General features: G+C 36.2%; 4 protein-coding genes across 4 annotated transcripts; 2 read left to right on the forward strand and 2 right to left on the reverse strand.

Moving 5' to 3' along the window:
• Nucleotides 1-18,995: 18,995 nt before the first annotated feature.
• On the forward strand, nucleotides 18,996-24,087 carry ABA1 (zeaxanthin epoxidase (ZEP) (ABA1)). Its single transcript, XM_078985599.1, has 16 exons — nucleotides 18,996-19,637; nucleotides 19,814-19,976; nucleotides 20,073-20,147; nucleotides 20,228-20,328; nucleotides 20,405-20,520; nucleotides 20,880-21,091; nucleotides 21,388-21,479; nucleotides 21,616-21,730; nucleotides 21,816-21,919; nucleotides 22,005-22,050; nucleotides 22,300-22,364; nucleotides 22,451-22,537; nucleotides 22,622-22,676; nucleotides 22,770-22,858; nucleotides 23,586-23,673; nucleotides 23,784-24,087. Exons 1-16 carry the CDS (start codon nucleotides 19,132-19,134, stop codon nucleotides 23,862-23,864), a joined length of 1,995 nt encoding a protein of 664 aa, XP_078841725.1. The 5' UTR covers nucleotides 18,996-19,131; the 3' UTR covers nucleotides 23,865-24,087.
• Nucleotides 24,088-28,579: 4,492 nt separating this feature from the next.
• Nucleotides 28,580-29,536, reverse strand: LOC145035823 (RGG repeats nuclear RNA binding protein A-like). Its single transcript, XM_078984332.1, has 4 exons — nucleotides 29,463-29,536; nucleotides 29,230-29,362; nucleotides 29,062-29,131; nucleotides 28,580-28,806 (listed from the first exon to the last, which is right to left on the reverse strand). The coding sequence occupies exons 1-4, from the start codon at nucleotides 29,534-29,536 to the stop codon at nucleotides 28,580-28,582; spliced, it is 504 nt and encodes a 167-aa protein (XP_078840458.1).
• Nucleotides 29,537-36,925: 7,389 nt separating this feature from the next.
• Nucleotides 36,926-37,498, reverse strand: LOC145035824 (uncharacterized). The gene is made up of 2 exons (XM_078984333.1): nucleotides 37,287-37,498; nucleotides 36,926-37,214 (listed from the first exon to the last, which is right to left on the reverse strand). The coding sequence occupies exons 1-2, from the start codon at nucleotides 37,496-37,498 to the stop codon at nucleotides 36,926-36,928; spliced, it is 501 nt and encodes a 166-aa protein (XP_078840459.1).
• Nucleotides 37,499-60,027: 22,529 nt separating this feature from the next.
• On the forward strand, nucleotides 60,028-60,564 carry LOC145035825 (uncharacterized). The gene has a single exon (XM_078984334.1). The coding sequence runs from the start codon at nucleotides 60,028-60,030 to the stop codon at nucleotides 60,562-60,564; it is 537 nt and encodes a 178-aa protein (XP_078840460.1).
• The last annotated feature ends 11,525 nt before the right edge of the window (nucleotides 60,565-72,089 follow it).

Below are 72,089 nucleotides of genomic sequence, written 5' to 3' on the forward strand. Positions count from 1 at the left end.
ACATGTTCAATCAATACATATCCCACCTAACAGATGAGGCACACACACATAACACGTATTTTATAGAGAATAAATCAGATCTATGAGATAGAAGAATGTGAATATACATTCACACATATAACAACAAAATATACACATAACACATATTTTATATAAAATACTTCATAATTATGCGTTAGAAGAAAGTAACTACACACTCACTTGATCAGAAGATGATCGGACATCACTACGACTTGCAGAAGTAGTATTCTTCGGTAGATCTGGAAGATCTTCACAAAAACTGGGCTCCTCGCGAGCAAAGCTTCGACTAGGGAATTTCACTTCTCGGGATCTTCGGGGATTCGGGACTTGCTTCGGGGCTCGGGATTGATACCGGGGCTTCGGGATACTTCTGCCACGCAAAACGATGCAAAACAGAAGAGAGAGAAGAGAATTTGGCCAAAGAATTAGGCTGCCCTCGCATGCCCTTTTATAGGAGGCTGAGGCCTCGCATTACGTTGGGCGTAATGCTCTATGTGCGGCGCACGCCTCAGAAAACGTCACTACTTACGTATCTGAAGAACTCGAGTGCGAGGCGCGTCATGCTTCGCTGTACGCTAGGCGTACAGCCCCACGCTGGGCGTAACCCGGATAAGTCCGGTGACTCCCCTTCGGATGATATCGGGTTTAATAATTAAATTTATATTTTAATTATTTAATAAACTTCAAAAATTCATATATTCTTCATACAAACTCTGTTTTCGACGTTCTTTATATCCACGCATAGGTGAGACTACACTCTACGACTTTCATTTAGACTCCGTCGGCTAGTTTTTACTTTTATTTTTATTATTTATTTTTTAGTAGGCCGGGACAGGAAAACTCCGATATAAATTCATAACTTCTTCATTTGGCGTCCGTTTTCGTCTGTCTTTTCACCAATGCACTATTATCAAAGAGATCTTCAATTCTCTTTTAGATTGTTTCAACCAACAATCACTCGATTTCGAATCGAGTATTCGGGTTGCATACTGCTAAGTCGAAACTTCGAAAAATCATAACTTCCTCATACGAAGTCAGATTTGATCGTTCCTTTTATGCACGCTCTCGGTTTAGCGAACTCTACAACATTCGTTTAGATCACTAGGGCTAAATATCATTCTAACATAAATTCACTATTTACGTCATTCAGCGTCGTGTCGGTTCTGTCGCGAAACTTCGACATATCATAACTTCTTCGTTATAACTCGGATTTCGGCATTCTTTATATATTCGGAAACCTCATTTCAAAAACTACAACATTATCCATAGATATTGAGCTTATCTAACATTTCATTTTAATGCTTATTTTTATTCTTAATTCAATTAAGTCACACAACTAAGCACAAAACACATAATACTCAAATAATACATCTTTATTATTTCAAAACGGGTTACAAAGGTTAACCTAGACTATTATATCAACATTAATGACAAGCCCAAAAACACGGGTGTTACAATTCTCTCCACCTTAGAATGATTCCATCCCCGGAATCATACATCAACAAACAAATGCGGGTAGCGACTCATTATGTCATTCTCTGTCTCCTAGGTGAGATTTGGCCCATTCGTGTGTTTCCATCGGACAAGCACTAACTCGACCATCTTGCGTTGCAACTTCTTAGTATTTCGTTCAACGATTGCCTCTGGTTCTTCAATCAACCTTTTGTTCTCTTCGATTCTCAACTCCGAAAGTGGAATCATGTCGGGAACTTCTCCCGTGAACTTCCTCAAATAACACACATGGAAAGTGTTATGAATTCCATTAAGTTCTTCTGGTAGTTCGAGCTTGTAAGCTTGGTTCCCAATCCTCTGAAGAACTCTAAACGGTCCAATAAACCTTGGACTTAATTTTCCCCTTTTACCAAATCTTATAAGTCCCTTCCACGACTTGACTTTAAGCAAAACCGAATCTCCAACTTCAAAAGTCATCGATCTTCGCTTGTTGTCAGCATAGATATTTTGACGATCCTAAGCTGCTAACATTCTTTCCCTAATTATTTTCAACTTTTCAGGAGTTTGATGGACTATCTCGGGTCCCATAAACTGCTTTTCCCCACCCTCAAGCCAACAAAACGGCGTACTACACTCCGTCCGTACAAAGCTTGATAAGGTGCCATCTTTATGCTCGAGTGGAAACTATTATTGTAGGAAAATTCTACCAAAGGTAAATGTTCATCCCAATCACCTTGGAATTCTAGGGTACATGCTCTCAGCATATCTTCAAGTGTTTGTATCGTCCGTTCGCTTTGACCATCAGTCTGCGAATGGTAAGTTGTACTCAAACACAACTTGGTACCTAATTCCTCTTGTAGACTCTTCCAAAATCTCGAGGTGAAACGGTTGTCATGATCCGATACAATCGTTAATGGAACACCGTGAAGCCTCAAAATTTCCTTCACGTAAGAATTTGCAAGCTTTTCCATAGAACATTTCTCCCTGGCTGCTATGAAATGTGCACTCTTAGTGAATCGATCAACGACCACCCAAATCATGTCGTGACCACTTTTCGTTCTGGGAAGTTTAGTGAAAAAATCCATAACAATGTCTTCCCATTTACCTATAGGCACAGGTAAAGGTTCTAAACTCCCATATGGTTTCTGATGTTGTGTCTTGACTCTCTCACAAGTCACACACTCGGCCACATACTTTGCAACATCAAGCTTCATCGTCAGCCACCAGTAGTGGGGTTTCAGGTCCCTATACATTTTAGTGCTACCGGGATGAATCGAGTACATGGTCTTGTGCTTCTTCCATCAGAAGATCTTTGACTCCTCCTATCTTAAGGATCCAAATCCGATCTTGGAACACCTTCAGTCCATGACTGTTTATACCGAACACCAACGTTTTGCCCAAACGTTCCTCCTTTCGGTCATTCTTCTCAAAGCTTCTTCCTGAGCTTTCTTTATACTCCCCACAATTGTCGAGACAACTTCTATTCTCAGGGCTCTTGGCCTTTTCTCTCAAGATTGACTTTCCGACTAAGAGCATCAGCACCAACATTTGCTTTACCGGGGTGGTAAAGTAGTTCGCAGTCGTAGTCCTTAAGTAAATCTAGCCAGCGTTGTTTCCTCATATTCAGTTCTTTCTGATTAGATAGATATTGGAGACTCTGATGATTAGTGAAACGTTTGCACTTCGTGACATAGAGGTAATGCCTACATATTTTCATAGAGAAAACTACCGCTGCCAACTCCAAATCATGAGTCGGGTAGTTCTTTTCATGCTCTTTCAATTGTCGAGACGTATATGCGATCACCTTGTCTCTTTGGGTCAAAACACAACCCAATCAAACCCCAGACACATCGCTATTAATAGCAAAGTCTTCAACTCCATCGGGTAGAGAAAGTATCGGTGCCTCGCATAGTATCTTCTTTAGCATCTCGAATGCTTCTTTATGCTTATCATTCCAAGCATAAGTAGCTCCTTTGTGGGTCAAAGCTGTTAATGGAGTAGCGATCGAAGAAAAGCCTTGGATAAACCTTCGGTAATATCCAGTTAATCCCAAAAAGCTTCGGATCTCCGTGGGACTTTTCGGTTGTTCCCACTTCATCACAGCTTCGATCTTCGCTGGATCAACCATTATCCCTTCTTGGTTGACCACGTGACCCAAGAATTGGACTTCTCGAATCCAAAAATCACATTTGGAGAACTTTGCATACAAATTTTCGTTCTTCAATACTTTTAACACTTCTCGCAAGTGTCTACCATGCTCCTCTTGGCTTTTCGAGTAAATCAAAATGTCATCTATGAACACTATCATAGATTTATCTAGGAACGGATTACAAACCATGTTCATTAAATCCATGAATGCTGCTAGAACATTGGTTAGTCCAAACGACATAACCAAAAACTCGTAGTGCCCATGTCGTGTTTTGAATGCAGTATTCTCAATATCATGCTCTCTTACTTTCAGATGATGATATCCTGACCTAAGATCGATCTTCGAGAAATAGCTCGAACCTTTAAGTTGATCGAACATGTCATCATTCCTCGGCAACGATATCTATTCTTTTTTGTTGCCTTGTTCAGCTCTCTATAATCGATACACATTCTCATACTTCCATCTTTTTTCTTCACGGATAACATCGGAGCTCCCTAGGGTGATGAACTAGGTCTAATGAAACCTTTGTCCAATAACGCCTGAAGTTGCATCACCAGCTCCTTCATCTCCGTCGGTGCTAATCAATAAGGTGCTTTTGCTATTGGCCCGTCCCTGGTAATAAGTCTATTCTAAACTCCAATTGTCTATTAGGCGGTAATCCGGGAAGATCTTCGGGAAATACTTCTGGATAATCACATACGACAGGAATGCTCTGCATCACCTTTTTCTCTTTGTTAGCATCTATCACGAATGCTAGATACGATGTACATCCTTTGGCCAAACACTTTCTGGCTTTCATCAATGGAATGATTCCAGAATTTACTCTGCGTTTATCTCCATACACCATAAACGACTCTTTCCTAGGTGGGTTTACTTTGACTATCTTTTTCTTGCACAATATCTCGGCGTCATTGGCGCTAAGCCAATCCATTCCCAACACGATGTCGAAACTGTTTAGTTAGATAGGCAATAATTCCTCATGGAATTTATTCCCATTCAATTCAATTAAGACGTTTTTCATACAATGGCTAACAAGTACGAACTTGCCACTAGCAACTTCGACTAATAAGGCATTATCTAGTCTATCAACAGGCAAAGCTAGTTTTCTACCAAATTCATGCGATATAAAGGAGTAGGTGGATCCAGAATCAAATAAAATTTGGGCAGGAAATTTGTTTACGAGAAAGGTACCTGAAGCAACATCAGCTTCATCTTTAGCAGCTTCCAGCGTCATCTGGAATGCTCACGCCTTCGGCTTTGGCGGAATGTTGGGTCTTGCTGTCTCCTTCTTTTTCAGGCAGTCCCTCGCCATGTGTCCCTCCTCACCACAACCATAACATACTTTCTTAGTGAGGGTGCATTCATTGGCATAATGCCCTGGATTTCCACATTTAAAATATGTGGCCACTACCTCACATTTTCCATGACGCTTCTTCTTACATTTTTCACACCATTTCGCTTTGCTTCCTCCTCCTCTCGAACCAAACTTCGAGAACTTGTTTTTCTTGTTGGACCCTAAAGATCCGTTGAATTTCCTCTTTTCACCAACCTCTGACCTCTCCAGACCTTTTTCCTTCTACTGGGCCTCCACATTCTTAGCTGCTCGAACAACAATTTTCAGAGTGGTTGCCATCTTGACCGTCGGGCCAAAGTTGGCAGGCATTCCATTAGCGAACCTCTCAATCTTGGAGAGTTCCGTTGGCACTAGGTATGGAAATAACTTCATCTTCTTAGTGAATGCAGTAGCATAGTCATCTATACTCATCCTCCCCTTCTTTAAGTTTTGGAACTTAGTGTTCAGATCAATCAGATCTATCTCTGAACAATATTGCACCCTTAATTGTTCCAAGAACTCCTCCCATGACATTCTCAGGGCTTCTCCTCGTGACATAGTATCTGCCAACAACTTCCAGCAACTCAAGACTCCAGTCTTCAGTTGTCTAACTGCAAAGACAGTCTTATGTTTGTTGCTACAGTCGCAACTTTCAAATACCATCTCCATTTTGGAGATCCAATCCATAATCTCAACAGACTTTGGGCTTCCAGAAAGACTTGGCGGCTTGGTGCCCAAGAAGTTCTTGTACATTCGCCCATCCTTGTTGTTTCTCCTTTCCGGGTCATTCCTTCGTTCTCCTTGAGTCCCAACTTGACTCATAATGCGACTATTGTTTCCTTCCTCCGATTTCTCGGGAATCAGTTCAGGTTCCTCAATAGGTATGATAGGTTCGTCCCTATTATCATGCAACATCTGTCACATTTCTTCCCTTTGTTCGGCTAACATAGCCTGAATCATGGCTTGCACCCCAACCATTGTTATTGATTATGGTGCTACTGCTACAACAGGTATATGCTCAATCACTGGCGGTTGATTCCTATTTTCATCCGCGTTTTCAACGCCACTCCTTGTTCTCACCATTTTTGATCTATACACCGAATAAGGTGAAATTAGATCCTCATTCACGATAGATATTCAAATCATCCTTATTACTCCGAAACGTTTACATGCTAGTTCTAGTACCGTCGTCATACGCTTAGAATCCTAAACTCATAAGGTTTCCAGATCTGGTGGCAACATACCATAGATCCGAACAAATAATATCATATATGGCAACATATAACATTTAGCACATAAAAGCATTTTAGGCAACTTTACTAAAATCAACTAGTGCTCGTGTCTAAAACATAACATACACACATCTCAAAATTTCACTTAGCATTTTAAGTTTAAATCTAGAATTCCTATAAATTCCTAGTTCGCTTAAACTAATGCTCTGATACCAACTGTGACATCCCCAAAATCTCGGCCAGAAAAGACTGATTTCATTTATGATTTTTAAAATAATTTCAAAGTAAATGATAACATTATACAGACCATATGTAACGCCTGTGTTTCTGGGCTTGCCATTTTTAGCAATGTGATAGTCTAGGTTAACCTTTGTAACCCGTTTTGAAATAATATAAGTGTATTATTTGAGTATTATGTGTTTTGTGCTTAATTGCTTAATTATGTGGTTTGATTAATTAAGAATAAAAATAAGCGTCAAAATTTAAGTGTATAATAAACTTGATATCTTTAGATAATGTTGTAGTAGTTGAAACGAGGTTTCCGAAGATATAAAGAATGCCGAAATCCGAGTTATAACGAGGAAGTTATGACCTGTCGAAGTTTCGCGACAGAACCGACAACGCTAAATGACGTAAAAAGTGAAATTTACTTTAGAGTGATATTTAGCCTTAGTGATCTAAACGAGAATCGAAGATCTCGTTGTTAGTATCAAAGCGATAAAAGTTAGGCAAGAACGGACGTCAAACGAAGAAGTTATGAATTTATAACGAAATTTTCTATCCCGGCCTATTAAAAATAAATAATAAAAATAAATTCAAAATTAGCAGACGGAATCTAAACGAAAGTTGTAGAGCGTAGTCTCACCTTCGTGTGGATATAAAGAACGTCGAAAACAGAGTTCGTATGAAGGAGATATGAATTTTCGAAGTTTATCAAATAATTTATAATTAAATTTAATTATTAAATACCGGCCTTATCCGAAGACGAGTCACCGGACTCATCCGGAGTACGCCCAGCGTACTCGAGTACGCCCCGCGTACAGCCAGAGTGTCGACACTTCGGATGACGCATGCAGTGACGCATTTCGGAGCCCGTACGCCCAGCGTACAGGCGTACGCCCCGCATACTCCGAGGCATCAGCCTCCTATAAATAGGATGCGAGGGGTCCGAGTATTCTGGCTCATTTCTTCTCCTCTTTGTGCCGAAGCTCTGCTTTTTTACCCCTGAAGCCACCCCGAAGCCCCGGTATCATTCCCGAGTCCCGAAGCGAGTCCCGAGATCCCGAAGATCCCGAGAAGTGCGGTTTCCGAGCCGAAGCTCTGCCCGCGAGAAGTTCGATTTTTGTAGAGATCTTCCAGATCTGCTAAGGATTATGACTTCTGCAAGCCGTAGTGCTGTCCGATCATCTTCTGATCAAGTGAGTGCATACTACCTTTCATAAACGCAATAATAATACAAGTATGGTTTGAGTGTATTAAGTTTATTGTCGTTTATACGTGTGAGTGTGTAGTTACTTTCTTCTAACGCATAATTATGAAGTATTTTATACGAAATACGTGTTATGTGTATAGTTTTGTTGTTATGTACGTGAATTTATATTCACTCTCTTTAATCTCATAGATCCGATTTGTTTTCTATGAAATACGTGTTATGTGGGTATGCCTCATCTGTTATGTGGAATATATATTGAATGAAAATGATATACAGGTTTTAAACTATGTATAAAAATGTATATTTTAATCTACTAATATGTTGGGTAGAACATGGGTAGATAGTTGGTGTGTAATAAACAGATGAGAGGCCTCGATGTTGTTGTTGTTGTTGACCTAGTTATTCAGTGGAGTATGGATAACGACCACAGACTCCTTCTAGATAGTCTCGTGGAACGCTAGCAGGTTCATAACCTGTAGGTGTTGTGAACGATGTGTTCACCGGTGTACTCTATCCCCCTCATGGTTGCCTTAGGATATCTATTGTTGAGGAAACCCCTTAGCAGTAATATCCGTCCCGATGAAAATCCTAGATTAGGTCCCTTGAGATAGATGTTGTTTTAGGGACGTAAAGTGAGGATAACGGGAATGGGTAATCGGGATAGTGATTGGTTGGTGAAATTAAATATAATTTATTTATTGTGGGTTGAAAACCCTATATGCTCACTAGGCTCCCAAGCCTGACCCACTCAGTTTTATTTGTATTACAGGAAGTGGCGCAAGGGCGTAAGATGGACGAACCATCAAGTTGTTTTGTTTACAAGTCTGCATATGTATATATATTTGTTGAATGACTTGTAATGTTATTTTTTATGCTTAATGGTCTGTATCGGAACATGACACCCCGAGTTTTAATTATATAATGAAAAATCATCTCTTGATGAAATGCTTTGATAAATATTATTTTATCATGTTTTGTTTTGGGAACAAATTCCGCAACTCTTTCAAATCAAAAGGATTTACTCTGAATTTATTTTAAAAGCATAAATGAAAATCGGTCTTTTATGGCCGTGATTTTGGGGATGTCACACCATAAAGCATAAATGATATCATTACAAGTCATTCAAAAAATATATACATATACACACTTGTAAACAAAACAACTTGATGATTCATCCATATTATGCCCTTGCGCCACTTCCTGTAATACAAATAAACTGAGTGAGTCAGGCTTAGGAGCCTGGTGAGCATATAGGGTTTTCAACCCACAATAAATAATTATATTTAATTTCACCAACCAACAATAACCCGATTACCCATTTCCGTTATCCTCACTTTATGTCCCTAAAACAACATTTATCTCTAGGGATTTTCATCGGGACGGACATTACTGCTAAGGGGTTTCCTCAACAATAGATATCCTAAAGGCAACCATGAGGGGGATAGAGTACATCGGTGAACACATCGTTCACAACACCTACAGATTATGAACCTACTAGCGTTCCACTGGACTGTCTAGAAAGAGTCTGTGGTCGTTATCCATACTCTGCTGAATAACTAGATCAACAACAACGACATTGAGGCCTCTCATCTGTTTATCACACATCAACTATCTATCCAGGTTTTACCCAACATATTAGTAGATAAAAATATATATTTTTATACATAGTTTAAAACCTGTATAACATGTTCAATCAATACATATCCCACATAACAGATGAGGCACACACATAACACGTATTTCATAGAGAATAAATCAGATCTATGAGATAAAAGAAAGTGAATATACATTCACACATATAACAACAAAATATACACATAACACGTATTTTATATAAAATACTTCATAATTATGCGTTAGAAGAAAGTAACTACACACTCACTTGATCAGAAGATGATTGGATATCATTACGACTTGCAGAAGTAGTATTCTTCGGTAGATCTGGAAGATATTCAAAAAAACCGGGCTCCTCACGGGCAGAGCTTCGGCTCGTGAATTTCACTTCTCGGGATCTTCAGGACTTTGGGACTTGCTTTGGGGCTCGGGATTGATACCGGGGCTTCGAGATACTTCTGGCACACAAAACGATGCAAAACGGGAGATAGAGAAGAGAATTTGGCCAAAGAATTAGGCTGCCGTCGCATGCCCTTTTGTAGGAGGCTGAGGCCTCGCATTACGTTGGGCGTAATGCTCTACGCAGGGAGTACGTCTCAGAAAACGTCACTACTTACGTATCCGAAGAACTCGAGTGCGAGGCGCGTCATGCTGCGCTGTACGTTGGGCGTACAGCCCTACGCTGGGCGTAACCCGGATAAGTCCGGTGACTCCCCTTCGGATAATATCGGGTTTAATAATTAAATTTATATTTTAATTATTTAATAAACTTCAAAAATTCATATATTCTTCATACGAACTTCGTTTTCGACATTCTTTATATCCACGCATAGGTGAGACTACACTCTACAACTTTCATTTAGACTCCGTCGGCTAGTTTTTACTTTTATTTTTATTATTTATTTTTTAGTAGGCCGGGACAGGAAAACTCCGATATAAATTCATAACTTCTTCATCCGGCGTCCGTTTTTGTCTGTCTTTTCACCAATGCACTATTATCAACGAGATCTTCAATTCTCGTTTAGATTGTTTCAACCAACAATCACTCGATCTCGAATCGAGTATTCGGGCTGCATACTGCTAAGTCGAAACTTCGAAAAATCATAACTTCCTCATACGAAGTCAGATTTGATCGTTCTTTTATGCACGCTCTCGGTTTAACGAACTCTACAACATTCGTTTAGATCACTAGGGCTAAATATCATTTTAACATAAATTCACTATTTACGTCATTCAGCGTGCCGGTTCTGTCGCGAAACTTCGACATATCATAACTTCTTCGTTATAACTCGGATTTCGGCATTCTTTATATATTCGGAAACCTCATTTCAACTACTACAACATTATCCATAGATATTGAGCTTATCTAACATTTCATTTTGACGCTTATTTTTATTCTTAATTCAATTAAGTCACACAACTAAGCACAAAACACATAATACTCAAATAATACATCTTTATTATTTCAAAACGGGTTACAAAGGTTAACCTAGACTATTATATCAACATTAATGACAAGCCCTGAAACACGGGTGTTACACTGGTTATTGTTATCTTTTGATGGTTGGGGTGTATTTGATATTTCTATAACCAAGTTAGAGGCCGATTACACAGGCTTTTCAAATTGGATTATTTTATAGGAAATCTTTTGTGATAAATGTCACCCAAGCAAGAGCGATCTGAAGCATAGATGAGATTAAACATGTCTAATTAAATTCATTATTAGTGATCCGATAAATCTAGGAATTATATAGTAGAATACAATTGATAATTGATATCTACCACGTTGGATTCATATTAATGACATAAATGTCTCCTAGCCATTTATTTGTTTTGCAATTTGGATCCTAGACATTGATAATTAACGTTTTTGGAAACTATAAGGGTGTTAATTATTAACGATTTAAATATTAAAAATTCTAAATGAGTTTTATTAAAAGTTTTTAGATAAATAATCCATTCTCATTACCATGCATCGTCATTTTTTAAGGATTAGAAAAAAAATTACATTCAATGGATGCAATTTCAATGAATGGATTCATGTATTAAGAGATCAGAAATTGTACACTTATAGAAGACCTATTCCTAAACCACCTGCTTGGAGCAATAGACCTGAACATGATACCTAGCAAAAGTATCACTGTTATGCTCAAGATGCTTCTAACATCATACTAGGAATGATTATTCATGACTTACAGAAAGTCTTGGAAAATTTAGATGTATGTCTGGTGATATAATATGTTAAGCAAATATTCCAACAATATAGTGATATTTTGTTTTTATGCCTATTTAAACAATGAAATAATGCAAGGCTGAAAAGAGACACCTTGTTTGATCAAAGATGCCTATAGTTTATGGAATGAACACCTTTAGGCCCAATAAATCCAATATAGCCCATATAGATGGATCTTGTTACTTCTATGAAGAAACATCAAATTGGAAAAGGAACTACTCCTTTGTCTGAAAAGAAATTATGGGAGAGACTAGCACTTCAAGTATCTACTTTATAAAACTTATACTTTTCATATAAAACTCAAGTACTTTGTACTTAAATGTTAATCTAATATTTATAAATGGCTTGTAGATATTTACAGAAGAGTAACCAGTTGAGCACAATCAAGTTGGAACTACACTCTTGGAGTTTAGTTTATTAATTATGCTAAGAACATAATGTACTTGTATTGTAAAACAGTGTTTGTTTTTAAATAATATATGTTTTAATTTAGTTTGTCTAAATATATGTTTCAGTTAATTTATGAATGATTGACCATTACTTATCGTTTTTCATAACGATCACATTCATATTTGGAAATGATTAAAATTCTTTTTATGAGACTAGATCTCTTAGTAATAACTAAAGTAAATATCAGTGTTCTATAAATAACAAGTTTTCTATGCAAAGTACTTTTGATTTTAACTTGTTTTGAATCAAAGTGATGTAGACATTGTTATCTTTATTATATAAGTGAAATTAACATATTCCAACTTTAAGAAAGGGACATTTGAAAGAAAATAATGTAACTTATTTGACATATGTAAATCTTGTTTATATATAAAGATTCCTATCGATATTTTCATTAAATTATAGAGAAAATAATTATTAAGGAATTGTACATTATGATGTATGACATCCTTTGTAATAAATGTCTAAGATTTGGTATAAGACACAAAATCAACTTTAGTTAACAATGATGGTAGTTATAAATTATATTTTACATATTAAAACATAACTGAAGAAATCTTTGTTGAAGGTTTCAAATAATAAAGTTGATATACAAACAGATAAGAACCATTGAAAGAAGGATGAATCAAATCTAACTTGATGTGATTTACTTTCTAATCAGTGGAAATTATATTCCTTTATTATTTTGAGATTATTCTTTAATCATTATCAATTGTAATTTGAGTACAAATACAAACTAAAGAGTATAAAAAAAAGCATTTTATTTATAAGTTTTTGTATGGAAATGTTCCACCCCTATCTTATTTAATGTTTTGTGGATTTGAAGCCTATGTTAGACTAAAGCTTCTAAACTTAAATATACTAATTACATATTTGTAGAATACTCTAAAATGTTGTTTAGACTATTATATACAAACCCACCAAGAATAAGTTTACTTATTCCTCTGAAAGATAAGTTAATAGAAGGCAAGCTTCTAATGACAAAGCAAGTGGGAGGCACATAGAGCTTGAAGCAACTCAAGAACCATAGTCTGATGTAGTAACATTTGGCACTAGTTTTAACATTGGATTTTGAAAATTGAACAATAGCTATTCAAAAACACAAATTGTTTGCATTAATGGTAGAAATCATTTGTGAATTGAGAAATGTGGAATCTCTCATTGATGCGCTCTTCTTGATGGTTTCAAGAAAATCCATCAACTACTAAAATGCTATATCAGATCTTGAATTTGATAAATGACTTAGAGTCATGAACATGAGAGGTAATCCATATATAATAATCAAGTATGGTCTTGATTAAACTTCCCCCTATAGCAAGGCTAGAAGGAGTAAATGATTCTTTTAGAAAAAATACATTACATAGATAACTATACACAATTAAAGTAAGACTTATAAAAGGATTTTCTCATACTCGTGTCATTGACTATGTTCCTCATCATACTCATGACATTGAATATGATAAAACCTTGTTCACAAGTAGCTATGATTATATTAACAAGGATATTATTTACTATAAATTCATATTCTTAATATGAGATATAGCAAATAGATTTCAAGAAAGACTGTTTTTTCTTAATAGATATCTACTTGAAGATATATCTATAGATTCTTCTGGAGGGTTTCTTAATACATGTTATCATAGCAAAATGTGTAAAGCTTGAGTTCTACTTGTGGATATAAAGCAAACATCTCAAGGATGGAATCGTTATTTTAATATGAAATTACAAGGTATACTTTTTGTGAGAACAAATAACTAATGCGCAAGGACAAGGTTTGAAAACTCAAACCTTAAGTTAATCTTTAAGATCAATGTTTGCTCTTAATTAATGGTTCCAGTTGAATCTAGTAAAACCAGTTAAGAATTGAAGAAAAGATTAAACACAGTACTCAATATTAAATGAAGTAAACTAGGAGTATAATCAATGTAAATACAATTAACTAACAAGAAGAATGTTGTGAAAGATATTGAATTGAGAGAAAAGTGAAAGAGAAGTAAAGATAATTTTTTTTCTATCTTTAGAGTAACAATGCTTGTATTTCTTGTCATTCAATCACTCCTTAAATAGCCTAGGAGGAGCATCATACAAACTGTGAAACATTCGTAGGACTGGATAATAATCAGTCACTGACAATCTAATTATCTAAAAGATACGTAAAGGAAAGTCCTATGAAATGTTACACCACTAATAAAACAAGAAACATTAAATGAATAGACTATAGATCTCGAAGCTGCCTTTCATCTCGGAATGATCTTCATCCCGTACTCCATCTCTATTATAGACTTCACTAATCTCAGACTCAGTTGACTCCAGATCTTCATTACTTGTGATTGCTAGAGGTTCACTTTTCATGTTTTAACAATCGCCCCCTAAGTGAAGTTAGCAATCCAGTCAGATTAGTTAGCTTCTTCTTTGATGAATATATAAGCTTTGTATAGCCAGTCTCGGACTTCCAGATACCATTGAAGTTGACTTACAAACTTGGCCTCCACATGTTCCGAGGATTCCGACTTGGCTGCATTTTTGATGAACTTTTGAAGAGCTTTGGAGAGGACGAGATGCTTGTCTAGCACTCGAAAAAAGTACTTATTGTTTGTCATCTTTTTCAAGTAGACATATCCCAACACCAGTTCATCAATTGGTCCTTTAGTAAGAATTTTAGCTTCAGGCTGTTTGTAGTCAATCTTTTCCAAGAATTTTTCAGTTCTGAACAAATGAGAAAGTTTGAAGTCACATCAACAGAATTCAACCACATAGTCTTTTAAGTAGTTCATTGAAGCACTATAGGCAACAATGCTCATTTGATCGTTTTGGCGAGTTCAGAAGTGAGGATCAATAGTCAAGATGTCATTTGGATTTATGGAGGGGAAGTTGGTGTTCGAGATGGTGAGATATTTGACTTGTTCTGATAGATGTGATACATGTACATCATGCAGTTCATATCGAATTTACTTTGAACTTTTTGTCCAAACCTAAAAAAAATTGATTCTTTTCCGAGACCACACCTCCTTTTGTGGTTGAGTATTCACGGAATAGAATGTCTGCAATGTTTTTCTTTTGGTTCTGATGATCATTTGAGGATCATCATCTGGGTAGAGAGGAGAAAAATTGATGTACAATTTGCCATAGGGAGAGATGGGGAGATCAATCTAGTCCGAGTCTTGGGTTGGTAGATCATAATACATGAATGGCTTAATGTCCAGATCATGAATTATTCCTTCACGACAAAGTGGGGAAAGCCCTAGCATTGGATTGTGGTTGTCTTTGAGAGCTTGAATTCTAATGCTTTCTTCAAGGGCTTGATCTATTTTGTGCTTGAGACCACCCTTCGGACATCTTGGCAATTGGTTCATAACTTTCGGGTTCTGAGATAGGCTTTTTGCCTTTGTCTTGTTTCTTCAAGTCATCAATTACTCGTTGAATGTTCTCAACAATGGTGAATTCAAGAGGTGGAGGAATGAGAGGATCTTCCAGGATGTTGTCAGGCTTCCGAAGTAGAGAGCCTTCATCAATTGGAACTATTCTCGGAATGGGAATCGGAGGCGACATCGACTGGGTAGCTCGAAATGCTTCAATTGTGAGCTTAGTCTTCGCTTTGGCCACTTGACAGCTTCTTTGTAAAACATCAACTAAGGATGATGGCTAGGATTATAGTGATTCGAAGAGGTGTACAGTGGATCCGCAGAGCCACCTCTACGGAACCATTATAGCCACAAAAATATTTTGTCGTTTAATGGTGCCACGTCATTTTTGCAGTACTTTGCATCATTACTCAGAGGATTAGAGGGGTCCGCAAAGCCCCCTCTGCGGATCTAGTAGTCATTTTCAAAACTCAAAATTTCATGATTAATTTCTTAAAACATGCCCTAACTTTTGGTTATTTCATGAATTTTCTCAAATTAATTACGCGTGAATTACAAACATATTTGCGAGTGTCAAAGTCCCAATATGGTGACAATCACTACTACATGGGATGATAGAAGTAATAAAATCTTGAGAAAGAGACATGAACTCCATAAAAACTAGGGGTGTTAACGGGGCGGTTCGGTTCGGATAGTAATAAAATTGTGAACCGTCACCACGAGGCAGGTACCTCATATACACTAACCGAAACCAAATCGAATTGGAAAAAAACTGAATCGAACTGAACCGTATAAAGGTGGGTAACCGCGGTTCAGTTTACGAGTATCTGCTAAATATAAAAAATCAAATACAATTAAAATTATAAACTCCATTCACACAATTTCTTTCTGAAAATTAATAAATCCAAAAGTTATAAAAACATAATGAAATTCAAATAACATACATTATAATTGATATAATAAATATAAAAATTAAAATACAAGAAAACATAATGAAGAAGAAAAATTGGGATTGCTAATCATGATTTTTGTTTGGGATATATCAAGTGGTTCGGTTCGATTATTCGCGGATACCTAAGTATCAAAACCAAAATGACTTGTTAATATCCGGTTTTTTTAGTTTCGGTTTTTTTTCAATTTTAGTTTTTTCGGTTTCGGATCGGCCGGTTCGGCTCGGTTTTTCGATTTTACGGTTTTTTGCACAACACTAACAAGAACTTGTCTGATATTTTTTTTGTAAGAAACAGAAAATCAAAATCGTGAACTTGACGGCCTTCATTATGATTTTCCTTAACTTATGGAAAAGTATATGGTCTTGTAAAGTACTCCAAACGCTATAAATAAAACAATATGTATAGTAATTCTATTTAGAGACTTTGGTGTAGTAATAACATACAAACACAAACAGATATTATATTTTTGTTTATTTATCATTTGAATAGTGAATAAAAGATCAATAGTAATGATGTAACAACACAAAAATGATACAAACATTAAATTTTCTTTACAAAAATCCTAAATGTAAATAAAACTCCAATGACTAATTTGAAATATTATTTAAATGTTTAAATAGTTAAATCTATAATACATGTAAAGTCATCTTAAATGTTTAAATAGTTAATTCTATTATATAAACAATAAATTTTCTTTACAAAAATCCTAAACGTATTGATACATGTATATTCTATTTATTATATAACTTTACCTATCACATTCCATTAAATTCTACAATTTAATGGATTGTCACATCCAGTGCCTGTTCAAACGGTGGGCAACTTGGACGACCGTTCAGGGTTCACGTCTCTAGGGGGTCCAAAATTTATGGGCTATGTAGTGCATATATATGTATAAAAAATTTACTACCTAAATGATTTTGATCTTAACGTTAGTTCAAACTCAAACTAACCCAAAAGATAAACAATTTTTTTGATTGTTATTGCTAATTGAATGCGTTTATAGTAAACAATAAATGATATATTTTTTTGAAACTTTATTATATTTTTCTGTAAGTGATATTTTTTTCTTTTCGTCCCGGGCTTCATATATGTTTGGACTGGACCGGCCCTGACCACATCACTTATCATTATCTTTTTATGTATTGTTACTTTTTAAATAATCAATTAGTATGAAATTAAAAATTAAAAACTACAGTTAAAATTAACATTTTATATATATATATATATATATATATATATATATATATATATATATATATATATATATATATATATATATATATATATATATATATATAAGAGAATTCAATGGTAATCATTTTCCTACTTTCCTACTTATAAACTACAACTTAAATCTACCTATATCGATAACGGGATTTGAACCCTCAACCTCAAGGAAGAAGGGCAACAACGGATAGCGCTAGACTATAGGCCCTTTGAATCGTAATCATTTTCCCACAATAAAGATTTTGAGTTTGATGAGATTAAACTTCCCATAAACCTCCATTAAACTCCAATTGAAGATAGCCTAAACATCTTAAATATAAAACAAATCAACTTTTTCTTATTTAAAATATAACTTTCAAACCCCTTACGTTGTTGGGTTTGGTTCCCACATCGTATCGACATAATATAATCCACCTCATCACAATCATTACATCATATCAACTCTATGAAGAGAGGCGTGGTGTTCTCTCATACGAAGAAACGAAGAATAACCAATTTTAGAAATGAGAGAGAAGTCACTCATGAAGGAGAGTTACGGGTGGGGGTTGATGTTGACTAATTGACTTGAGTGATGGGTTACGACATAAGCATCATATGTGTGGCATGATATTCATATCGTTTAGCCTTAGGGATTTTCCAATGGTTAACATTTGAAATGCTTTTACTTTTGTCATGTTATATTTTTCACTAACCTTTATATATATATATATATATATATATATATATATATATATATATATATATATATATATATATATATATATATATATATATATATATATATATATATTTGTTATAAACCCAATTAAATAGTTAATATTTTAAAAAGCTTTTTTAGGAAACTACCTAATGTGTCTTATAGTTCTCATATGTTATTTAAATTACCCTAATATAATTTTCCAATTTTTAAATCCACACTTTAAGTTATAAAACATAAAGTTAGTGGATATCAACATATTAATAAATAAGAAACTATTAAATAATATATTACGATGTTTTTATTCTTTACTATTTTTCTAACGATTACCTTTTCATGATATAATTTTTTATGAGATATATTCAAATTATTTATGTTTTTACTTAAAATTAAAATGGATAAAAACTAAAAAAAATAAAAATAAAATACTAGAAAAATACTAAATGCTTTGGATTATCTATTAAAATAGATATTTTAAATAATAAAAAAACTTTAAAGAAAAAACTATTTTTAAATATCGTTTAGGTTATAGGTGTGTAAATCATGACTTTATGGGGTTTAAAGTATAAAAACTCATTAGTGAAGTGCTATATTGAAAACTAAGACATAGTTCAGGGGCATATATATATGAAGTGCTATAGTGTAAACTAAGACATAGTTTAGGGGTATACATGTAATTAACCCATGCCACATAACCCCATGGAAAATAATAATACAACATTAGCGCCACAAAGATATTTCTATTAATAGAAAAAGAAACTGAATAACAAGACACTGCCACATGGCCTTCAAGAATCTCTATAATTGGTTCTCCATCTTCCAAGTCTCCATTTTGGATCGACTCACAATCCCACTTATCCCACCACCACAACCCAAAATTGATCAATCCCCATTTAATTCAACACATCCATTCAAAATCTCTCCAAAACTAGATAAAAACTCTAAAAAAATTCCCTCTTGAAACCTGTTAAAAATGGCAAATTGCAATGTATTTTGCAGTTCAATCAACCCAACAGCCACACTCCACTCAAAAACCCACCTCCCAATTGAATTCCTCCACTCAATCCACTCCAAACACCACCAATTCAGAAGTGGTTCGTGGTCGTCGTCTTCGTCGTTGTTCAAGAAACTCGGTGTTTCTTCAAACGTTAAAGCTGTACTGGCAGAATCGCCACCACAAGCGGCGGAGCGAGGTGGTGAGAAGAAGAAGAACGTAAGAGTATTGGTGGCGGGAGGTGGAATTGGCGGGTTGGTGTTTGCGTTAGCTGCAAAGAGAAAAGGGTTCGAAGTTGTGGTTTTTGAGAGAGATCTGAGTGCGATTAGAGGTGAAGGACAGTATCGAGGTCCGATTCAGATTCAAAGTAACGCTTTAGCTGCTTTAGAAGCGATTGATTTTGGCGTTGCTGATGAAGTTATGAAAGCTGGTTGCATCACTGGTCAACGAATTAACGGATTAGTTGACGGCGTTTCTGGTAATTGGTAAGCCTTTTACGATCTTCATTTCATTCGTATTTACATATCATATTTACAACTGATTTCTGTGTTTATTGATCGAATTATTGCAATTCGGAACTTGAAATTTATAAAATTGATTACAATTTGTGAATTAGATAAGTTATCGATCGCAGTAATTGATATATAAAGCCGATTATCAGGTATTGCAAGTTTGATACTTTCACTCCTGCAGTAGAAAGGGGTCTTCCAGTTACTAGAGTTATAAGTCGAATGACATTACAAAAGATTCTAGCAGATGCTGTTGGGGAAGAAATTATATTAAATGGTAGCAATGTAGTCGACTTTGAGGATAATGGTGAAAAAGTAGAATCTTTAACCTTTTTTTCTTTCGATTCTAATTAATTTCGGTATTCAGTTAATGGGTATTTTCGTAATTTCACGAGATATGCTCTAATTCAGGTTTCTGTGACACTTGAAAGTGGAGAACGTTTCGAAGGTGATCTTTTAGTCGGTGCTGATGGAATATGGTCAAAGGTACAATTGAAAATTTGTTAAATACCCGTTTTTTACTTTTACTGTTACTGATACTGATTTACTGTTACTGATATAAATAGGTACGGAAGAATTTGTTTGGGCCTAAGGATGTGACGTACTCGGGCTACACTTGTTACACTGGGATTGCTGATTTTATTCCCCCGGATATTGACACCGTTGGGTACAATTGTCTCCTTTTATTGTCTTTATGTTTACATTTTTATTTATTTGTTGATTAATTTGTGTATTTTTGTTAGGTATCGGGTGTTCTTGGGGCACAAACAATACTTTGTTTCTTCCGATGTTGGTGGTGGAAAAATGCAATGGTATGCATTTCACAACGAACCAGCCGGCGGTTCCGATAAACCTAATGGTAATTTTTTTTTTTTAATTTTTTTTCCGAAAATGGTTATATATAATATCTAATCAAGATAAATTTGGATTGCATAAAATCGGTTAATTCAAGATTCGAACTTTTTCGCATGTATTAAACTCAAAAGTTGGATACTTGCATTGACGGCTAAAGGTTCGACTCTCAGCAGATGCAATGTAAGAGTTTCAATTCCAATGTGGACTGGACTCTTTGTCAGCAACCTAATGGGCCGCTGTGTGTGAGATTTACATCTCTTGTGATCCTCTTGGTGTTGTGTGGGCTAGCTCAGGGGTTGTTGGTTGTCAGAAGAATAACCCTTTTGCATAAATGATTAACAACTTTATCGGTAACCGTTTTAGGTAAAAAGGAGCGATTACTTGAAATCTTTGGCGGTTGGTGTGATAATGTGGTGGATTTGTTGCTTGCGACGGACGAAGAAGCGATTTTAAGGAGAGATATATTTGACCGCACCCCAAAGTTTACATGGGGAAAGGGTCGTGTCACACTGCTTGGAGACTCAGTCCATGCAATGCAACCTAACTTGGGTCAAGGAGGTTGCATGGCAATTGAGGTAACATTATTTTACTTAATGAACTAATTTTTAATTTAGATATATTTTCTTAGTTTAGTTTTTATTTCTTTTTCATTTAATGGACTTAATGAGATAGATCTTAATCCAATAAGCTATATAAGCTTGTGTTTCTTTTTGACCTAATGCAACAGAAAGAACGACTTAACCGAGAAAGTTAGGGAAAACACATTTTCAATTTTCCCAAAGCTCACCATCATTTTTTTTTTTCAATATTATTTTTATAACATTTATCCATATAACACTTGTTTTATTTTTTTATTTTTTTAAAATAATAGGATAGTTATCAACTAGCCCTTGAGCTTGATAAAGCTTGGAGTCGAAGCATCGAGTCAGGAGCTCGTGTAGATATCGCCACTTCTCTAAGGAGGTAACAAATCTTTTAATCATTTTATTTTTCTAATTTAAACTTGGTATCTATAATATACTCAATCAAGAAACCTTAGTTCATATATTAACAATCTAAAAGAAATTCTCCCTTTTTTCGCCTTTTTTCATCTCTTTAGATATGAAGATGCAAGAAGACTACGTGTTGCAGTTATACATGGATTAGCAAGAATGGCTGCAATAATGGCATCAACTTACAAAGCTTACTTAGGCGTTGGACTTGGTCCATTATCAGTAAGAGCTCAAAACACCAATCAAATTACACAAATACCCTAATTTGGAAACAAATTTTTTTTGTGTATAACATTTTTTTTTTTAGTTTTTAACAAATTTCAGAATCCCACATCCGGGACGTGTTGGTGGACGATTTTTCATTACTATTGGAATGCCATTGATGCTTAGTTGGGTTCTTGGTGGAAATGGGTGAGTGACATTTATAGAAATTAACTAGATTTCTTTATAAAAAAAGGTCAAAAAACAAAAAATTTATATATATTTTCTTTTGTAGTGCAAATCTTGAAGGGAGACCCCAGCAGTGTAGACTCACTGATAAAGTAAGTTAACCCCTCCTTTGACTTTGAAAAAGTCAAACATGTGTTGGCTAAATTTTTATTATTTTCTACTTTTAAACTTCTCTAATCCTAATTCCTTTTCAAATCCATACTACTTATTATGCCTTTTGATATTGTTGTTAATTTTTCCTCAAAAGTTAGATATTTCTGAATCAATTTCAAAACCAAAAATAGCTTGTTTGACTTTCAAAAGTCAAAGTAATACTACTAACACGAAAAGATGTTATGAAGGCAAATGATGAGCTTCAAAACTGGTTTAAAGATGATGATGCTATAGAACGCATTCTTGGTGGCGAGTGAGTAATCGTTCACATGAAATACACTTTTAAATCCAATATATTTTCTTTTAATTTTAATTTTCAAAAATTTTTGTTTTTGTTAGATGGTTTTTGCTTCCTGTTGGAAGTCAAAATGTGGGTTCTGACCCAATTTCATTAAGCCGTGATGAGAAAAAACCGTGTATAGTTGGGTAAGTTGATGAAAAGTTACAAAATTTTTTAAAAATAAATTAGAATGAATTTGTTCTAAAGAGTAGTGTTTCTTGATATTGTAGGAGTGTACCTCACACAAGTATACCTGGAAACTCAATAGTCATCTCTTCACCAGAGGTTTGTTTTGAATTTTTTGTGGTATTTATGGTTGATATGATATTATTATTAATTTCTTCATTGCTAATTATTGGTTTTGTTTGTTGTTTTTAGATTTCAAAATTGCATGCTCGAATAAGTTGCAAAGATGGTGCCTTTTTTGTGACTGACTTAAGGAGTGAACATGGTACCTATATCACCGAGTAAGTATAAATATACGTATATATGTGTATGTATACATGGGAATTTTCTATTCATAATGGGGTATCTCAAAAAATCTAATCTTTTTGCATGTGTATGTATATGCATACATGTGAATATTCTTTTCATAAGAGGCATCTAAAAAATGTGATCTTTTCACATATGTATATGTATTTGTATATGCATATGCGTATGTATACATGTAAATGTTGTTTTCATAAGGGGTATCACAAAAATGTGATCTTTCTACATACGTATAGATCTAAATCTTCTTTTCATGTAGAGACATCTAAAAAAATGATATTTATATATATATATGTGTACATGTAAGTATCTTTTTTAAGAGGACTATCTAAAAAATGTGATCCTTTTGCATATGTATATGTGTATGTATACTTGCAAATCTTCTTTTCATGATGGATTATGTAAAAATATTGATCTTTTTTCACGTCAATGGATATTTGTACATGTAATTCTTTTCTTTTCATGAAGGAGTATCTCAATAATCTGATCTTCATGTATATGTATATGCATTTGTATACATGTAAATATTCTTTTCATAACTCAAAAATCTATGTTCGTTACATATATATCAAACATCTATGAAAATCTTGCATCTTTTCATGACAAGAATTTCTTTTAGCCTACATATCACACATTTATGCAAATCTAGCATACCTTTTCATGAAGTAATATCTCAAAAATCCAACTGTTTTGTTTTACTTACAGCAATGAAGATAGGCGATATAGAGTGCCTCCAAACTTCCCTGCTCGCTTTCATCCGTCTGATGTTCTCGAGTTTGGTCCGAATAAAAAGGTAAACAACATGCCCTAATATCAAGTACTTCATAGTTTATTAAAAAAAGAGATGCATTTTGACTATTTGTTTGAATCTAATCAAATGTTATTTTGACATGTATTTTGTAGGTGGCATTTCGGGTAAAGGTGATGAGAGAGCCACCAAAGATGTCCAAGGAGGGAGAGAACCGAATTCTCCAGACAGTATGAGAATTTGTAGACACGAAAAATACGTTTTTTTTTCAGTTATTATACAATGTGAAAATTGTACAGAATTTAGCAGTAAACAGAAGAACACAGAAAATGGTTGGAGATTTTTGCCACCTTTTTTGGATTTGTAGCAAGTTATGGAGTATGGTTATGTATAGATACATATGAAGGTGCTACAAGAAATTAAAGCCATTTTTGCTATGGATCATGTGATCCATATTTATATTTTTTTTTTTATGTTTACATAAAATGTGGTATATATGTATAAAGATCAAAAAACTGAAAATTTGTATGTATAAAAAATGTTTGCAAAATCACATAAAGGAGCACTTTGAAGCCTTTGTTTATTATATAGCACCATATAGAGGCATTTAATTTGGCCGGTTTTTTATATATGTAAACCTTGAATAAGATCATGAGTGATAAGGGTGAAGTTTTTTGAAATGTAATTGCTCCTCCGAGGTGTGGGTAACCTTCCCACTCGCCCTTCCCGCTACATACCTTCGAGCCTTAGGTTTTAGAAAATATTCGGAGAAAGAAACAAAGTTGTAATTTTTGAAAGGATGCCAACCAAACACAAGTGGGACCACCTATAAAAACATATCAAACAAATATTTTTTTATCTAAAATATATAAGGTGGAACCTACAATCAAGTGAAGTCTATGCACCCCGCTTATAACATTCTACATCTGCCACTACCATCAAGTTGGAGCATGAAGATCTCGAACACCAAGCTTGTCATGTAAAAGCTGGAATTGATCCTTCCCAAGAGGTTTAGTTAAAATATCAGCAACTTGATCTTTACTATTGATGTAAAGTGGCTTGATCTATCTAGATTCTACTCGTTTACATACAAAATAGTTGTCCATCTCCCGTGTTTTGTTCGTTCGTGAAAGACATGATTGTTAGCAATATGACGACCCGCTTCGTTATCATGGTGAAGAGAATTAGGCCCAGATTGAGATGCTTCCACATGAGAAAGTAACCACATGAGCCACAAGATTTCACTAACTATAGCAATCATTGCTCTATATTTAGATGACCTTGACACTACAAAGTGTTTCTTTATTTTCTAAGAAATTGGAGCTCCACCTAAAGTAATGAAGTAACGAATTTTAGAATGCCGAGTAAACAAAAATCCAAGCCAATTTGTGTAACATCTATTATTTTTTAGGTTTGATTTTGGACCCTTGAGTTTTGATTTGTTGCAAGAAGGGTCCCCGATGTCAAAATCTATGACTTTTAGGTGTTGCTCGAGTATGTGGGGCGTACGCCTTGGTACGTTGACTGTACTATGTCCCATGCCAGTACGCTGCTCGTACTCCGGTATGTCGGGAGGACATGGTTAAGACCAAAACCATAATAATTAGGGTTTGTGCACTATCTAAACACCATTATCGCCCCAAGACCTTTCCCTTTACCAACCTCCATCTCAAGATCGACCCTCTTTGAAAACCCTAGTTCATTTTGAGCATTTTGAGCTTTTTAGAGTGATTGTGTGCTTCCTTTGTTGTGAAGGACCTTCAAGGAGTAAGCTTTGCTATCAAGACTTTGGATCCAACATCTCCTTTTCATTGTGCACCATATGGAGGTATAAAGCTCCAAACTTGGCTTATGTTCTTTTAGATCTTAATTAAAGCCTTGTTCTCTTCCTTTTTGTCCCCAAAGTTTAGAGCTTGATGAATATGAGGTACTCCTAAGCCTTCAGGGTGTCCCTTCAGACGTTTTAAAGGGTCCGTATCTCGTAGTCAGCGGAGTGTGGGCGGGGCCCGTATCTCCTAGTAGCATGATTATTTGTATGGTATGTGGTAGTTTGGGGAGACTCACCAAGCTTCGTGCTTACAGTTTTCAGTTTTGGTTTCAGGTACTTCTGGTAGCAAAGGGAAGAGCTCAGGATGATTGCAGTGCACACACCATTTGTTCAACCTAGGATGTTTACACTATGATATATTTGACAGATGTTATGATATTTTTGAGATACACGACTTATGATATTTCTATGTTGAATGATAATTATGGTTTTATTAATGAATTAAAATGAAATTTTTAGACTGTATCTTTGGGATGTTTCACATTGGTATGTTACAAATATCATCTTCAATAGGAACATAACCAGCTTGGTTAAATAAATCAATGACAACAATAAGAAAAAAAAAAGTAACAAAAATAAAGAACGACATTAAAAATAAAGAAAAACTATCTTCCACACCCAGTACATCAACCTGTAGACAAAATATACTTTTTATATTTTCTTATTAACATTAAAAGGATAGCAAATAAAAACGAAATTTAAATTTGAAAATATTATTATTGATTAAAAAGTTAAGAATTGTAATAAAATAATATATAATTAATCAAACAAATCAATAAAATAAAGATATTGGCTAACATCTCCTAAAATCGGCCGCCAATACTATCTTATGGGCGTGTTCGACACAGAGTTTTTGGGAGCGTTTAAGAGCTTCTAGCGTTTGACAAAACGCTCTGTTTTGAACAGAAAGTCTCGTTCGGCACTGAAAGCTTCTAGTTTAGTTTAAACAAAACGCTCCAAATCTAAATGCTACTTCATGTAGCATTTAAGAAAACACTACAAGCTACAAGCTACCCGCTAGTTTTGCCGAATATGTCCTATGTCTAACGAAAAGTAAAAAAAGTTTATATCATTGAACCGATCTTTCCCTTTCAACGCAAAATTTTTCATGAATAACAATTTTTTACCTCAAAATTTCATATTTGGGTGAATGAAAATAGTGTTGAATCAAATGTATATAGTTATTGTGAAATCATATAGGTCAATAATGAATACATTTACAGAAGAATACTCAAAACTAATTATTGTTATCTAACAATTCATAGGATGCTATCTAGTTCCAAGATGCAACAAAAATTGAACATCATTCTCATTTTCTCGCCATTCAATCAACAATTTATATATAACCTCAATGAATTATTCAAAAAGCATAGAGCGACCATCAACATCCTAACAAAAGAAGATCAACTGGAAGTTGTAAATGTTGTTTTGAATTTTTGGAAGCTACAAACATATCATTAGTCTAGGTTGTCAGGTAGCAAAACATAAAAAGGGATTCTATGGCTTTATACATCCAGATAACGTTAAATGAAAAAAAAAACTTATAGCTTCATCAAGTTCATAATGGAAATTGATATTTTAGGAATTCTACATGCCCTTTTCCACATGGACTTCTAAAACCTTCTTCTATTGAACAACATTCTCACCTTTGTAGTATTGTTATTAGTACCTTTGCACTCATTATAGGATGTTGCATTTATTGAGTCATAGATTTATGTTGGAAACTTTCAATCTAGAACCTTGATATCCGAAATATTTCATTGAAGCACCAGAATTTGAAGCCTTGGTGGAAAATTAGAACTTAGCTAAGGAATGAAGGGTAAATTGTATTGCTATTACCCAAAACTTTCCCCTAAAAACCTGCTATTTAGACCATATTTGTTAAGAAAAAAAAAGATTTTAAAAGTTAGTAATAAGAAATGAGTAATATACAAAAAGTGATGAGATTGTAAGGCGTATGATTAGGGTATAAATGTCATAATTTGGTCTAGGTGAAATTTGGGAAACATATTCAGGAAGAGGTAGAAAATGTAAGCCAACTCTCTAATAAGCAATACAAACTGTTAGAAAAAGGGCAAAAAGGTCTCAACTTTTTATACCTAATAAACAAAAATAAACATTTTTTGGTTATAATCTAATCCAGCTATAAAACTATAACCAAACATGTTTAATAATATAACAGAAGTGTAATCAAACCACAATCAACATCATCTACCAAATAGAAGGTGTAAATTCACCCATTTAATCTCCAAAGTTGAAGTTTATCACTATTGTACAATGAATATAAAGAATATCAGGTTCAGGGAGACAAAACATGTCACAACTAGGAATTCTATACCATGTAACAACAACAATGATAACATTAGTGAACCAAAAATGTGAAATCATGTATGATGCTTATTCAATAACAACAAATTTTCCATCAAACACTCTATACAAGCATTTCAAATAGTCAACAAAGAATTAGAAACCCTAGAAATCCCGGTTTAAGTCCATTTTGGACTAGGATTTCCTTATTGGGCCTAATGGGCCAATAAGCTCCCAATTTGACTATTTTGGGCTTAGGACTCTTAAATGGAACCTAATTGGACCCACTTTCATTTATTTTAACATTTTGGGCCATAATGGGCCTAGAATGAAATAAAATACCCTAATGGACCTTATTGGGCCATAACTAACCTAATTAGCTTTAATGGGCTATGAAACCCATTCTTTCATTCTAATTGGGCCGTAAACACCTCTAAGGGCCCAATAGGCCGAAAACCATCAAAATGGACCTCCTATTATTGGAACCAAGCATTAAAGGCCCATTCCATCCCTCTTCTTTCTCCCTCTCGGCCCATATATATATATATATATATATATATATATATATATATATATATATATATATATATATATACTAGTAGGATACCTGCGCGATGCAGCGGCGACAAATAATTCCCTTTTGATTAATAGATTCCTAACAGAAAATAGTTTCTATTCACAAAATAAAACAAAATTCTTATCAATATAATTTGCACCAAGACACATCTAAACAAACATCTAATTGCAACAACAAGAAGACAACTAATCCAATAATCACTCTGATAATATAAACTTGAAATGATTAAAAGAATGCAACTACACTGAAATATCCAGGGAAATACATATAACCTCATAAAATGAATGAAAAAGTGGGAAAGAAAGAAATAAACGGTAACATTGAGAAAAAGAGAGAGCCACATATAGACTCATGTGACCCTGGGTGACGTTTGTGCGGTCAAGACAGTCAATGCAGTTGGATTGGATGATTCCTTTATACTCTGCTACCAACTCTCCTTTTGTGGTTTGGAGGAAGATCTGCTGAGCTGGAACAGTGAAAATTATAAATGGTTTTAAGGAAGAAAAAACCATTATAGCTCCATTTTTAAGGAAACTATTTCAGGGGACAAAATTGTAAATAGTGTAGTTAAGTTTTGCTAATACCCCTACTTTTCAAAGTCATCGAAACATACACATCAATACCCCAAATTAGTATATAAACATCTTAACTTTGACAAAAGAAAATACCCACTTTGTTTTTTCTGTTAAAGGGGTATTGATATAACACCAAAAATACTCACTTTGTTTAAGTGCCTCCAGAGCTTTCCTCTTCTCTTCCAAAACCTTCTGATATTCTTCTAAAGTCATCTCCTGAACTCAAAATTTGAATTAGTATTGACTATTGAATAGAAATATGACATTATTAGAATTATTAATTCTTATTATTGGGATAACAAGTAATTAATCACCTTATCCTCAGGCTCCTTATCCTCGGGTTCATTTGCAGCATTCTCCTTTTTCTCATTTGTTGCCTCTTCTTCAGCAAATGGTTTATCAGAGCCCACATTTTTCTCCCCTTCAACCACCACTTCTTCAGTTTCCCTGTGAACAAATATAATAATGATTACTAATTGAAAGCAAATAATATATAAAAGTATAAACTAAGGGATTTATAAATTAAATGGGAAGTGTAAAATAATACTGAGTAATCTCATCAGCCTGTGTTCCCCAGTTCCCACGACCAGCACCCTCGCATTTGAACTCATTCCTATACATGAGATGAAAAGGGAATTTGAGTAATTTCAACAAGGAGATGTTGGGAATTTAATTTTATCAAATGATTTTGTGAAATCTAATGAAAATGAACTCTGTACACAATTGCAACCAAATGTGGGATTGGAATGGAATTGAATTCCTATTCCAGACAAATCCAACGATTCATACTCATTTGCAAGTTAGAATGGAATTGAATTCCAATTCCAGCCTAATCCCATGGAATCTTGCGACTCCTTAAGGAAGAGTAAAAATATATCAAACAGATTTGAAAACTGAAACACTTACCCACACCCTGTCCTGCTTCGGCGTTCATATGGCCGACGTGGGCGGTCGCCATCCTCTGAATCTCCGTTACTGAAACCGCCACGGCGACCACCACGGAAACCACCACGAGGAGCACCATAACCACCACCACATCTCTCATAACCACAATCAACGTATACCCACAATCAGGCAACTAAAAAATCGGGGATTGAGAAAAAAGTTATGCATAGTAAAGACTGAATAGTATCTGAAAAAAATCAAGAATTGGCTTATAATTACCTTCAAGTTCTTCAATGTGCTTGAAAATTCGCGCTTAGCCATCGCTGATAATTTGAAATTAGGGTTTCGGCAAAGTCCTCTCAATCTGGTGTGGTCGTGAGGTGTGTAAGTTTGTAATCACAGTAAACGGGGAGATACCTCGCTGTAGGGATCTCGAATACACGACAATTTGAAATTAGGGTTTCCATTTCATTCTGATGGCGATCGAGAGAGAGAGAGGGGGGAGAGAGAGAGAGAGAGAGAGAGAGAGAGAGAGAAAGAGAGAAAAAAGAGAGGCGAGAGAGATCACTGCATCTTTGGTGGCTGAAGTCGACAGCCATGGACCTTCGGTGGGAGACGTTGGTGGAGATCACTGCATCTTTGGTGGAGACGATGAGAATTGCTTTAATGGCGGCCGTGTTTAGGAGATTAGGTTAAGATCTGTGTAGTATGTAGTGTAATACATATATGATCCGTGTAGTGTAATACGTATAAGATTGGTGATATGCTTAATATTATTGTACATAAGGTAATATATGTTGTACCTCTTAATTTTCAAGAAATGGGCAATATCCTTAATAATATAGTAAAGATATATATATATATATATATATATATATATATATATATATATATATATATATATATATATATATATATAAGAGAAGGAGATTAAGAGAGTTGATTTTTAAGTTAACACCTCATGATTATCCAACATACCTCTAAGTTATATCCCTCATGTATCCATGCCAAGTTCATGTATCAAGGCAAGCTCATCCCCCTCCCCTCTCTCCTTATCTACGGCCGAGAGCACCACACACCACCACCATTTTCATTTTCATCAAACTCTTACAAGAAAAACTCTCAAGAACTCTTCCTTTTTTCTCCAAATTTTCGAGCATTGGTGTGTGTCTTCAAGGATTTTATCAATTAATATCATCATTCTTGGTAAGTATTTACTTGAATCCGTGGCTTAACTTCTATATTTCATCAAACATCTCATCTTAACTCATGCAAATTCATGATCATGCTTCTTAGAACCCATCTAAGCCTAAAGCACAGGCGGATCCACATTGGATCCCGGGGTATCCCGGGATGCCCCTCAAAAAAATTTTAGTAGTATAAATTTTTCCGAAAAATTTCGTTTATTTTGCGTTCCTTAATATAAATGTGTTTTGCGAGAAATTAACAAAAGCTCTAGTTGGTTTAGTTGGTTATGACAACATGGTGTTTTTCTAGAGGTTGGAAGTTCGAATCTTGGGCTTGAGATGTGCTAATTTTTTTGTTTATCAGTTTCTATCATATATCCCTTCAACTTTATTCTTATTTCTTGTAATTCTAAAATTATCCCACATCGGTCATAAAATGAAACATAGCCCCTATACATCTGTTATATAAGCAATACAAACTTCTCAATTCTCAATAAGCTAAACCTTTGAATGAGTTTGGGTTTAAACCCGAAACTGAGTTTGGAAAACTGAAAAACCAAGAAACCGAACCCATTGGTTCGGGATACCCCTTTACGTTGACCCTCGCTCCGCCACTGGCCTAAAGACCTCTCAAGAAACTTGCTAGGGCCGAGAATCACCTCAACTTCTTCTCATTTCTTCCTCAAACCAAGAACAACTAAGCAAGGTGAGTTCATACCCCTCTATTTTCGGTTTTCATATGTTTTATGGGGGAGAATACAAGTAAAATGTGTAAGTCTATGTGTATGTGTATGTTATGTGTGATTTCATGTGTTTATGTGATAAATATGTAACAAAAAAATGGAAATCTCGATATCTATGGATATAAAAGGAAGATAGACATGATCTAGAACATCTTACACTAAACAAGTTAAGAAAATTACCCTCTAAGATTAAAACAAACATATAGCAACATAAAACTCATTTTTAGGCTATAATTGTCAAATAAACAAAAGTTGGGTTAAAAATTTGCCATCCACGGTTTTCTTAAGGACTAAAAGAGTAAAAACAGTAAAAATAAATGTTTTTATGAATATCATATTCTTTTAAAGGCTAGAAATGTAATTTGTAGCTTAATGGGCCAAATTTTAGGCTTTTCGGCCCATTAGGCCAAAACATGCGAAAATTACAGCTTTCAAGGGGTTGAAGTTGTAAACTTCTCAAAACAGGGGGTAAAAGGGTGAATAAAACAAATTCAAGGGTTATAATGTTGTAATTTCCAAATAAGGATCAAAATTGTAAACTTTTTGGATTTCGGGTCAAAATTGTAAAAGTTGCAAAAACTTTGGGCTTTAACCGAAAAATACTTTTCTGGAAGGGCTGAAACTGCCAAAGAATAATTTTTGAGCTAAAAATATCACTTGAGCAAATTTTTGGGTCAAAGGTGTCAAGAAAATGGTTTAAGGGCTTAAAATGTCTTTTTATATATAAAAGGACTAAAATTGTCAATTTTACCAAAGAAGGGCTGAAAGGGGTTCAAACCAAGATTTTTGAGTCAATTATTTTATTTTAAGATATTTGAGTTAAAATAAAAATACCAAACTACAATTCATGAAAATGGAATGATGAAAATACGTATGACTCCAACATCGTTAAAAATAACCGACCGGCCTTGTTCCGATGCGAAATTAACAATCACCCAATCAAACTTTCCAACAATTAAACTATACATAAAACACGTAAACATTAAATTCTTTGGGCTTGAATATTCCAATCATGCTTGTTGGGCCTTTGTGACCGATTAACATGATTTTTAGGCCCAAGGGATAATAATAAATGTTATTGGGCCTTCTATAACCCAATTTCATATTTAAGGGACCCTCAATGACTTTTAAGTGCTATTGGGCCTTAGTGGTCCATTACCATTGCTAGTAAGGTCCAAGTGAATCAAATACGAAATGGGTCAGCGTGTCCTTCGTATATCCAATAGCCATAAATAATACGTGGATTAGTAGGATTTTGTAATCCTCTTTTCCTCGTTTATTAGGCCTATCGTAAATCCAAGTAAACAAATACGGGTCGATAATCAATAGTAATCAAAGTCAATTTGGATTTAGTGAGTAATAACGAGTGGCACCCACATATGCCGGTCGTAGTCTGTAGTTATAATCAAAATCTCCTAGAGGGAGAGCGAGAGTTTGTGTATAGATCTATATGGGGGTGACTCCCCCACACCTCAGCTGTTTGCTACAGTTAGACTCGGCCAGTCTAGGGTGACAAAATCTTAAGATCAATTCCAGCGTTCACCAGAGTGCCAAGACAGACGAATTAGTCATTATCATGCATGATTATAACGACTCACATAAATAAATCTAATAATAATCTAGTAATCAAGGCAAATCAAAAATCATTCAAGTGATGGAATAACAATTCGAACAGTTATATGATATTTTTTATTGTCGGAAAACATCAGGTTTTTCGGGGAAGTTCAACATTTTTCACTGGTACTTTTAATACGAAGCTTTTCAACTATACACGTCTGGAAATCATCATTCATATATTTACGGATCTTCACACTTTTATATAAACAATGGTCTTTTTAGAAAATATCGGATTTTCTGAGTTGTTTTCTTTCAAACTACACAAAACATTTTTCATATCAAACCTGCTTGTGAACTCACCAACATTCCATATGTTAACCGTTTTCAAAATAACTTGTATTCTCATGTAACAGGTAAGCTGAGGAGTAGTACCAAGTATGATTAGGGTGTTGTGCCTTTGAAAACTATCAAACTCTTTATGTTATGAATTTGTAATGATAAAACAATATACTTTATGTGAACAATGTTAGTTGTAAAATATTGATGCATGGTGATGTTTATGTTATAATTCATGTATATTCATTGTGATGATATTCAATTTAAGTCACGTGAGCCCTTGGACGTTTCCGTCGTCTGGTTTGGGGGTGTGACAAAACATGAACAATTTAATCTTAATAAAAATGCACATAGGGTTTTGACATAAAGAATGTCAAGCATGAAAAGGGAAACCTAACACAAATAATATTAAACATGCACCTAACAAAAATTATGGGAACAATGTATTTGGATTTAAAAAGGCTAAGAAATCATTTCAACCAATAGAAAATTAAGCAAGCATGTAGGGCAACCTTATCTTTTACCAACATAGAGAATTTAGTGCTTATAAAGTTTGATAGCTTAATATTTCCTTGTTAACAAAGCAATAAAACTCAAGAAAGAAGTACAAAAGGCATTTAGCACATTACTACTAATTTCAATTTTATTTTCTTTAAAACCTTTCTAATTAGCCTTTGAAGTTAATAGTTCAAGCATATATATAACATAGAAAACTGAAACCCAACTCAAAATAGCCCTTAGAATTACTTTACCTTCTTTGACCCGCCATCTTGGCGTGCCCCCGGTTGATTTCTTTCTGCATTAAACCTTAAAATAAAAAACGCATCGGGACAAACAGATTCAAGCATTATCATCCATCATCTGAATTTTAAAAAGATCAGATAAGATGTAAGTAAAACTTCTTATCTTTTCCTCATAATCAGAGCTTCGAAAAGAAAGGTGAAAGGAGGTGGGAAATTGAAATCAAGGCTTATATTCATACAGATAAGAAACATTTAAGAGAGAGAAACATAAACAAAGGGAAAAAGGTTTGTAAATAAACAGGAAAAGGTTTTTTACCTGACTTTCATGAAGCTCAACTGTTACTTCTCCGGTGTAGCAAGTTCATCTAAAAGCAAATATACCAAATTATTAGATCTGAAATTTTATATATAAAAGAAGAAAAAATTGCATAGTAAAGAAGAATATTCACATAAAAATGACGAATGTTAAAGAAGAATATTCACATAAAAATGACGAAATTACAAAATATGAACATACCTTACCAACACTTACAATCTTGTTCAGCATGTCTAAATCAGAAAAATAGCCAGTACCTCTAATTTATCAAACGTCGATGGATTAGATAAAATTATGCTTATATAAGTAAACATTCGTAATATAATTGTAACACCCCGTTTATTAAGTAAATAAATTAATGATTGTATAATAGCTCTAAAATCAATAATTATATAGCAAGGTGTTGGATTCGAGGAGTTAATTGGCACAATTTAGAAGTTGGGGGGCTAAAAGTGTAAGTTCTAGATTGGTTTTGTAAATATTTATGAAGGTAGGGACAGATGTTAATGAGGTCAAACATTGGGGTAATTTCGTCAAGGGGTATTTTTGGAATTTACAATTTTTAAGAACTTACTTCCTTACTCGGCTGGGGTATTTTCGTCATTTGCTCTTTATAAGTACTTTACCTCCTTTACTCGGCAATACATCCCATTTCTTTGTGCATGTTCTTGTTTGCATTTTGAAGTTAGCAGCTCTCGGAAATAACGAAGCAAAAATGGTGAAATGCTCATGTGGATGTTTGGCCATAATCAGAATGTCTTCCACTCCATCAAACCCTGGAAGACCATTCTATGCTTACCCCACTAAGGTTTGTTTTACTTTCTTTATCAGGTCACTGTAGCCCTAATTTATTTGTTTTTATCTTTGCATTCTAGACTTCTAACTTCTAAATTGATTTTGTTAGGGACCTCATAATGGTTTTATTTGTTGGATAGAAGAAGAAGACACTAAGAATATGAGTGTTGAAGCAGTTATGATTGCAGGATTAGCTAGGTCAAAAAAGAAGCTTGAATCAAAGATTTGGAAACTGAAGATGTCTTTAGTTCTAAGTTGGATTATTTTCTTTGGCATAATTGTGTACAAGTTGTAATTCGTATGTAGCAGTTTTTTATGTCCTTGTCAGGGAAATTGTTATGGTTATTTACTTTATCCTTGTAATGACTTTCAATCACTAATGTCAATAATAGACACCAATGCCATGTTCACCTAGAGTAAATGGGACCATATATATCCAACACTAATGTAAATAATGGACCCCAATACCATGCACGTCCATAAACACAACACACCATCATAAGGACATTGAAACATTTTGCATAGATAACACCACAGTGAGTTCATAACATAGTAATTTATATTAGATTAAAATTAAAAAAAATTGTACATAACATAAAATCGAAACACTTAATCCAACATTATTTAGCATAACCAAAGTGACTACATAACACCACAGTGAGTACATGACATTAAATTGAAACACTTAATCCAACATTGTTTAGCATGACCAAAGTGAGTACAAAACATCAAATTAAAACACTTAACCCGAAATCAGTTGTCATAAACACATTGACTACATAACGACATTGACCACACTTAACCTATTCTAGTTCCATTGGCTTGTCAATAGTGTGGCCTTCCCCATTTTTACCCTCAACCCGTGTACCAAGTTTTTTCTTCAAAATTCTTTCCGATTTCTTTCTTGTCTTGACAATTACCTTTTAACCCCTCCCTCCTATATCATCTTTACCGTCCTTTGTCTTCCTACCATTTCTTCTTTCCCCAACATTACCATTACTACCCTTTTTACCCCTCCCCCCTTTATCATCTATAACATCATTTACCTTCTTACCACTGCTTCCTTCCCCAACTTTTCCATTATTGCCCTTATTACCCCTCCCCCCTTTATCATCTATAACATTATTTGTCTTCTTACCACTGCTTCCTTCCCCAACTTTTCCATTAATTCCCTTATTACCCCTCCTTCCTTCCTCATCTGTCATACCTTTTGCCTTCTTAGCACTGCTTCCCTCCCCATCAATAACATTTGATCTCTTCCTTTTCCTTACCTTTAGTTTTGTTGGCTTTTCAGATTTAGAACATGTAACCTTGTTATGTCCTGCTTGTTTGAATACACTACACATAATCTTTTTCCCAACCTTTGACACAGTATGTCTAGCACCCCTTTCACTTGAATCCTTTCTTATATTAACTTTAGGTCTACCTGGCATTTTTCTTTTCAATGGTTACAAAGATGGAATGAATTCAATAGGTGGCCACATGTTGCTACCATTCATCCCACGCATAGGATACTTGTAGGTGTTCTTATAAATTGCTCCATAGTACATTGGATCCACATAATTACCAACATCACTGTTAAGGTGTGAGATTGTTGCAACTGAATGCACACATCCATACCCATTTAGTTGCCACACTCTACATGAACAAGTCTTCTTATCTACATCTACAACGTAAGACTCTGCCAAATTCCTTGTTTCAAACTGGTTTAAACCAGTAGGTAAAACCTGCCAATACCTGATGCAATAGTATAAAAGTTAGGGTGTATAGTGGAAAAAGTAAATAAAGTATTAATAGAAAAGAAAAAACCTTTGAGCTCTTTTCAACTGATTCAATAGGATTGTAATGGCTAGGCATGGTTTATAATCAGGCCATGAACAACCTTTGATGGTGAGATTGAATTGCCTCTCCATAACATACAACCTAATTTCTTCTAACATTGTGATTATTGGTTTTTTCCTTACATCTCTAATGATATTGTTGAAGCTTTCAGATAATCCATTTTCAACTGCATCACACATCATCCTCTCTCTAAAGAAAGCTTTACATCATGATTTTGGGTTCTTTTCCATAAGGTAGTCAAATGTTGTAGGATTTAGTACTTGTATTTCCTTCATTGCTGCATTGAATAAAGGTTCAGTTGATGCTTTGCAAGCTTTCCAAAACATCCTCTCATAATGCACATCACTGAACCTTTTCCTAAAGTTGGCAACAATATGCCTTGCACACTATCTGTGTTCAGCATTACGCATTACTTCCTTCACAACCTCCAATAGCCCCTATATAATTTAAATTCACATGTTAAGAAAATGGAAATTTATTAACAAGAAATATGAAGTATAATAAGTGATTTACCTTATGTTGATCTGACATCAGGGTGATAGCATTACCATCATCAACTTCTAGATCATCTTGAAGATTCTCCAAAAACCATTTCCAATTTTCTTTATTTTCCATACACACAACTGCCCATGCTATTAGGAAAATATGATTGTTAGCATCTCTTCCTACGACACATATCAATTCTCCACTACATAATCCCTTTAAGAAAAAAACCATCCAGGTTTATTACTCTTCTACAACTTCCTTTCCAACCTTGTTTCAGCCCCTCAAAGCATATGTAAAACTTACTAAAATATGTCTTCCCATCAGGCATACTGTTGACATCCAATTTGACAGTTGATCCTGGATTGGATCTTCTTATCTCTTCACCATATGACCAAAGCTTGGCATAATGCTCAACTAGTGTACCTTCAATAAGTTCAATTGCATATTTCTTTGCTCTTTTACACTGTCCCATACTCACATCAATTCCAAATTTTTGTTTTACTTCTTCCTTTAGTAGCATAACACTCATTTTTTGTTTTTGTAAAAATTTGGATGTGAAATGGCTACCAATCCATGCATAGCTTACAATTGACCCCATTTAAAAATTTCTAGCACAATTATGGTCATCTATAAGAGACTTAATCTGAAAATATTTTTCCTCACTCATCAATGAAGCCCACAATCTAAACTTGCATTGCCCTGAACAACATTTAACTAAAAGCCTCCTACTATCATTTTTTTGTAGCACAATTGATATCCTTTAGCAACAGCATAATTACACAACATATGTTTTAATTGTTTAGGATTTTCAAATCTCATTCCTAACACATGTTTTTGTTTTTTCCAATGAACATTTTCATTAAAAGTTGTTACCTCCTCATGAATTGGGTCGTGTTCATCCATCTGATCAAATGGATCTTCATGAGATGGATCCTATTGAGGTGGAGTGTTTGGAGTTGGCTGCTCCTTGGGGCAGAGCTTGTTCAAAAATACATCATTCAAGGTCTTGTTCATGGGGATGCAATCTCCATCTTCAATGTTATCGTTCAAATCACCTTGCACTTGTACTTCATCTAGGTCAATGCCTCCTTCTGTCTCAACATGCAACTCTTCTACTACTTCACCTACACCAGAAAACTTATCCTCGGGGGTGCATACTGCAGCCATCTCATCAACAATCCATTGATGAACATGAACACCAACATGATCCATGTACACATAAATTACACAACCAGAATCATACCCTACTTCGATAAACTCCCGATAGTCTTTCTCAGTTGCTATTATCCTCAGTCCTTCAGGGAACTCAGTATTGGGCATGCAAAAGTACACAGCAACACATGTCTCGTTTGCGAATCTCTGAATGAACACTAGAAATTCGTTTTTGTCCATTCCAGCAAAATCCACATCCTCAAACCTTTGCCCCACTCCATCTGAGTAACTGATCACTGGATACCTCGTAAACAAACCAGCAAAATGAAGATCTATCTTCATGTAGAGGGCCATAAAAAAAATCCAGGTTTGATTTTTGGATGAACAGTAGAAGAAAAAGAAGATATTAGTAGATGAAACCGATTAAAGACAAAAATTACTTAGAGAGGAAGGGTTAGTGTCATTTATCGATAGATTAACACGTGCATATAATTTAGTTTAATGACCTGGCTTTTTTTTAATGACATGTCCAAGAAATAATGCTGATTGGGATTAGGGTCACCGGGTGACCCCTTCACTTTATAAAAAATGGCCTAATTAGCCAGTTAAATGTTAGTTTATGCCTTTCTAAAGCCAAAAAATAAAATAAGGGACCTTTTAAACCAAAACTTGTAAGTTAGTGGGGCTACAGTGACATTTTCCGTTTAAAAATTAGGACTCAGATAGGTCGAGGTTATACCTAAATGGAATTGTGCGTCAGTTTTCATTCCCATTTAAAGAGTAGGACTTTGTGGACAAAGGAGAAAATCAAACTGGAATCGTACCTTAGTTCAAACTGTTAGTAGGAGCAAAGAGAGAAAGCAGAATGTATTTGTAGAAGCCAAAACCAACAGCTCGAAAACATGCACCTGTGGCAAATTCGGCGGTAACGGTGGTTTGGTGTGGAGGTCAGTTTGGAAAACCCTAAAAAGAGGTGGTGCCGACGATTCTGAGAGGAAGAGGGGCGGTTCGTGCGACGAGATTTAGGGGATGAGAAGTGGTAAAAGGATTCGGTGTCGCTGAAACCTAAATCGGGGAATACACAAAATGGAGAAAGCGAATGTTTAAAGGATCGATGATTCTCAGTCAAATAGGGGAGATCGTGGGCAACAAAGCCGGAGAAGACGCAAGTCGATAAGGAACCGCTGCCAGCGATTGTGCAAGCCAAGAAAGAAACCGTAATTCTTGAATTATTGGATCAAAAGTTGGAGGAGTTTGAACGATTTTGATTTTGACGATGGTTTTCCATTCACAGTTATCCATAGTATTAATAATGTGTACGTAATTGCCAGCGGATTACCTACCGAAATTATTTTTGTCGCTAATATGTTGGTAGTTTGTAGGTAATTTAGGGCAACTCTTCACTCTTTTAATCCTAATTCCTTTTCAAATCAATCATACTTATTATACCTTTTGATATTGTTCTTATGTTTTTCTCAAAGAGTTAGTTAATTCTGATTCAAGTTCGAAAGCAAAAATAGTTTTTTGATTTTAAAAGTCATTACTAACATGAAAACTTGTTACCAAGGCAAACGATAAGCTTCAAAACTGGTTTAGAGATGATGATACTATAGAGCGGATTATTGGTGGCGAGTGAGTAAGGTTCACATGAAATATGCTCTAAATTCCAAGATTTTGTTTTTAAATTTTGTGTTTGGTAGATGGTTTTTACTTGCTGTTGGAAGTCACAATGTGGGTTCTAACCCAATTTCATTAAGCCGTGATAAGAAAAAACAGCGTATAGTTGGTTAATTTGACGAAAAGTTCAAATTTTTTAAAATGAATTAGAATGAATTTGTTCTAAATGGTTGTCTTTCTTGAAATTGTAGGAGTGTACCTCACACGAGTATACCTGGAAATTTAATAGTCATCTCTTCACCAGAGGCTTGTTTTAAATTTTTTGTGTTATTTATGGTTAATATGATTTTATTTCTTCATTGCTAAAATCAAAATTTCATGCTCGAATAAGCTGCAAAGATGGTATGCCTTTTTTGTGACCGACTTAAAGAGTGAACATGGTACCTAGATCACCAAGTATAAATATACGTATATATATGTATGTATACATGTAAAGATTCAATTCATATATAATGGGGTATCAAAACAATTCTAATCTTTTTGCAGGTGTGTATGTGTATGTATATGCATACATGTGAATATTCTTTTCATAAAAGGCATATAAAAATATGTTTGTTTTCGCATAAGTACATGTATATGCTTATTGTATATACATGTAAACATTCTTTTAACAAGGGGTATCTAAAAAATGTGATCTTTCTGCATATGTATATGAGTATGCATAGATTTAAATCTTCGTCTCATCCAGAGGCATAAATTGATCTTTTTATATATGTATACTTGTAAATATCCTTTTGATGAGGGCTATCTAAAAAATGTGATCCTTTGCATATGTATATCGGCGGACCCAAGTGGGGGCAAAAAAAAATTAAACGTGGTTGACAATTAAATGGTTTTTTCTTGGAGTCAATTTGAACAGACATGATTTTGATTGAATTTGAAACAAATTATAATATACTTGTTTTGATATTTGAAAATCATACTTATACAGAAATAAAAGAAAAATAAAACAAATAAAACAATGGATGTAAGAATGTGAATAAAGGAAGAATTTTAGGTAAAGATTTTTCCACGTCCTTGGAAGATAGATAACTAATAGGTATTTCATATATATATTTTTAATAAAAATAGGTAATAATGTATAATCATGTTCCCACTTTTATGTCACACATTGGTGGTAATTAAGATATAACTAGATGAGAAGATGGTGGATTTATAAAAGACACGAGAACCAACATTATAGAGCAAGAGTTGTTTTTTTTTTTTTTTGCATCCTCAGAATACTTCAAAAGGGGCAATTTGACAACTTAATTAATTTTTCAAAACTAAAAATATTAAGCATGTTAGTGAACCTTGTGAGGGAATGCCCCAATGCCCCATAGTTGAAGAATATTTAATGTCAAAAGAATAAAAACCTTAAAAATAAAAAATAAACAATAAATCTGAGACTTATGTATTTTATTTTAACATGTATTTTGTAGGTGGCGTTTCGGGTAAACGTGGTGAGAGAGCCACCAAAGATGTCAAAGGAGGGAAAGAACCGAATTCTCCATACAGTATGAGAATTTGTAGATGCGAAAAATATGTTTTCTTTTTCAATTATCATACGATGTGAAAATTGTACATAATTTAGAGTAAAAAGAAGAATACAGAAAAGGGCTGGAGATTTTTGCTGCCTTCTTTGAATTTGTAGCAAGTTATATGGTTATGTATAGATATATATATGAAGGTGCTACAAGAAATGAAAGCCATTTTTGCTATGGATCATGTGATTCATATTTATGTTCTTTTATGTTTACATGGTATGTATTTATGATTTTGTAAGAATATAGTCATTTAATTACAACAAAAGCCAAACACCATAATTATAGTAGTCATATCACATTGCACATACTTCTTTATGCAAACGATCAGTAGCGAGACAGTTGCTTGCTTGAATGACAATGGTAGAAATTAGGGTTTGTGAGCAAAGAGCAGAGAGCGATTTGGGATTTTCGGAGACGATAAATATTGAAAATAACCCAAACTAAGAGTTTCTCTTTCGTAATCTTACCCAAGAATATGATCCAAGCAACAAATTGACAAGCTCCTTTCTTTTCTTTTGCTAAAACGATCCAAACCCTAGGAGAGGGAGGGAGACAATGGGTTATTGAGAGAGCCGAGGTTTTTGGAGGTTAGGGTTAAGAGTGTCGACTATAGAATTCTTATCTCTCAAATGGTAGTAATTATCTACTAATTATCTTTTAATTCAAATCAAAGATAATTACATTTTTCCAACTATCTCATTTTATGGTGACAAGTTAATAAAATAGTCCTTATAGTTTTTTATTTTTTCACATCATGCCTAAATTATATTTTAGGTGTAAACTAAAATAAGCATGTTAATTATGGAAAGTCACAAACTTAATACAACCGTGAATATATTTCCAATAGTTACCCATTAGACCAACCACATCGTCGACATATCGAATTTGGAAGCCGTTGTAGAAGATAATCACCACCTCGCTTATTATCTCTCCTCGATTGCCAAATCTAACATCTCTCCGATCAAGACCATGAAGTGGCATCTAAGGATCATTGTCTAAAGCCACAAATTGCTTCCCCATCCATCTCTTTCTTCTAATCCATCCACCCAAGGAAACATATGCCTTCCCTCATCTTCTTCATCGATTTGTTCATATGTTTCTTCACCACCGTTAGATCCCGCTGCCTCTATTCCATGAAAAAGGGCAACCAATTTATGCCCTATTTGTTTCCCTCTCATTGTCTCATTAACCGAAATTGACAAAAAAAGGAATAACCCCTCCATGAAGCATCGTCTCACTACACTTATCACTTCTTGTGCACAAAACTCAACATATATGTCATATAGTGGTTTTAACTTTGGGGTGGATGGTGTTGGTATAGAATGCAGATGATCGTGTTGGAAGAGAGAGAGAGAGAGAGAGAGAGAGAGAGAGAGAGAGGGTGTCGGGGTCGAAATGGGTTTAGGTGGGGTGTGTTTATTTAATAATATAAATAATAAACGACTAAAAAAATATCAAGGGTGAAATAGTTTTTTAATTTTTTTCAAGGATCAAAACCGTAACGATTATAAATTATAATGACCAATAAAAAGTTAGAGATAAAATGCGGAAACTACCTAAACTAGACGGACTACTCTTGTAATTTACTCTAGGTTTTAGTTGGTATATATTTCCATCCTACTAGTACTACTACCCTACCGTTCATTTGTCTCTTCTTCCCCTATCGCTTGGAAATCACCAACACATCATTCAATCTAGATCAGCAACATCTCTCAGCGTCAGATCACTTTCCTAAATTTCGTTCATATTTATTGTTTCTGCTATTTGATTTACACTCTCTATCGACAAATCCCTGTTACTTTTTGCCACCGATTGGCCATCTTATTATTTACGCTATTTGATTACGAGTAGTTCCTATTAGATACCAACTTTGTTGTTTCTACTTTATCCGATTTACATTCTACTTGGAGAAATTCTTGTTACTTTAAAGTTTCATAATGTTTAATTAGTGACTCAAAATCAATATCCTGTTACTTTATAGTGGCAAATGATCATCGATCAGTCCATTTATTGTTACTATTATTTGATCATGATGTTTGATTAATTAATCAACCCACATGTATACACTACATTTACGTTTATGATCCAAAACATGTCAATTGTCATTCATAATATTTCAGCATCAAACTAGCAGCCATGACAAACAACAACAACATTAACGACCAAGTGGCTCCTCGTATACTAGTGAAAAGGTTGTCAAGGGAGCCGTTTTCCCATCTGATTTAATTCTTTTTTGGTACGTTAATTAATTACTCACTCCTTTTTTCCTTAAAAAAAAAAAACTAATTGATTAAATATCATTTATTTTTTCGTTGTATTTTGTTATTTATGTTGGATCTAGTTCAAGGAAAACCATCGTACCAGCTTGGAGGGATTTAGCAAACGGGAATTTAACAGATGTTCCTACGGACTTGATGTTGACTATACCGCGTGGATCTGGAGTTTGGTTTAAGACAGGTACGTACTTTTTAGATTTTAATGCCATTTTTTTTCAAGATTAATTAATTACTAATATAGTGAATGCTTGTTTTATGTACGTTTATTTGTAGCTGCTACACCCAATATATCGCAGAAATCGATTATGGTTCTTGGAAAGTTGTTTGGTCACTCGTCAGAGCCTGTTTTGGTTAAGGTCGTAATGCATAATGAGTCGGGTGAAGACATTGAAATTAAAGTGGGAGAGCAAATCGCAAGGTTGAATATTGTGGGCCAAGTCACACCAGAATTGGTTTATGTCACCACTCAGTTTGATCTTAATTAAACAAAGGGTTAATATGAGTTCCTACTAGTTGTGTTTGTTTTCGGATGATTTTTTTTTTTTGAATTATTAATTTTTTAAAAGGGTATTTCGGTTTTTGAGGGGGCCTAGAGAAGGTTTAACATTTGGTAAAAGATTTGAATACGCTTGTTGAACGATGTTGCGGGCCTTTTCCCGACCACTGTTAGTTATAGTCTTTGGATTTGAACTTGGAAGCTCTCATTTTTACTAAATTGTTTTGGTTGGTAAATATGGTTCCATTATTATGCACTTTTAATTAGTATAAATAAAAACCATCAATACTTAGGTCTAAATCTTGGTGTTGTGTTTTTTCTTATAAAATTATTATTATTATTAATATTATGGAAGTCATAAAATCGAACTGAATTTAGTAACTCATTGGTTAATATGTTTATTTTATTATTTATGCAAAGCACATTTTGAATTTCTATACATAATGATTTTAATACAGTTTTACAATTAAACCACTTCTTTTTTCAAGAAAAACAAAACAAAGAATTGATGTAAAATATAACAGACTATATTCATTTAATAATTTTTTGTTAAATTTATTTAAAATCCCTATGGTCAATTTTAATAAAGTACATCAATATTATAAAAATACAACCTTTTAAAATATATATACATTTATTATTATACTTTTTAAAATTTTAATTATAAAATAGTATTTATTAATGTTTTTATTTATCTATTCATCTTACAATTTCTTATATATTCATCTTACAATTTCTAGTTATTCTTGTTTTAATATATTCTTAAAAGTTTCAAACGTGTTCTTGTTCTTGTTGTAATTAGGATAACCATAATAACCAAAAATGGAACAAAAGTCAAACTAATTGATACAACCAAATTATTTTAAACTATTTGCCATGTTTCTATTCTTTGTTAATATATAAATAATGGTTCGGTTTTGCATTTAGAGAGAAACCGATCTATTATAACCTAACCAACAAAATAATGTTTAGTTATATAAAGAAAAAATTACATAAATTATTCATATGGTTACCCACAAATTTAATTTTATTTTTTTACACACATGGTCATTATGGTTTTCAAAACTTATTTGCTTACACTGTGACCTTTTAATAGTTAAACCCTATCACATTCCGGTCAAACTTGCAGTGACCATGGGAATACTTCCAACACTTACCCCCACTAGGTTACCTATATCATCCACATCTCGAATTATGAAGTCTATTTGGAGCACTTGGAGCAACATGGATCACTTGGAGCACTTGGAGCACCTAAAGCAACATGGAGCATCATGTTGCACCATGTAGAAGGAACTTGCACCATCCTTGGGGATGTTACGCCAAATGATAGCATGATACACGATCATGAAGTTGCGCCAAGGTGATGTTGATCCAAGGAGATATTGAGCCATGAAGATGATATTGCTTCATCAAGAAGGGAAGTTGCGTCATGGAGGATATGTTGCACCATCATGGACCATCTTGGTGTATGATGCACCATCTTGATTCTTTTGTTGTGCCATATTGATCCATGTATGCTTAAATGATGATGATGCTCAAGAAATATACCATGTTATGCTACCATGATGGATATTGGACCATGAGTGTTCATGATGCGCCAACTGTGCATCATGTTTCTGCATTATGGTCAAGGTGGTCCATCTTTGTGAAAGTTATACTTGCAACCTCTATTTGAGAGCTTTGAAATAAAAAATATTTCCCTCCTGCCCGTTGACGTAGGTCACCTTGACCAAACCACGTAAATATCATCTCTTATGTGTTTTTGGTTTTGCTAGTTATCCACTTTACTTCCTAACAAATATGTATATTGCAATGTGAAGGATTTTTTTAATTCAAATCTTATAAAAAGTATGCAAATCAAGAGTTTTTCTTATCGATTGTAGGGGTGGACATCATTTGATTAACATATGTAGTAACTAATTCCTTTTGCTTATTATAAATGTTGCTATAAAAGTTAATTTGAATATTTTATAGTTTATTTATTTGTTTATTTTTTTTATCTACTCTACACGTCATTTGATTAACATATCTAGGGTTTTATCATTCCGGTTAATCAGTTAATATAATCCGTAATTGTTCTAATTAATTGGTAAAAGTAACAAGTATCAGATTGGTTCCATTTTGAGATTTAACTCTGGTATAAACTATAAAAATCATACATTTACGCTTCCGAGCTTGTGAGAAAAACTTCTTATTGACTAATGATAAAATGGATTTTTCTGACCGTGAAACATTTCTTGAACATGCAAGAACACTATGAAAGCTTTGCTATTGCATCCTTAATGAACCTCTATATCACGGTCTCCATTATACTAAAAATGATCTGGATTATGTAATTTTTATAGAAAAATGTGTACAGTATTGATGGTTAGATATCCATTTATATAGACTATTTTAGTGAGAATTTGGAGGAATGGTTTGAAGAAAACAAAGACAAAGTGGTGAGTATAGTTGAACATGAATCAAGTATTCATGGTGAATGACATGGTATGATTAGTGATTGTAGTTAAACGCTAAATCAAGTATTCATGGTGAATGACATGATGATTGTCTATTAAACATTTGGGATGTTGATATTTGAATTGAAAGATGAAATTAATAGTATGAAGAAGACAAATCAAAATGAATTTTTGAGTAAGTTGTATCTTAATAAACAATTCAAAAAAGTTTTTTTTGAGGAAAAAACCTTGATTATAATGATGACAATACAATCCAAGTTCATTCTACTTTAACGAGTCCTTACATTGAAAAAATAAACAAAATCTTATTCTAGGGATGTTATTTCAGAACAACAAAGCAGTTGAAACTTATGTTATGCAACAACGAAGAACATCGTAGTTTTTGTAACGACCCGTTCCCGGTATGTTAATTCATTAGTAATTGTTTTAAAGTTTTGCAAGAGGGACTCGGCGAGTTCATAGCCTGACTCGCCGAGTAGGATCGCGACTTCGAGCACGTGTTAGCTAGTGACTCGGCGAGTCCATATCCCGGACTCGGCGAGTCCGTCCGTCTGGGTGAAACCCTAAATCCCCGGGTTGCCCACTATTTAAGTCACCTTATAGCCCCCATTCTCGCCTCCTTCACCCTCTAAAGCTGTGAGAAAACCCTAGTTCATCCTTGAGAGTTTGTAAGTGATTTTGTGTGATTTTGTGAAGGCTTGAAGAAGGAGAAGAAGAAAGGAGCAAGGAGAAGAGGTGGAGTGCCAAGATCCAAGGGCAAATCTGAGTTAATTGAGGTATTTTCGGATTTCCCCTCTTGTTTTATGCTTTAAACCTCCATTAGAACTCTTCTAAGAACTAGTTGATGCTTGTTCCAAGCCTTGTGCTTTCATGAACGCCCAAATAAGCCGAGATAACCTTGGATCTATTCATTGAGAAGTCCCATAGTCCATATCTATTGCCTTTATGAGGATACTTTGCATATTAACCCTAGATCTATCCCTTTTATGCATCTTTTAGCCTTATTTTCCCTTATTCATGTGTTGTACACGTAAAGTTGGAAACTTTACGTGGTAAACCAGCTTATTGGACTCAGATCTATCATTTGTATGTGTTGGATTCAAGCAAAATCAGGTGAAAATCAGTTGCATGGCGGCAACTCGGCGAGTCGGGAAGAACGACTCGGCGAGTTGAGTCGCGAGTCCCCGATTCCTTCATTTTTAGCAGTGTTGAGTGGAACCAGTGAGTTAGAGAGTGGACTCTGCGAGTTGAACGTAGACTCAGAAATGGAGGGACTCGGCGAGTTGTTCATACAACTCGGCGAGTCCAAGGCAATCTTCTTAAGATCAAGAACAACTCATCGAGTACGTTCATACGGCTCGGCGAGTCGGATGAAGATTGTCTGAGTTCTTGGATCAAGAGGGTACTCGTCGAGTCGATGCCATACTCGACGAGTAGCAGCGAGTAGGACTGAAAAGTGAGAGTGGGACTCGGCGAGTTGGGAGGCCCAACTCGGCGAGTCAGTCCAAATGAGAGTGATTTTGACCAAGGGTAAAAGAGTCATTTTACCCAAGCTCAGTGTTTAGTATTTGATTGAGTGTGTTTATGGACTTGTAGCCGGGGAGATACAGGAGCAGCCGTAGTTAGTTTCCAGAGCCACACACTCAGCAGCCTGTTTATGAGGTGAGTTTCCTTCCAGTAGGGACGGGTCTAAGGCCACAATGCCGGCCCGTTCAGTTAGCAGTAGTTTCCGGACTTTGATCCGATGCAGTAGCTAGTATGTTTGATGCTTTCGTGGCTCAGACAGGATTTGTGTGCTATGTTTTATGTGTTATGTATTATGTGTTCCGGGCTACGGTCCGATGTAGTATGCAGTATATGTGTTCATGCTAGTTGTTATGTTATGCTACGCTATGCTCAGTCAGTTAGTTTCGGACTTCAGTCCGATGCAGGGGACAAGGTCCCAGTCGGTTCCGGACTTTGGTCCGATGCAGTTAGTTCCGGACTTCGGTCCGATGCAGTTAGTTCCGGACTTCGGTCTGATGCAGATAGTTCCGAACTTTGGTCCGATGCAGGGGACAAGGTCCCAGTCAGTTCCGGACTTCGGTCCGATGCAGTTGTCGGGCTTCGTCCCGATGCAGTGGGCAAGGCCCAATATGTGTTTATATGTTATTGTATGGTATGTGGTAGTTTGGGGGAGCTCACTAACCTTCGTGCTTACAGTTTCAGTTTTGGTTTCAGGTACTTCCGCAAGCAAAGGGAAGAGCTCGGGGTGACGGCATCGCACACACCACAGCTTTAGCTTTTAGCCTGGGATTGATTTAGTTTGTTTTGATTTGATGTGGTATGATACAGTTTTCCGCACAGTGTTTTCTATTATGTTGGAATACATCACGTATGGTTTTATTATATGACACTCTGATTATGGTTTTGATTATATCGAAAAATGAAATTTTTGGGTTGTATTTTTGGGTTGTTTCAAGTTGGTATCAGAGCCCTGGTTTGAGGGATTCGGATACACTTCCGGGTGTATCTAAACTCAAACTAAGGGAAATAAAAGATTTTATTTTAAAAATAATAAAAACGTATTACAAAGAGAATTTTGAAAGCACTTAGAAAGAAAGAATAGTTTTTAACAAGATAGAGGTGTGTGCATGCGGTCAGCCGAGCTCAAGTAAGTACTCCCAAATTACCCATACAAGTTATTTGTTCAGTTTCAGTTTCACTAGAACAGCATGCTAGTATAGGACTAAGGATCTAGGAGAATGCCTTATGTGCCTGCTTATGTGTTACAGCTTTATGAGTATTGCATGCTAGTACTGAGTAGACAGCAGTAGGATAGCCTGTTTAGGTTATGCCTGATAGTATGAGCTTAGCATCCTTTGCTAGTGCAGTTTCTTGTTATGAGAATAGTTTTGCCTGAGTTTGTCTCCCTTATCCGAATGCTGCTTGCTTCGTGCTTGGTGGGGTTCTGAGTAATGGGAGTTAGCCATTAGGTGAACATGTCACACCACATGTGATCAGGTTTGAATAATCCCAGAGTACTGGAACTGGCCCTATTGCGCAGCTCTTGTTTGAGTCCAACCATTATAGGGACGGGTCTTTTACTTGAAGGATTATCTGATCCTCATCACATGTGATAGTGTTTAGGTGGTGGCTAATTGGCATTATGAGGAGACCTTCAGCAGCTGAGGACCAGTCGTGTTGAGCCTGAGGTTTCCCTAGGGCAAGCCTAGGATGAGAGTAGCAGAGAATAGCAGTAGTAGAAGTGACTTGGTGGAGTCAAGGCAGTTCTTGAGGAAAGTACGGATAGATGTGGAAGGTAGTATGGGCCCGTACTACTGAAAGCAGAGGATCCGTACTCGAATCAAGGAAGGCCAAGACAAGACCAGGAAGCTAGTAGCAGTGTCATGATCCCTTGAGATATTTCAGTGTTCTGATGTTGTTATGATATGTTTCAGAATGGTAGTTTTGCGTCCGAGACCAGCAGTCGGCAGCTCAGATGCCGGAGGGGGATCAGGATCAGGATCAGGCCCGGAGGTCGGGCAGATGGATGAGCAGACCAGAGAGTTCCTTTCTTCTGAGGTTACCCGCATCATATTGGAGCAGACTCCTGTGATCTTCGGTTCGATCAAGGAGGGTATTTTAGAGCTGATGGATGAGAGATTGGGTATTTTCCGTGCGGAGATGGCGGCCATGATGGGGTCGCGCACACTTACGTTCAGGGAGTTCAGGGCATGCGGAGCTCCAGACTATCATGGGGCGCGGGACCCCATAGCGAGTACCAGATGGTTGGCGGATGTGGCCAAGGCTTTCCGCACTAGCAGGTGTCCCGAGGGGGACAAGGTCAGATTGGCGTCCTGTCTTCTGAAGGATAGGGCACGGGATTGGTGGGAGGAGGTCGGACATGCCATCGGGGATGATGCGGCATTGGATGCCATGACCTGGGCTGATTTCTCTACCAGGTTCAGGGCGGAGTTTGCACCGGTCATTGAGGTGCAGCAGTTAGCTAGGGAGTTTCAGGACCTTACCCAGACTACAGAGATAGTGGCGGAGATCACCGCCAAGTTCAGGGAGAGGGCTCTTCTTGTTCTGCAGTATGCAGCCGATGAGGAGATGAAGAAGGCCCGTTATCATGAGATGTTGTAGAGTGATATCCGCATGTTTGTGAGCCGGTCCAGTTGTAAAACGCTGGACGACATGATTGCTAGAGCTCGGGAGAGGGAGATTGATCTCGAGATTGAGAAGAAGAGGAAACCGGAGGCGGTTTCGGGTTCAGGCAGTTTGGGCAAAAAGCCCAAGGTTTCAGATCACAGGTCTAGGAGTCAGCAGAGCCACGGTCGGTGTGGCAAGTGTGGGATATTGCACGAGGGGGCGTGCAAGGCAGGGAGTTCTGGCTGCTACAAGTGCAGTCGGACTGGGCATTTGAGTAGGGATTGCACGGCCCCTGCTACTACGGTTACAACATCAGATCTGATTTTCTTTCAGTGCAATCAGAGGGGACATAAAAAGTCCCAGTGTCCCAGTTTAGCTGCAGCAGGGAAGGTGGTTGCACCTACCCCTGCCACCTTGAGGATTACAGATGGCCGGCAGGGCCGATCTGATGCGCCAGTGGCGAAGAGTAGGGCGTTTCAGATGACAGCAGAGGAGGCGCGAGCGATTCCTGATGTGGTGACGGGTAGGTATCTTTCCTTCATCTTTTAATTATTATTATCGTTTGAATATTACTTAATGATATGCTTTATTTAGGGTCGTTCTCGGTGAACGGCATTTCTGCTTTGGTATTGTTCAATTCGGGGGCTACCCGATCATTCGTATCGCTTGCGCTTAGCAAGAGATTTAGCAGAGCTCCAGGGGAGCTGGATTGTCCATTAGAGGTTGAGATAGCAGATGATAGGACCATGAGGGTCGGCAGAGTACATAGGGAGTGTACTCTTCAGATATTTGATGAGCAGTTTTCAATGGACCTGGTACCTATTCCCCTACGAGGGAATAAAGTTATTGTGGGCATGGATTGGCTGAGCCCCAATGGGGCGGTGATTGATTGTGAGCTTCAGCTAGTGAGGGTTCGCACTCCCAGTCGGGGAGAGTTAGTGATTCAGGGTGAGAGGCCACAACGTGGACCGATCTTTTGTTCCACCGCTAGGGCGAGGCGCTATGTTCAGCAGGGTTGCGCCGGTTTTGTAGCTTACGTCTTGGTTGCCCGGGAGAAGGGCAAGACGACGATTGATGATGTTCCTATTGTTCGAGACTACCCGGATGTGTTTCCCGAGGATTTGCCGGGGATACCTCCAGAGAGGCAGGTTGAGTTCAGGATCGACCTAGTTCCTGGTGCGGCTCCGATAGCCAAAGCACCGTATCGACTAGCTCCCCCTGAGATGCAGGAGTTTTCTACACATCTGCAAGAGCTGTTAGACAAGGGTTTCATTCGGCCGAGCAGTTCGCCTTGGGGAGCGTCGATCCTGTTTGTGAGAAAGAAGGATGGGTCGCATCGTATGTGCATTGATTATCGGGAGTTGAACAAGGTAACGGTGAAGAACCGTTACCCACTTCCGAGGATAGATGACTTGTTTGATCAGCTTCAGGGAGCGTCTTGGTTCTCCAAGATTGATCTACGCTCCGGTTATCATCAGATGAGGGTTAGAGATGAGGATGTACAGAAGACTGCTTTCAGGACCCGGTATGGTCATTATGAGTTCGTGGTGATGCCATTTGGGCTCACCAATGCCCCAGTCGCGTTCATGGACCTCATGAACCGCGTGTGCAGGCTGATGCTGGATCGGTCAGTGATAGTATTCATAGACGATATCTTGGTATATTCCAAGACACAGGGGCAGCACGAGGAGCACCTGCGGGAGGTGTTGGAGACTTTGAGGAGGGAGAGACTTTTCGTGAAGTTCTCCAAGTGTGAGTTTTGGTTGCGCGAGGTGCAGTTTCTTGGTCATCTCGTCAACCAGAAGGGTATTTTGGTAGATCCGGCCAAGATAGAGGCCGTGATGCAGTGGGAGGTCCCGAGGTCTCCATCTGAGATTTGGAGCTTCCTAGGGTTGGCAGGGTATTATCGGAGATTTATTCAGGACTTCTCCAAGATAGCAGTGCCGCTCACCCGACTAACCAAGAAGTCAGTGGTATTTCGTTGGGGGCCTGAGCAGCAGGCGGCGTTCGAGACTCTCAGACAGAGATTGTACGAGGCTCCGATCCTTACCTTGCCAGAGGGAGTAGAGGACTTCGTAGTCTATTGTGATGCTTCGATCACAGGTATGGGAGCAGTATTGATGCAGCGAGGCCATGTGGTAGCTTATGCCTCGAGACAGTTGAAGCCTCACGAGGCTAATTATCCTACCCACGATTTGGAGCTGGGGGCAGTTGTGTTTGCCCTCAAGATTTGGAGACATTACCTTTATGGGGTCCGTTGTACTATATACACGGATCACAAGAGCTTGCGATATCTTATGGATCAGCCGAGTTTGAACATGAGGCAGAGGAGGTGGTTGGACGAACTGAAGGATTATGACTGTGAGATCCTTTATCACCCAGGGAAGGCCAACGTGGTGGCCGACGCCCTAAGCCGCAAAGTGTCGGCGGCCCCTATCAGAGATCTGTGTATGAGGATGACAGTGATCACTCCGTTGTTGGAACGGATCAAGGAGGCTCAGATGGAGGGTCTCAAGGAGGAGAGGCAGAAGTGTGAGAGAATAGTGGGCCGAGTAGCTTCGTTTGATTATGACAGTCGGGGTTTGCTGACGCTTCATGGGAGGGTATGGGTACCGTACTGGGGTGGAGTGCGGCAGGTATTGATGGACGAGGCTCATAAGTCTCGGTTTTCTATCCACCCAGGGGCGACAAAAATGTATCGAGATCTTCGACCTGATTATTGGTGGCCCTGCATGAAGCGGGACGTCGCTTGGTATGTTGAGATATGCTTGACCTGCCGGAAGGTCAAGGCGGAGCACCAGAGACCTCACGGCAAGATGCAGCCGTTAGACATTCCCGTGTGGAAATGGGAGGATATCACCATGGATTTTGTCACCAAACTCCCCAGGACCGCACGTGGAGTGGATTCGATATGGGTTGTAGTGGATCGGTTGACAAAGAGTGCCCATTTTATTCCGATTCAGGAGAGTATATCGGCGGAAAAGTTAGCCGATATCTATGTGCGAGAGATTGTGGCACGTCATGGAGTGCCGGTATCGGTGGTGTCAGACCGAGATGTTCGTTTCACGTCCAGATTCTGGAAGCGGTTCCACGACGAGATGGGTACTCGTCTCCATTTCAGCACCGCTTTCCACCCTCAGACTGACGGGTAGAGCGAAAGGACGATTCAGACTCTTGAGGACATGCTTAGGGCATGTGTTCTAGATTTTGGGGGCAGTTGGGATACGTATCTTCCGTTAGCGGAATTCTCGTATAACAACAGTTATCATGCGAGTATTGATCGACCTCCTTTTGAGATGCTGTATGGGATGAAGTGTAGGACCCCGATTTGTTGGGGCGAGGTCGGTCAGCGAGTCATCGGGAGCACCGAAGTGGTGCTCAAGACGACTGAGTTGATCCAGCAGGTCCGTAGTAGGCTACAGACTGCGCAGAGTCGGCAGAAGAGCTACGCTGACAGGAGGCGTTCGGACTTGGAGTTCCAGGTGGGAGATATGGTTCTTCTGAAAGTCTGACCTTGGAAAGGTGTCATCAGGTTCCGGAAGAGGGGCAAGCTGGGCCCCAGATTTATTGGTCCTTTCAGGGTTTTGGCCCGGGTGGGTCGGGTTGCTTATCGGTTAGATCTTCCTGAGGAGCTTAGTCAGATCCACAACACCTTCCACGTGTCGCAGTTGAGGAAGTGTTTGGTGGATGAGTCAGCAGTCGTTCCCCTAGAGGATATTCAGGTTGATAGCAGCCTGAATTATATTGAGAGGCTGGTCGCGATTCTGGATTGGAAGACCAAGACCTTGAGGAACAAGGTAATTCAGCTAGTGAAGGTACAGTGGCAGCACCGGAAGGGGTCTGAATGGACGTGGGAGGCTGAGGAGGAGATGAGAACGCACTACCCGGAGATATTTACAGATCTAGCCGTAGCAGACTTCGAGGACGAAGTCTGAGATAAGTGGGGGAGAATTGTATCGACCCGTTCCCGGTATGTTAATTCATTAGTAATTGTTTTAAAGTTTTGCAAGAGGGACTCGGCGAGTTCATAGCCTGACTCGCCGAGTAGGGTCGCGACTTCGAGCACGTGTTAGCTAGTGACTCCGCGAGTCCATATCCCGGACTCGGCGAGTCCGTCCGTCTGGGTGAAACCCTAAATCCCCGGGTTGCCCACTATTTAAGTCACCTTATAGCCCCCATTCTCGCCTCCTTCACCCTCTAAAGCTGTGAGAAAACCCTAGTTCATCCTTGAGAGTTTGTAAGTGATTTTGTGTGATTTTGTGAAGGATTGAAGAAGGAGAAGAAGAAAGGAGCAAGGAGAAGAGGTGGAGTGCCAAGATCCAAGGGCAAATCTGAGTTAATTGAGGTATTTTCGGATTTCCCCTCTTGTTTTATGCTTTAAACCTCCATTAGAACTCTTCTAAGAACTAGTTGATGCTTGTTCCAAGCCTTGTGCTTTCATGAACGCCCAAATAAGCCGAGATAACCTTGGATCTATTCATTGAGAAGTCCCATAGTCCATATCTATTGCCTTTATGAGGATACTTTGCATATTAACCCTAGATCTATCCCTTTTATGCATCTTTTAGCCTTATTTTCCCTTATTCATGTGTTGTACACGTAAAGTTGGAAACTTTACGTGGTAAACCAACTTATTGGACTCAGATCTATCATTTGTATGTGTTGGATTCAAGCAAAATCGGGTGAAAATCAGTTGCATGGCGGCAACTCAGCGAGTTGGGAAGAACGACTCGGCGAGTTGAGTCGCGAGTCCCCGATTCCTTCATTTTTAGCAGTGTTGAGTGGAACCAGTGAGTTAGAGAGTGGACTCTGCGAGTTGAACGTAGACTCAGAAATGGAGGGACTCGGCGAGTTGTTCATACAACTCGGCGAGTCCAAGGCAATCTTCTTAAGATCAAGAACAACTCATCGAGTACGTTCATACGGCTCGGCGAGTCGGATGAAGATTGTCTGAGTTCTTGGATCAAGAGGGTACTCGTCGAGTCGATGCCATACTCGACGAGTAGCAGCGAGTAGGACTGAAAAGTGAGAGTGGGACTCGGCGAGTTAGGAGGCCCAACTCGGCGAGTCAGTCCAAATGAGAGTGATTTTGACCAAGGGTAAAAGAGTCATTTTACCCAAGCTCAGTGTTTAGTATTTGATTGAGTGTGTTTATGGACTTGTAGCCGGGGAGATACAGGAGCAGCCGCAGTTAGTTTCCAGAGCCACACACTCAGCAACCAGTTTACGAGGTGAGTTTCCTTCCAGTAGGGACGGGTCTAAGGCCACAATGCCGGCCCGTTCAGTTAGCAGTAGTTTCCGGACTTTGATCCGATGCAGTAGCTAGTATGTTTGATGCCTTCGTGGCTCAGACAGGATTTGTGTGCTATGTTTTATGTGTTATGTATTGTGTGTTCCGGGCTACGGCCCGATTTAGTATGCAGTATATGTGTTCATGCTAATAGTTTTAGTGCAACCAACAGTGATAATTTACTTGTTTAATACGCACGCGACAGTGATAATTTACTTGTTCTAAAATAAACCATTATTCTGGTTGTTTATTGTTTTTTTACAAAAAAATAAAGACGGTTGCTATTTGTTACATTACGTCATATTTAAATAGCAAACTACTTTAACACACTAAATACCAATGTACTTTCCATTTACATGTTTTTGGTTTTTTTTTTCAAATTGTTTTGAATTTTTTTACTAAAAATCAAAGCACATTACCAATTAGTGTAATTCATATACTTAGGTTGTAAATGTAGTAAATAGCAATCTACTTTGAATTTGCATTTTTTTTTATGTTTTTTTACCAAACAACAAAGTTCAATGGCGTTAGGTGGAATTTCCATTTTTTTGTTTAAAATGCACTAAATAGCAATGCACTTTGAATTCACATTTTTTTGTTTTTTTTTTAGCAATTTGGTTTGATTGCTCTTTGAAATTACAACTTTTTGGTTTTATTTTTTGTAATTCGTCTCATTTTTTTACCAAAAACCAAAGTACATTGCTATTTGGTTGTGGCAACAAAATTAGATTTGTATTATGGTATACTCTTTTTCTATTTCACGACTACCTAATACACTTTTTAAATATAATTTGTTTTTTTTTTTTGGCAGATTTAGCAATGGTTCATTAAGGCCACAAAATTTTTCACGGGTTCACACCATGAAAAAAACCGTCATCCACACAGACAGGTATGCAAAAAAATAGCAACATACTTTCATTTGAAAGAAAAATTGAAAGTTGAATTGGAAAAGTGTTGCGAGGAAGCGGAAAATTCGCGGGTATGAGAACATTTAATGAAGTGATGGAAGAGGGTTAGAGAAGATATGTAAGTGATGAGTTTTTTTAGTATGCTATATTTTTAGATACAAGAAATAAGGATAAGTTCTATTGTAGTTTATTTTTAATTGATGTTTAGTTAATATACAATTATTCCACTTTTTAAATTTAGAATATATAGAGTGTGATCCATAACATTTTTATGCATGGATCAACCATACAACACAAACACAAGTCGAAACCCTCCAACCCATGCAAAGCATGTGAAACTTTTCTAGTTCTTATTAAAGCCGAACATAGGCTTACTTATACTAAACAAAAAAGAGTAACTCAAAAACATAAAAATAGGAAGGTTTTCCAAAATAACCATGACTCCATGAGACTCTTTTTGTCCTAGATTCTGAATTATCGAACAAGTATTGTTTACATAAATAAAAGAATGAATTTACGCTTTTACTTGCTTCAACTCAACCCATGAAGTTCGAGGTGAAGAAAATCTTTATTATAACTCACACGTAATGAAAAAAATAGGATTCATTTCTAAGCAAAATGAGGACCCCCTTAATTACACGCTTTTTTATTTTTATTAATTAACACAAAGCCATTAAATAATTTTAAACTTCGTTAATCTAAAATAAAATTGTAATTATGGAAAAACTGAAGTAACACCTCATTTTTGCAAATATACTTACTATTAGAGTATAAAATAATATTCTCTCCGTCTTATATTAATAGTCAATGTTTTTTCTTTTTGGTTTGACCCAAAATAATTGTCGACTTCTAAAAATAAATATGTTTTTTTACCATAATATCCCTCATTATTAGTTAAATTACCATAAAATTAAATGCAACTATCATAGAATTAAATGCAACAAAAGGGTAAGACTATCAATTCATTTAATAAAGTTAATAGTAATTAATATTTTTCTTAAATTGTATGTTTTTTGTCTGCGGACTATTATTTTGGGACGGAGGGAGTAATAATAATGAGTCGTAGACTGTTGTCCTATTTGAAATACATTACGTGAAGTGACACCATACATTTTTGGAGAAGCTGCAATCAGTTAAGAGATGTATCATAGATTCTGTTACGATACCATATAAATGGCAATTCAGGTAAATTACCGAAATACCCTTGTGTCTAAGTGTGTCTAAAATAGGAATTCTCCCCCGATTTTCCCTCAAACATATCAGGGTATCCATACGATGGGTGCATACAGAATCCACAATTCCTCTCATAACATTCGCAAGATACTTTCCATCCGGGTTCATATTAAAATGGAAACCGATTATTGGAGAATACATAAAATCTCGTGAGCCAAAGAAGAAATATAACTCATTTAGTTTTGCAAGAAAAAGTTAATCATCAGAAAAATTATATTGTAACCAGTTCCACAAGAAGACGTTTGCACTTATACGATCCAAAAAGCTTGCATCGTTTATCATTGTTACCCACAAAGAGTCTTAATTGGAACTTGTCAAGGATTGGTTGTCAATTATTATTGAGTAACATATTGGTGTCAATAGGGATGCCAAGATATGAGAAGGAAATGAAAATCTCAAACACCCGAGAGTTTGGGCCACCAATTCCATTTTAGGTTTGAGAATATATATACCTACCAAACAGTTGAGATTTGTGAAGGTTAACTTTGAGCCTTGATGAGATTTGGAAACATTTAATAAACGTTAGAGGTTTTTTATACAGCCTCGGTTCCAATCACCCACGAACAATGCATCATCAACGTGGAAAAATATGAGAGATATTGGGACAGTTACGGGGTAGTTTTACACCTTGAATCAGATTTTTCTCTCTTGTACCTTTAAATGTGACATGTAAACCTTCCATTACTAATATAAAGAGAAAGGGTGATAGTCGGTCGCCCTGTCTTACCCACAAATTAGATTTGAAATTCATTTGTAGAAGCTCTGTTTACCAATATCGAGGCCTTAGTGTTGGAGTTTATTTAGGATTACATTTCTTTTTGCCTAAGTTATCTTTATTCAAATTTTCTAGTTTATCTAGTTTTCTTAGTTTATCTTATTTCCAATGTATATATATATATATATATATATATATATATATATATATATATATATATATATATATATATATATATATATATATATATAGGTCTTTGTAATCTTTCGTTTGTGAAATAATAAGAAGAAATATTCAGTATCAATTTATTATGGTATCAGAGCAGAGATCTCTGATAAGCTAAAGATTCGCATAATATGACGAGAGGAGAAACCCCTGCGTCATCATCATTGACTGACATATCATCTCCATACTTTCTCTCATTGGTTGATCATTCGGGCTTAAACTTCGTTGGTGATAACCTATTAAGCGATGTGAACTACAACGATTGGGTGAATGAGATGACGAATGCTCTTCACGCCAAAAACAAGTTTGTGGTCGTTAATGGTTTGCTTGTCAAACCAAAAGATGGATCAAAAGATGTCATGAATTGGAAGAGGTGTAATGCTATGGTTCGAAGGTGGCTTGTTAGTTCCATGGAGAAAGAAATCAAGAACAGTGTGAAATTTGTTGTTACTGCTCAAGAGATATGGGAAGATTTGAAAGAAATATTTGGGAAAGAGAATGCTCTAAGAGCATATGAACTCAGAAGATCCACTACTGTGATTCAACAAGGAAACATGAAAGTGTCCGCTAATTACACAAAACTCAGAGGAATATGGGATGAGATACGATCTATCAATCCAACACCAACTTGTTCATGTCAAGGATGTTCCTGCGATATCACAAAATAGATTAATGTGATGCGTGAAAAGGAAAGGCTATACGATTTCTTGATGGGGTTAAGTGAGGATTATAGTATGCTAAGAACTCAAATACTAAGCACTGGTCCTCTACACACCATAGGAGTTGCATTCCACCTTATCAGTCAAGATGAACAGCAAAAGCAAATTGGAAACTCACGTGTAATTACTAATGACTCTGTTGCGTTTCAAACATCAAAGAATTAATCCAAGAATCAGAATAAAGGAAACACAAATCAAACAGCCAACAAGAAAAGGAATGATGATCGTTGGTGTACCCATTATCAAAAATCGGAACACAACATTGTGACAACCCAAAATTTCCATTCAGTCAAGCCCTAAAAGTCAACCACTTCGTATCATAAGTCAATGTCATTATTTCTTATTTTTAAGAAATATAAAGTTCGTTTGATTATTTTAATATTATTTTTAAACGAACGGGTGAAAGAAAGTGTCGTCTCGGGTTTTGAGTTTTAAAAACCGCAAACACTTCGCGTATTAGAAACACACGAACAAACTTTTATGTTTTGGGTTGAGAAATCACCCAAAACCGTGAACTCATACCTATGTATGAGTTTACTCCCCAAAAATTTAGTCATTTGTGTTTACTCCCCAAATATCAAAAGAGTAAACTCCAAAATATCCTCTCAAGTATCATCCAAGTTTTTATTCAAAATCTTCAATCTAGTAAGTGTTTCTAGCCCTTTCAAGTTAGTATATCACTTAGGTGCTGTTTGTTTTTTGGAAAAAAACCTCTTCAGACCTCTTACTGCTGCGCGGCACAGCACACGCGCAACACTTTTCATCTCGCAGCTGTTTGTTTTTTAGAAGTCTTTTGAGTCAAAAACCTCTGCGCAGGCTCTGTTTGGCGCAACACTTGTACTGCCTCTTCTAACCTCTTCCAACCTCTTATTCTTCTTTTTTTTTTTATTGCTGAAATTTTGATTATATGTTATTAAAATTTTATTTCACATTTTTTTTTCCGTTTTTTTTTTCCGTTTATTCTTATTGAATTTATTTTTTATTTTTTTATATTCAATAATGATAATTTCTTGATGAAATATCATTATTTTTTACTAAAATATCTTTATTTTTTGTTGAAATATCATTCTTTTTTACTGAAATATCATTAATTTTTACCAAAATGTTATACATTATTAAATTTTACGTATTAAAAAACTATTTTCGGTTTATAAAATTAGTTTATTTTAATTTTTTAATATCTGCAGCAGTATGCAGATGTTAAAAAAACAAACATGCTTCTTATTATAGTCTGCAGCCGTTTGGTCCACCTCTTCTACTACAGAGGGTTGCAGAGGTGGTCCGCAGACTTCATGAATTTTTGCTTCAGAAAATCAAACAACACCTTAATCTAGTGATTGTACATCCTTTAATCCATCCATTTTTGTGTTTTGATTAGTTTCCAAGAACACCAAGAACACACACTAAGTGTTCTTGGACTTAAAGTTCATTTCAAGCTTCCTCTATGTAAGTACTTCTATCCTAGAGTCATTTTAAGCTTGCTATACATGTTTATACCAAGGAAAAGTCCCAAGAACAAGGTGTTCACGGTTTTGGGAGGCTCCCAAAACCGTAAACACCAAATATAGTGCTTTAGGGTGTCTAAATGCTTCACAATGCCTTAGGGACTTGTCTAGATCCATCCTTGATGGGTGTATCACACAAAAAGCACCAAAATCATATATTTTTATGTGTTTGCAGTTTAGGGAGCTCCTAAAACCGTAAACGCCTCAAATGAGGTGTAAAAGTCCCATAAATGTCCCACGGTTGTTCCTTATGTCTAAATCTAACCTAGACTATTACCATGTTTGAGCTAAGGACTTGAAAACCGCCAAATACCAAACTTAGGAGTTTAAGGTAGTAAACTCATGAGTTTAAGGTAGTAAACTCATGGAGAATTGGTCCTTAGACCGTAAACTCCATTTAGGAGTGTTTTGATGCCACACAACACTTCATAAGACTAAATCATGAAGTAGGAATGCTTGGAATAGCTTAGAAGACTTCAAACCAACAAATGGTCAAAAGGTTAGGAGTTTACGACTGTAAACTCAAGAGTTTACGACCGTAAACTCAAGGGGTGTTGGTCCTTAGAGAGTAAACTCATTTTAAGAGTGTTCCTTGAACCCCAATCATACTAGCCTTTCCTTACAGCACTTAGATGCACTCCTTAGCACTTATAACACTTATACAAAGTGTTTGTCATGCCTTAGAGTGTCTTGAATTTGTTATTAGCTGTTTAAAGACTAATTGTTTATATACATATATCCTTATATGTTATTAGGATCTTTGTGCGTGTCTAAGTCTTCACTTGACACCAAGCACTTATCCGACACTTCCTTCCGATCCACTTGCTACAGGTGAGTTCATACCCCTTAATCAACGTTTTAACTGTTTTTAAATGTTTTATGGGGGGATACAAGTAGAATTATGCTAATTATTATATCAATCACATGTGATTAATCAGCAACATTTAAATGATTGGCTACTCATTAGCCGTTTTACCAAACAATTTCCTTCAAATGTTTTTCATAAACACTTTATGTGTTTAAAACTCCTTATTACACTATACATTTTACTCTGTATGGTACATTTCAAACTTATTTACAATTATGTTTCAAACAAATGTTTCTTTATACTAAACTGTTTTATCAAACCCATGCCTTCAAACCGTTTTATAGATTGACATCACGTCGATCTTTTCTTAGATAATAATTATGTTCAAAGGTTTTACAAAACTTAATTTATGCTTTTATATTATAAATTGCATGCCTATACATGTATATTTATATAAGGAATGTTCAAAAGACTTAGGAAGGCTATCCACCCTATTTCCTTTTCGCGCTTGAGATGTGGTCTGGTGGGATATCGGGTACCCGTCTGAAGGTCGTTTAAATATTAGTTATATATCATATGTACATATATAGTCATAGAGGTCCTTCCAGTTCATCCAATGCCCTTGGGTAGCAAGGGTACACATCCATGTCCATACGTACCAGTTAGATTACTAGTAAACTACCATATGGGTAGCTTAGGAAGATACTAGAACTATTACTAGAATGCGATATCATACAATGAGTCAGTTCATTCACGAGTCAATACTTTCTATAACATTACAGTACATCACTATACTATTACATAGATATGTTTACATGATCACACTTACATATACATATAACAGATGTCACTAGGTGCTATAGCATGGAACCAGTTCAGGATCTAACTATACCGATGAATCACAACGCAATTGTGATAGTTATATCGAGTATATATGATCATAGTAATGTGGATGCTCACGGCTTGCATACATGCAGGGGTTGTGGGTAGGTCTCAAAATCCCTTTGATAGGGGAGCGTATAGCCTGGGATCTAGACATCACATTATACCTTATCCCTCAAATAAGGCAGTTGAGTACCGATGTAGTTATTTATTACAAATGCTACAGTACTTAGAAGAATTACCTTAGACTTGAGGTAATTGGTAGGGTTGTAGTTCGACACTACACCATAGTATTATTTCATTTTCCCATTACATTCACTTCGTGAACATTCACACGACGCAGAGTAATGTAGAAACTATATTTTTGGTTAATGATAGTCAGACTTGGGAAAATACACACTCTTACAAGAGACACACATACAGACACTAGATGTCTTGGTAGAAGACTACATTCATAGCAGTTAGGTCTTGGTAGAAGACTACATTCAGAGCAGTTAGGTCTTGGTAGAAGAATCTCTTTTATAATAGTAGGAATCATAGGGATTTCTAGGGTTTTTCAAACGTTTACAGTTGTTTTACAAACATTTTTATACTTACAGTTCATATACACTTTCCATACTTACAGTTCATATACACTTTCCATACTTACAGTTCATATACAACAATTTCTTACATACAAATTAAGACACTAAAATACTTATGATCTCACCAACTTTAAAGGTGATACTCTCTTTTAAAATAACTTGTATCCCCATGTCATCAATAGATAGGTTTAGAGAAGATGGAGCTTGTTCAAGACTCATCTTTCATTTTGATTTATGCTTTAGTGTTTATTATAATTTGACAGAACACACTTGTACTAAAATTATATTATTAATGCAATGGATGATGTTGTTGCTTGCTTACTACTTTTCATTGTTGTGATACTGTACATGACGTCCTCCGCCCCAGAACGTTTCCGCCGTTCATGGTTTTGGGGTGTGACAAGCATGGAAGGATGCTTCGAGATGATTGGATACCCGGAATGGTGGACACCAAGAACACCAATCACAAACACTTCCGTTGGAAAAGCAAAGGTGCAGCCACATGCAACAACCACTACTGCTAAAGATCCACAAATTCAAGGCCTTGGTCTTACAAAAGGTGAATATGAGAAGCTGATAAAGATGATTTGAGACACTAAACAAACAAAACAACTCCCACTATAAAAATGAAGGGTAAAACTAAAACTCATGATGAATGGATTATAGATTTTGGTGCTAGTGCACATGTTATTGTCAACAAGGTTGTAACACCGTAAATTTTCAAGTAAAATATTCATTTAAAATTTCGCAGTTCTCATAACACATATTACAAAAATCTCTTTTATTTAATTTATAAAACACAACTCCGTGATTGTTTAGATAATAATCCAGGATCCTCAAAGCATAACTCTTTCTCTGGTGTGTATAATCAAACCGGTGTCGTCCTGTGATCCTGAGAAAAACCTGAAACACATATCACATAACACGGTAAGCACAAGGCTTAGTGAGTTCCCCAAAATACCACACATGTATAATTAGCCACCCGAGGCTATAGCTCTGTAAGACCCTCTGGTCAATATGTCTCAGTGGGACCCTACAGCCCCATAACTCTGATGGACCCTCCGGTCCTAACTTTGTAAACTCTGAGTAATAGACAACATAAATCAGAAAGAAATAATGCAGGATATCACGATACAAAAATAAGCATATAAGAAATCTCTATCACACAAAATACCACTCATGGTAAACTATAGTGAGAAGACTCACCTCGTAGCTAGTAGGGAATGGACACGCACTTGATAAACTCGGACTAGCCTTCGCCTAACATATTAAACAAGTATACCAATCAATATTTCTCTTTTTCTCTTTTACACCCAAAAGTCCTCTTATTCTTTCTCAAACCCCCGGGATGGGTAAAAGACCATTTTACCCCTACATGGTCCCAAATGACCCACTCACGAAGTCAACAAAAGTCAGAATGAGTCAACAGTCCAATTCGACCAGACTCGGCGAGTGCACCCATGTGACTCACCGAGTCCACTCGTATCTCAGATTTCTTCCTAGGGTTTACTCAACTCGTCGAGTTGACCCCCAAACTCAACGAGTTATTACTGGGTCAAGGGTACTGGTTCAGACCCGATCCGACTCATCGAGTCATCCCATAGACTCGGCGAGTTGTCTCAAATGGATCTATCATTTGCTCGACTGAGGTCAGATTTGTAACTCCAACTCATAGATCTAGCCTCCTAGTACCCAAAAGTCATGTAAAGGTCTAATCTTGGTGTCCATGCATGATATATATTGCTCTATATGCCATCAAAACTCCATTAATGCTTCCTAGCTTCAAAACTCCATGGTTGCTCAACCATGGCTTCACACTTTCGGACTCTCTGGACCTCACAAGGTCCATATATATAGCACAAGCTCATAAAGGGGGTTTGATGCACCAAAAACCCCCCATCAAAAGGTGATACAAGCTCTAATTCTCACAACCATGGAATCTAATCAATCAACAAAGAAGGTAATAGCTTTATACCTAGATCTGAAGCTTGAGATGGAAAGGAAACAGATCCACAAGCTCTCCTCCTTTATCCTTGAAGAACCTTGATCTTCCTCTTAAGAAAATTACTTTAAATGAGCCTCCTTCCCTCTCTTTCTCATAATAAGCGTTAGGGTTATTCTCATGTGGTGAATGAAAACTGATACGGGGTGATATAGAGGCTATAAGTGCCTTTAAATAGGCCCAGACCCGAGAAAATTAGGGTTTCCATCGGTAGCGGTGACTCGTAGAGTTAGCTCATCAACTCGTCGAGTCCACTCATTAATCCACATCACCAGTCGCAAACCTACTCGACGAGTTGAGACACCAACTCGTCGAGTCCCTTCAGAATTCTTAGATTAAATAATTAAAATAATATACCTGAAAATTCGGATGTTACAAAGGCATTATTCAAAACAATGAAATAAGATCTAAACAACACATTTGTTACAATACCCAATAGGGATACAATCAACATCGAAGGAGTTGGTAACATATATAAATACCAACTGGTTTTGGTTTGAAAAGTGTGTTAAATGTGCCCGAATTTAATTGCAATTTATTAATAGTTAGTAAACTTGCAAATGACTTACAATGTTCACTAACCTTTTTGCCTAAAACTTGTTTCATACAGGACTTACGTACAAGGAACCTGATTGGGATGGGTAAGGAAAGAGATGGGTTGTACTATCTTCATCCATTCAAAAGAAAAGGGGTAGCGATGATGGTATGGACAAAGCACGAGATATGACACAGAAGGTTGTGTCACGTGTGAGAGAGAGTTCTCAAGAAAATGCAACAATTAGGAAAATTAGGTACACCAAACAAATTTTATGATTCATGTATTGGGGCAAAACAAAGTAGATTAACTTTTCCTACTAGTTTTTCAAAAACATGTAAAAGTTTTGAGTTAATTCATGTTGATATTTGGGGCCGTTACAAGCATGCTTCACTTGATGGTTCTCATTATTTCCTTTCTATCATTGATGATTATAGTCCTGGAGTATGGGTATACTTTATGAAAAAAAAATCAGAAGCTTCACAGCATTTGATAACATTTTATAAAATGATTGAAACTCAATTTGAAAACAAAATCAAGCATATAAGAACAGATAATGGGTTCGAGTTTCAATCTCGACACATGATTGAGTTTTATAAAGAAAAAAGGAATTATGTTTGAAACTTCATGTACTTATACACCACATCAAAATGGTGTGGTGGAAAGGAAACACATGCATTTGTTAGAAATTGCTAGAGCATTGCGATTCCAAGCATCACTACCCATTGAATTTTGGGGAGAATTTGTAATGATATCACCATATATTATAAACAAACTGCCAACTACAGTTCTTGAAAACAAGACTCCACATGAGATTCTACTTAAAAGGATACCATCCTATGATCATTTTAAGGCTTTTGGATGTCTTGCCTATGTTCACTATAACATGAATATAGGTGATAAGTTTGATGAACGAGGAATACCATGTGTTTTTATTGGTTATCCAATGAGGCAAAAGGGTTACAGATTATATGATCTTAAAAACCAAAAGGTTTATACCACCCAAGATGTGACTTTTGTGAATACAAAATTTCCGTTTGGAGAAGATTATGAAGGTCACAAAACAATTAGTAATGAGTAATTGGTTGATGCTTTGGAAGAAATACCAAATTTTGATGACGAATACCAATGGAGAGATATTATTGAAAGCAACACAAATAAAGAGACCAATGAAAATTGGGATTACAATACAGAAGTTGATGATGAGTCGCAACGATCATGCATCAATGATTTAGAAACCACGGTAAATGATGAAGATCCCGGTAATAATACTCCAAAATCACCAGTAACTAATGATAGGTTTGATAATAAAGGTCAATTCCTTTGACATGGTACTCGAATTAGATTTCAGCCCAAACATTTGAAAGAATATGTCACATACTTACCACCATCTCTTTAAGATTCCTTACCCACTCCTAAATCAAGTTCTCATACGGTATATCCTCTCTCTCAATATGTTTCATATAATAAGTTTTCTAATAATCATCGAGCTTTCTGGGCAGCCATCACTTTGCTTGATGAGCCTAAGAGTTTTGCACATGCTAGTAAAGATCCAAAATGACAGGAAACTATGATGAAAGAAATAAAATCCTTGGAAAAGAACAAGACGTAGACCATTACCAAGCTGCCCCCAGGAAAGAAAGTTATAGAATTTAAATGGTTTTATAAGATAAATTACAAACCAAATGGAGAATTGGAGTGATATGAAGCACGTCTGGTTGTGAAAGGATATATGCAAATAGAAGGTGTTGATTTTCACGAACTTTTGCTCCAGTTACAAAGTTGGTGACAGTAAGGTGTGGTTTGGCCGTTGCTGCGAAGAAAGAATGGGAAGTACACCAACTAGATGTAAATAATGCATTTTTGCATGGTGATCTTGAAGAAGAAGTGTACATGAAGATACCTCAAGGATTCAAGAACGTAAAAGAAACTCGTGTATGCAAATTAGAGAAGTCCATTTATGGACTAAAGGAAGCTTCCAGAAATTGGTACCAAAAACTTACTAAAGCTCTTACTGGTTACGGTTTCTTACAGTCCAAGGCTGACCATCCGATGTTTGTTTACAAAGAAAATGATACACACATAATTGCTTTGATATATGTTTATGATGTTTTGTTGATGGGAAATGAGGTTGACAAGATCAAAGAAGTTAAGAACATTTTGCAGATACAATTCAGTATTAAAGATCTTGGACCTCTCAAATACTTCCTATGGATTGAGGTTGCACATTCTTCAGAAGGTTTTGTTATAAGTCAAAGAAAATACACACATGATATACTTGAATATTGTGGTGTTCAAGCATGCAGACCAAGTGATTTTCCTATGGAACAACATTTGAAACTCACTAAAAACAATGACAACCCTGAGGTTGATGATTTATAATATCAAAGGTTAGTTGGGAGACTGTTTTATCTTACTGTGACGAGACCAGACATATCTTTTAGTGTAAATCAGCTTACTCAATTTTTAAGCAATCCTCAACAGTCTCATATGAATGCTGCCATGAGAGTTTTGCATTACTTAAACTCCAATCCGGGACAAGGATTATTGTTGCCTTCGTCTGGAAGTTTGACTCTTAAAGCCTACTGTGACACCAATTGGATGAGTTTGTCCCTCTACTAAGCGTTCATGTACAGGTTATTACATTAGTCTTAGAGGTGCTCCAGTTTCATGGAGAATAAATAAGCAAAGTGTGGTGTCTCGTTCTTCTTCTGAGGTGGAATATAGAGCCATGGCTACTACCGTCTGTAAAGTTTTATGGTTGAGATGGTTACTTGTTGACTTGGATGTAGTTCAAAGTGAAGCTACTCCTCTAATGTGTGATAATGAAGCAACAAGACACATAATTGCTAACGCCGTTTATCATGAAAGGACTAAGCATGTTGAGATGGATTGCTATTTCGTCCGTGAACAGGTCAACAATGGAGAAATAAAGACCTATGCTATTAGTACAAAGCTACAACCAGCAGATATTTTTACAAAGGCCCTTGGTGCAAAACGTTTTCAAAGTTTGTGTTGCAAGTTGGGTGTTCGAAATCTTTACAGTCCAACTTGAGAGGGAGTGTTGGAGTTTATTTAGTATTACGTTTCTTTTTGCCTAAGTTATCTTTATTTAAAATTTCTAGTTTATCTAGTTTTCTTAGTTTATCTTATTTTCCAATCTATATATATATATATATATATATATATATATATATATGTATATATATGTATATATATATATATATATAGGTCTTTGTAATCTTTCGTTCGTGAAATAATAATAAGAAATATTCAGTATCAATTGATTGCTTAGTGCTTGAGAGACACTCATGAATCCATTTGTAGCTTTTGTTTCTGAACATCATTTGTTTCATTGTCGACTCCAAATAACCCCAATTAATGGAAGCCATTTCAAAGTCTACTTTGAATAAAAGCAACAATTTCTTGTTCTTTTTTACCCATGAGTAGAGTTCATTCACGAGTGGGCCATCTAAGATTTTTCTTACCTTCGATATAGGTTAATTGCACTTCATCTAAAACGAGGTGTATCATGCTTTTTAGATGGTTAGCAAGGATTTTGGAATCTATTTTATAGAGACAGCCAAAGAGACATATCGGATGTAGTCACTTAGCGAAGGTTGGTCCTTTACTTTGGGAATCAAGGTAATGAAGGACGAGTTGCAACTAATGAAGGATGTACCCTTTTTCCTTGAAAGGTCTGATATAGCACACGATATTCTCCTTCATAAACTCTCATTTGTTTTTAATAAGCTTAAAAGTGTATCTGTCAGGACCTGGTGCTTTGTTGGTACCACAACCCCAAACAACATTTTTTATTTCCTCGACCGAAACAAAAGATTCAAGAAAAAGTATTTGGTCGGAGGGTAGTCTCTTGAAGAGAGTGCTGATTAACTTTCTCCTAATTGGTCATGGGTCATGAAATTTGGTGAAGAAGAAGTCGAAAACCTATTTCTTTATTATACTGGGATTAGACGACCAACAACCATTTATATCTAAACCATGGATTCAATTTTTCCAATTCTTGTTCTACAACCAAACCATGAAAGAATCTACTATTTTCAGCATCATCATGCAACAAACTTACCTTTTTCTTTTTATTGAATGTTGAGTTTGACAGTGTGTTCCAATTCTTCAATTTTTTGTTTTGCTACACATTTCTCGATAATATCATAATCTAAGAGAACACAAGATTCAACCATTAGTTCAATACGACCAATTTTTTCTTTGAGTGACATGAGGGCTCCCTTTTCTGAATGTCCAATACTCCACCTCCATGTTTTTAATGAGTCTTTTAGATGCTTGAGTTTAGCCAAAAAATAATAATCAGGGACACCAAAACCACAAAAGTTATTCCATGCATTTATCAAACATTGTGTCAAAAATTTTATGAATCATCTAGGAGTTAAAAATACAAAATAATAGAGGACCAAAACCAATTGAAGAAGGGTTGAAGGAGACTGGGAGTGATATGAGTACTCATATGAAAGGAAAGTGACTATCGTGAGAGGTTGTAAGTCAATAAAATTTTGACATACCATAAATATATCTGGTTTACTTTTTGTAACGCCCGCGTTTCCAGGCTAGGCATTATCATTGATGTAATAGTCTAGGTTAACCCTTGTAACTCTTTTTTGAAGTATTAATGATGAAATATTTGAGTATTATGTGAATTATGTGTTTATTTTCTTAATTATTATAATTTAATGAATTAAGAATAAAATAAGCGTCAAAATTAAAGTATGAGATAAGCCTGATATCTTTGCATAAATATGTAGTGGTCGAAACAAGGATTCCGAAGATATAAAGAATGCCGAAATCTGAGTTATAACGAAGAAGTTATGACATATCGAAGTTTCGCGACAGAACCGACAACGCTGAATGACGTAAAAAGTGAAATTTACATTAGAGCAATATTTAGCCTTAGTGATCTAAACGAAATTCGTAGAGTTCATTAAACCAAGAGCGTGCATAAAAAGAACGCCCAAATCTGACTTCATATGAGGAAGTTATGATTTTTCGAAGTTCCAACTTAGCAGTATGCAGCCCGAATACTCGATTTGAGATCGAGCGGTTTTTAGCCGAAACAATCTAAATGATAATCGAAGGTCTCATTAATAGTAATAAAACGATAAAAAGATAGGCGAAAACGGACGTC

This window comes from Lactuca saligna, chromosome 3 (assembly GCF_052625555.1).
Source record: "Lactuca saligna cultivar CGN05327 chromosome 3, ASM5262555v1, whole genome shotgun sequence".
In the NCBI taxonomy this organism is placed as follows: domain Eukaryota; kingdom Viridiplantae; phylum Streptophyta; class Magnoliopsida; order Asterales; family Asteraceae; genus Lactuca; species Lactuca saligna.

Bases quoted from the DNA above. Each gene is read 5' to 3' on its own strand.
- LOC145035825 (XM_078984334.1), top strand. From the start codon at position 60,028: ATGACGAGAGGAGAAACCCCTGCGTCATCATCATTGACTGACATATCA.
- LOC145035823 (XM_078984332.1), bottom strand. From the start codon at position 29,536: ATGTATAGGAATGAGTTCAAATGCGAGGGTGCTGGTCGTGGGAACTGG. The intron at 29,363-29,462 runs GTATTATTTTAC...ATTTGTTCACAG, and splicing joins CAGGCTGATGAGATTACTCA to GGAAACTGAAGAAGTGGTGG. The intron at 28,807-29,061 runs GTGAGTATTTTT...TCACTGTTCCAG, and splicing joins TCTGGAGGCACTTAAACAAA to CTCAGCAGATCTTCCTCCAA.
- LOC145035824 (XM_078984333.1), bottom strand. From the start codon at position 37,498: ATGTGTGATGCAGTTGAAAATGGATTATCTGAAAGCTTCAACAATATC. The intron at 37,215-37,286 runs GTTTTTTCTTTT...CTATTGCATCAG, and splicing joins CAGTTGAAAAGAGCTCAAAG to GTATTGGCAGGTTTTACCTA.
- ABA1 (XM_078985599.1), top strand. From the start codon at position 19,132: ATGGCAAATTGCAATGTATTTTGCAGTTCAATCAACCCAACAGCCACA. The intron at 21,480-21,615 runs GTAACAAATCTT...TCATCTCTTTAG, and splicing joins ATCGCCACTTCTCTAAGGAG to ATATGAAGATGCAAGAAGAC. The intron at 21,920-22,004 runs GTGAGTGACATT...TTTCTTTTGTAG, and splicing joins TGGGTTCTTGGTGGAAATGG to TGCAAATCTTGAAGGGAGAC.